Source organism: Pantherophis guttatus, chromosome 2, assembly GCF_059756535.1.
Source record: "Pantherophis guttatus breed Tessera chromosome 2, ASM5975653v1, whole genome shotgun sequence".
Taxonomy (NCBI): Eukaryota; Metazoa; Chordata; class Lepidosauria; order Squamata; family Colubridae; genus Pantherophis; species Pantherophis guttatus.
In genome coordinates, this window is record NC_142064.1 from 265,570,651 (window position 1) to 265,642,739 (window position 72,089).

A 72,089-nucleotide genomic window follows, 5' to 3' on the forward strand; every position below is an offset into this window, starting at 1 on the left:
AAAGGAAAGGAGGTCCCGACCCCAAATATTAGTATGAATATCTGAAATATAAGGTTGCAGGGCAAAGGACTTACCAGCTGCTGTGGAGAATTGAATATCACGCACACTCTGCCAGGCTGGAGTTGAACCACCTACACCCCATAAAGAAGAAACTGACTTCTTAGGCCATTGGACAGGCCACTGTAAAGACGAAATAACAGTAACATCGGCTCCAATATCAAGCAACCCTTGAAAAGGTTGCTTATTCAAATAGAGAGTTAACAAAGGACGAAAGGAAGTAACAGACTGAAGTAAAGCCACAGAAGGAGAGGTAGAACCAAAACCAGCATCCCCACGTACCCCTGTGCCAGAACAAGGGACTTGATAGGGAAGCAAAAGTAATTGAACAACAGAGGATTGTTCACCCAAGCCTGAATAAAAAAACATTCCAGTGTAATCAGAATCAATAACACCAGGGACTACAAAGCATCCTTTTTTATGAGCTGAAGATCGAGGCAAGATAAGACCCACTAAACCAGAGGGAAGAGGGCCTTTAAATTGAGAAGGAATCAATTTAACCTCCAAAGGAAATTTAAATTCCACAGATTCCTGAGTTATTAGATCGATCCCAGCACTACCTGCTGTGGCTGGGACTGCAGAGGAAAGGCTGTGGGGAGGAGACATTACTAGGGGAAAGGCACTCTTTTGGCTCTGGGTGGGTGCCGCACCCATTGGCAAGTTTCCCGACCGAAAACGGCACTGATTAGCCCAATGAAATCCTTTTTTACAAATTGGGCATTTTTTAGAAGGGCGATTTTGAGAGGCTGCAGGAGTCGAGCGACAGTCCTTTTGAAAATGTCCAGATTTACCACATTTAAAGAAATTGCCAGCAGGACGTTGCCCTTTTTCTATAGCAGCAGCTAAAAGGTACATTTTATACGTTTGAGAGCCAATATCCTGGCAGACCTGCAGCATGTCAGCCAAAGTATAATGATTGGTAGCTTTTAAGGCAGTGGTTCTCAACCTCCCTAATGCCGCAACCCTTTAATACAGTTCCTCATGTTGTGGTGACCCCCAACCAGGGGCGGGTTCTAAATTTTTTTACTACCGGTTCTGTGGGCGTAGCTTATTTTGTGGGCGTGGCTTGGAGGTTATGTGACTGGGTGGGTGTGGCTAGCTGGTCATGTGACTGGGTGGCCATGGCTATGTGTATAGGGACTACTCAGAGGGCTAAAAAAAGTCATTTCTGACAGGTCCTCGCACTTTTGACCGGTCTTCGCACTTATGACTGGTCATCATTTATGCCCATTGTAGCATTCTTAACAACCGTGTCACTCATTTCACAACTGCTTCTCTTCACCATGGTGACAAGATAGGGCAAAAACGTAAAATGTGAGGACAGTCGTAAGTTCGAGGACTGGTCAAAAGTTCGAGGACCAGTCAAAAATAACTTTTTCAGCCCTCTGAGTAGTCCATATGCATAAAAGGATACAGCAATAGAGAGGGATGAAGGAATGGAAATTAGAGTAGGAGTGAGGGTAAGAGAGGGAGGAAGAGAGGAGGAGAAGGAGAAAGGAAGAGGAAGTAGGCAGGAGAAGAAGGGGGGAAGAGAAAGTAAAAAGGAAAGAAAAGAGAGAGGTGGTAGGTTTGAGGAGAAAGATTGCTTTACAATAAAAAAGATGAAAGGGAAGAAAGCCAACCCCAAACAAATATAAAGATATTAAGATAAAGAATGAATTGTTAAACTTTAAAGAATAAAAGAGAACAAATATGAATAAATAGCAATAATTAGAAACACACATACAAACATACAATGTATTTTCTTTGAACAGAGTATTTGGCCGGTTCACAAATTTAAACAGTGTTTAGTCATTTCAATTAAATTTACAATTTCTATATTTCCTTTTTGCCATATTTATTCCTCATCTATTTTTTTAAAAAACCAATATTACCCTTCATCCTCATCTCTAATCTTAATCAAATTCAATTTTACCCTTCTATTCTATATTATACCCCTTCCCATTGTCATCTATTTTTATATCCATCCTCACATTGGTTAATTATGTAATATTACAGTTGTTTAATACAAATTCAACATTTTAATATAAATCAATTAGTTATATAACTATCTTTTTTGTATATTAATCAATATGAACATGAATATTCCAATTATTTCCATGCAATCCAATTTCTTACAAATCAATTAATTATATTTACCAATAATAATAAACCAAACAATTTCTCCCATCCATTCCTCCAAACCACAACTTAACCATTTTTGCTTTCAACACAATATACAATTAATAGTATCTCAATTATTACAATTCCCTAGTTAAATAGAGCTTTTTTTCCTTTTGTGTTTTAAAATCTTGAACTCTCCTCTTTTGCCATTTGCCATAAATTTCCCATTGTTCGCACCTACCTTTTTTGATGAGGAAAAAGAAATCTGCCTTTCCAACGTTGCAAGCAAACAGCAAAGCAAACAACCTGCTTTACTTTCAGTTTCGTTTTCAGCTTGAATTGCACAAGGAGAAAAAAAAATCTGCTCCAGCAGCACTCTTTGCAGCTAGCAAAAGACCCCTGTGCAAAACAGCTGAGAGCAAATCAGCTGAGAGTCGGGAGGCCGATCTAAACAACTTGTGGTAATTAACCTAGACTGAAGCTGAAAGGGGCTGTTTTTTCTATTTTTGCAGGCACCGGTCTACTCATTTGTTTTCTTTTAACACTGATCAGCTGTAGGGCAGCCCTTTGAAGCCCCGCGGCAAAAGTTTAAACAGTTTTTTTTCCCTCTAGCCATCAGCTGGGACTCAGGAGGCAGCAATAGATTGTGAGTGGGCGGGGTAAGCGAATGGCGACCGGGCCGGGAACCAGTTCGATTGCATGGCCAGCCAAACTTACTACCGGTTCTCCAAACTATTAAATTTTTTTACTACAGGTTCTTGCGAACCAGTGCGAACCGGGAGCAACCCACCACTGATTGATACTTTTGTGGTTCCCCCCTTGGTAGGGAAATGTGAGGAAAAAAGATGTTTCATTTCTAAAACAGCATTGCATAAGACTCATGAATAGATTTTGAGAGGGGGGGAAGGAAAGTGTCAGCATTTCTGTAAACATTGGGACAATGTAATGCAACGCGCTCTTCCCAACACATGGAAGACAGGTTACAATGTTTTTTAGTAGGTCACATTGCATCTGATCCCTGTTGAATTCATACTGGCGGGCTTCTCATGAGGATTCCAGTTTAGGAAAACACAGGACAAGCGTTTTCTCGGGATGAGAGAGCAGCAAACAAAAAGCTACAATCTCTTTTATTAGTTACCCAAATACAGCGTCATCAGAAGGCGTTATTATGGCCTCACATCTCATATTACATACGAGAGATAGGAAAACAATGGAAAAGATAAAAAGCAAAACCTAACTCTGGCTGCTTGGTACCAGATACTACCAGGCGAGAGGCCCATCTCTGTTATCTGATTCTCAGGAATGTGTTTACAAAGAGATAAGAGATGTGTCTGCTTTGTTTCTCAAGAATGTTTATACAAGGAGATATCTTTACTTTTGCAGGCACATCCTATGTTATAAACAAAGAGAGAATGAATAGGGCCCTTCAGAGAGTATCCATATGAACCCGCTTTTCATAGTTTGATTATTTCGATGCTAAGCTCCATACAAGTGTCCAACCAGTTAAACTGGTCTATACATGTACTATGGCCACTGCATTCCCACAATCCCTTTGAAGGATACTCGGTGACCAGGAGCAGATCAGGACTGGCATGTGGAGAAACCAAGATGTAACTCAATGGTCTGTCTGGATAATCACTGGGGACTTTCCATGACTGAGAATAGGATACGATAGGATAGGATTGAATGGAAATGAATTCTTTATTGGCCAAGTATGATTGGACACAAGGAATTTGTCTTTGGTGCATATGCTCTCAGTGTACATAAAAAGACAAAATACATTTGTCAAGAATCATAAGGTACAACACTTAATGATAGTCATAGGGTACAAATAAGTAATCAAATCATAGTAGGAAACAATATAAATGATAAGGATACAAGCAACAAAGTAACAGTCATACAGTCATAAGTGGGAGGAGATGGTAATAGGAAAAATGGGAAGATTAATAGTAATAGTAATTTAGAGTTAGTAAATAGCTTGACAGTGTTGAGGGAATTATTTGTTTAGCAGAGTGATGGCATTCAGTAAAAAACTGTTCTTGTGTCTAGTTGTTCTGGTGTGCAGTGCTCTATAGCCTCATTTTGAGGGTAGGAGTTGAAACAGTTTAGGGGTCTGTAAATATTTTCACAGCCCTCTTTTTGACTCATGCAGTATGCAGGTCCTTAATGGAAGGCAGGTTGGTAGTAATTCTTTTTTCTGCAGTTCTAATTATCCTCTGAAGTCTGTGTCTGTCTTGTTGGGTTGCAGAACCAAACCAGACAGTTATAGAGGTGCAGATGACAGACTCAATAATTCCTTTTTAGAACTGTATCAGCAGTTCCTTGGGCTGTTTGAGCTTCCTGAGTTGGCGCAGAAAGAACATTCTTTGTTGTGCTTTTTTGATGATGTTTTTGATGTTAGGTCTTTTTAGGTCTTGAGATATGATAGAACCTAGAAATTTGAAGGTCTCTACTGTTGATACTGTGTTGTCTAGTACTGTGAGAGGTGGAAGTATGGGAGGATTTCTCCTAAAGTCTACCACCATTTCTACGGTTTTGAGTGTGTTCAGTTCCAGGTTGTTCCGGTCACACCATGAGGCTAGTGGTTCAACCTCCCGTCTTTATGCAGATTCATCATTGTCTCGAATGAGACGAATCAGTGTTGTATTATCTGCAAACTTCAGTAGTTTAACAGATGGATCATTTGATATTCAGTCATTGGTATATAGAGAGAAGAGAAATGGAGAGATCACAAATCCTTGGGGGGGGAGGGCTGTGCTAGTTGTACAAGTATCTGATGTGATTCTGCTTAGGTTCACCTGCTGCTTCCTGTCTGTTAGGAAGCTTATGATCCATTTACAAGGGTGTTCAGGTACCGCTAGCTGCAGTGGTGGGATTCTGCCGGTTCTAGGCGGTTCGGCCGAACCGTTTGTTAAATTGCTTGCTCGCCCCGCCCCTTGCCCTGTCCCTCTGCACCACTATTTATTGCCAATAAATAGTGGTGGGGCGAGCGAGCCAGCAATTTAACAAACGGTTTGGTGTTTTTTTGTAATTTATTGGCCTCGCAGCACACCGAACCGTTTTTTAAATTGCTGGCTCGCCCGCCCCTCACCTCGCCCCATGTGCTGTGTTGAAAGCTTGCCTTAGTGACACACCGAGTTCGGGAGAAACGTCAGTTCAAACTTGGCACATTTTTCCGAACCATTAGTGACTTTTGGCTGGCCATGCCTGCAAACCGGTTCCCGCTCACCCACCCCGCCCGCCTGATGCTCGCCCGCCCCGCCCAGCCCCTACTTGCAGAATCTAGCCCCATACTTCTGCTCACCGCTGCTGGCAAAGGTAAGGCCGAAGGGCACGGGTGGCCGGGGAAGGAAGAGCTGGTGGAGGGGTCATACCAGCAGCAGGTAGTGGACCGATGCACGCAGGGAGGGAGGGGAGCGCGTGGGAGATCGTGGCACCGGAGCTCTTCCCGTGCGTTTCCCCCAGCCGGCCCGGCCTGCGAGGGAAGCACGCAGGAGATCCTAGCTGCAGTTTACTCGCGAGCAACATTGACTGGGAGAGACAGGGAGAAAGGCCATTGGTGCTCAGGAGTAAACTGCAGATTAGAGGCAGCCAGCAGCTCGCAGGCAGAGAAAGAAACCGCTTTGGCTCTGGTGCCAAAAAAAATTGGTGGGGAGAAAAAGAGGGAGGGTAGGAACAAGGGAAGGGCATTTTTTTCATTGTTTTAACTCCGTAGCAACATCCTTCCCAGCTACTGCTTTCTCTGCTCAGCAGCAGAGCTTTCTTTTTCTTTTTTTTTAAGGTTAGTCCCCTTCTGCCCGGGAGAGAGAAGAGCGGGGGCAGGGAGAGAAAAAGAAGGCAGGGTGGGATGGTGGGGGGGCGGGAGCGGGGGTCTTCTTAATCCCGGCTGGATGCTGCTTCCTTGGGTCCCCTCAATTTTCCAGTCCCAGAAAGTGGCTGAAAAATGCCTCCTGTTTCCATTTTCTGTCCTTGCCTCCTTCCTGTTTTATTTGGTTTTCCCTCCCACCCTGAAAGGAGTTTCAAGCAAAAGAAAGGGGGGGGGAGTCTTAATGTCTGGTTAAAATGGGTAGTACTTCCATTTAAAGAAGAAAAGCATAGCTCAGATTATTGCTATGATTTTTTGCTCCTATATTCTGTTGTTTAGGTATAAATTTTGTTAATGTAGAAATTTTACTTACAGCCTATTAAACAACGGAGCTAGCTGTCTGCCTGCAATCATGTGTATCTATTAGGAGTAATTCCCACTGAGAGAGAGTAGCCTTACTGCCAAGTAAACATGCATAGGCTTTACATTGAGAGATAGGGTATCTATTAGTATGAGGTGTATCAGAGAGAGAAATGAGAACTTCTGTAATAACAGATACTTTATGCCAAGACCAGGAGTGTGTGTGTGTGAGTGAGTGAGAGAGAGAGAGAGAGAGAGAGACAGAAAGAGACAGACAGACAGAAAGAAAGAGGGAAGGAGAGAGAGATAGAAGAGAAAGAAAGAGGAAGGAAGGAAGGGAGAGAGAGAGAAAAAAACTGTGCTATTATTTTTAATTGTTCCATTATTTATCATGTATTAATATTTTACACTGTCCCTACACCTAGAATGATTTTACTGCCTTTCTTTTGCCCAGGGCAACCACATATTTTTCAGGAATTTACATGCATTCAATGACTATAGTCCAGAGCATAAATATGTGCGTGTTTATTTGTACATCATGTTTTGTATACATACAGAGAAAGAAGCACTCTTATGATCTTTGCCTTTTAGGCTTGCTGTCAAACATCAGCCATAATACTAATGACTGTTTTGAACAATATGCAGGTTGTATTACACAAATGGCTATTTTATATGTGAAATTATGACTGAAATATTTCTGCACCTCTATTGGTTCACACTGTCAGGAAGTTTCTTTACACTAATTATACAACAAACAAGGAATGCTTATTTTCTGAAATCATGTACATTCCAGTTTTTCCCCCTTCTGGGCTCAATGTGGGTTTAAAATGAGCACAGGACCAAAACCAAGTAAACATATATAGTAACAGTATTAACAATCATTAGGTGGAGTAGCCATTTTAGATTATTTATGTTGGGTATTAGGGAAGTACCCAACAGGCTACATGGACAATGCACAGCTGACTCTGTAGCTTTAAAATCAGTCTCCTGAATTTAAAATGTTATATAGGCATTAGTCTAAAGAAAAATTCCACTATCAGTCCAGTGTGATATTGCAATCTCACATGTATCAGTTCTACAACAACATTAATTAATTAATTAATTAATTAAATTAAGAATGCTACAATGGGCATAAATGATGACAGGTCAAAAGTACGAGGACCTGTCAGAAATCACTTTTTTCAGCCCTCTGGGTAGTCCCTATGTGCATATGGACTACTCAGAGGGCTTAAAAAGTGATTTTTGACCAGTCCTCGCACTTTTCACCAGTCCTTGCATTTATGATTGTCCTCACGTTGTACATTTTGCGCCTATCTTTTCACTGTGGTGAAGAGAAGTAGTTGTGAAATGAGTGACACAGTTGTTAAGAATGCTGCAATGGGCAGAAATGTGAGGATGGTCAAAAGTGTGAGGACCAGTCAAAAGTGTGAGGACCAGTCAGAAATGACTTTTTTCAGCCCTCTGAGTAGTCCCTATGCACATAGCTACATCCACCCAGTCACATGATCAGCTAGCCACGCCCATCCAGTCACACAAACAGCTAGCCACGCCCACCCAGTCACATAACCAGCTAGCCACGCCTACCCAGTCACATAACCAGCTAGCCAGGCCCCCAACTACGCAACGCCCACAGAACCGGTTGTTAAAAAAATTGAATCCCACCACTGGTTAGCTGGTTTAGTTTAGTTAGAAGTATATCCGGAATGATGGTATTGAATGCTGAACTAAAGTCTATAAAGGGGACCCTTGCGTAGGTCTTTGGAGATTTAAGATGTTGTAGGATGTAGTGCAGAGCCCTATTAACAGCATCATCTGTCAATCTATATGAGTGGAGAACACAAACTATCTCCTTGCTCCTAGCCCAGCACTGTCACCCACCCTATCAAATTTAAATGTGCAAAATTTCTAAAATTTAAAATAGTAAAATGCTCAATATGCTTAATATTGACTGATTGTTTTCCTTTTTCTCTTCCCTTAGTGTCATATTTTAGTGCACATCTTTATCATGTCTCATTTTATTATGGTTAGACATTGGAAACCCTTCCAATGATCCCAAAGCCTCTGAATCTCTTTCAGGGCTATATAAAAATGTCAAGCAAAATTAAGTAAAGCCAACCTAAGAATCGGAGGGGATGGTCTACATGTCAGGGTTTCAGGTAACAGACCCAACGAAATCAAAACGCTGAGGCCTGAACTCTCCTCAAAGTAATTGTTTATTAGGAATGTCATATTGGCACAGCTGGTGAAAACCAGATTCTGAAGGACACGAGGTTTTCCCCACCCAAATCAAAACCCAAAGTTCTTGCTCTCAGGTCACACATCAAATCATATGGTCCAATCAGGTCACAGTCCTCCTTTGGCTGTCTTTGGTCCACGCCTTCACAACACCTGGTGTGGACGTCCTTGGTTCCCATGGGAAAAAATGTTGTTATGGCTACAATTTCCCCCAGTTATCTCTACCTCCCCCTCACATTCCCACAGCAGCAACCAGCCTTGCTGTGGCGGTCCTGAAGATTTCCAAAATGGTTTCAGGGCTGACAGGCTGCCCCCACTCAGCTGAGAAGGAACTCTTGAAAGAGAGAAATCAGAGGTTTACCAGTCTCACCTTCAACACCCCCCCCCCAGGTGGCCCCTTGGGCTTAACTAGGATATTTGTCATGAAACTGTTTAATCAACCTGTCTGCTTTTACATCCCAGGTCTTAACCCAGGTAGCTTCAGATAAGGGGTATCCCTTCCAGTGGACTAGGTATTGCAAGTGACCCTGCTGCAAATGAGTCTAAGATCTTTTTTACCTCATATAATGGGTTTCCCCTTGTACTAAAATAGGCTTTGGGGCGGCCCAGTGTACTGGCCTTAGCTGAGAGCTTACTGCGGTTTTTAGCAAGCTGCTATGGAACACCGGGTGCACTTTCCCTAATAAGTGTTTTGAGTCTAAGCTGAACAATAACAGGATTTATCACTCTCGGGAAAGGCCCTCTGAACTTAGGACCTAATTTTCTGTTGGGCAGTTTGAGTTTTAGATACTTTGTTGGCAAGTACACTTTGGCTCTGATCTGCAGCTCCTCAGTGAACTGTTTCTTCAGCATTTCGAATGCTGGGCCACAAGTTGGGCCACCCACTTGGCCGCTTTGCCCTCCATGTTGTCAGCAATGGCTGAGATCATTTTCTCAGCCCTGGAGCCCATCTTTTTCTTTGGATCTTCAGGGCAGCCACATTTAGTGCTGTGGGAAAACAGGAGGGGGGGGTTGCATGGAGTTGGTGGAGATATATAGTCATAACAATATTCTTTGCTCTGGGAGTCAAGGACGTTCAGCCTGCACTTGAAGAGGTGTACCTGGGGAACATCAGGATGGTGGATTGATTGGGCCATGTGACTGACATGTGGGTGCAGGGGAAGGGATTTTGACTTTTCCTTGGGTGGGGAAAATGTGGGGGCTTTCAGATTTGGGTTTTCCCAGATGTGCTAATATGACATCTCTAATAAAATGAAATTTTGAGGAACTGCTGGCCTCGGAGTCTTACTTGGGTGTGGGATATAGTTCTAAGTTGTCTAAGCCCAAAATTTCCAGCCTGATAGCATAAGATATTCTGTTGTGAGCAGAGGAGTGGAGGACTCTTTTCGTGAAATATCTTGGGACTCATTCAATTGTATTAATGTCTGATATGCAGTGCGGATTCCAGACAGATGAGCTGTATTCAAGAATTGGTCTAGCAAAGGTTTTGTGTGCCCTAGTTTGCAGTACAATATTACTGGAGAAGAAGCTTCGTAAGATTAGGTTAACAACTCTTAATGCCTTTTTGGCAATCCTGTTGCAGTGACTCTTAATTACCTCTTAATTAATTAATTAATTAATTAATTAAACATAATTTGTCCTAATTAATTAATTATTAAGAGTTACTTAACTAATAATTTATTAACTTTAAATGCCTTTTTGGCAATGCTGTTACACTGAGCTCTGGCACTTAGATCATTAGAGATAAATACTCCAAGGTCCTTTTTTTTTTTTTTTTTTAAATTTGATTTATATGCCGCCCTTCTCCGAAGACTCAGGGCGGCTTACAATGTGCTCAGCAATAGCCTTCATCCTTTTGTATATTTATACAAAGTCAGCTTATTGCCCCCACAGCTGGGTCCTCAATTTACCTACCTTAGAAAGGATGGAAGGCTGAGTCAACCTTGAGCCTTGGCGAGATTCGAACCCTGCAGTAATTGCAGGCAGCTGGTCTTAATAACCAGCTTAATAACAGGGTGCCTTAAACCCCTGTACTACCAAGATCCTTGACAGAGTGAGGGTCGTATACAAGGTCATATCCGCCCAGCTTTAATTTTGTGTTCTGATTTGTTCTGCCAATGTGTAAGACCAAGCATTTGTTGCTGTGGCTAGCACCTGTGGCTAGAAAGCGGACAGTACAACAGGCGGCGCCTGTGGTTGTGTTTAAGGAGTTAAAATCATCAAGTACTGCATTGCTAGAAAGGCTGGGAGGAGAGGAACTTCCTCTTCCGGATGGCTGATGGGAGGAAGTTGGTGTGCAGAGCGGCTTTTGTGCTGTTTCCATGGTGGAAGCAGCAGCTGGCAGGTGAGTGGAGGGCAGCAGGTGGGAGGAGAGTCCGGGAGCAACTTGGGCTGGAAGCGGAGAAGCAACTGGGCTGAAGCCTCTCAGCTGCGGCTGCTGCAGGTTCCTTCCCTCCCCAAATGGAAGCCCACTGGTGCTGCAGGCTGGGAAACTGGGGGCTGCAATTTCTGCTGGTGGGAAGCTTGAAAAAGCCTCCTTCCAATGCAGGTTGAGCCTTTGGGGCTGGTTTCCCTCCAGAGGGAGCTCCGTCACTGGAGGTTTGGAAGAGAGCTGGAAGAAACCTTGGAGGTCTTAATGACGTCTCAGACAAATGGCTGTCCCGTCGGTTTAAAAGCCACCAGCAATGGAGCCCCCACAACCTCTGGAGGGAAGCCATTCCCGAAGAATCAACCTTCACTCAAAAGGGACTTTTTCAGTCTTCCAGGCAGCAGAAAATTGCAGCCATTCCGTTCCACTGGCTAATTGTTCTCACTGATGGGATTTTTCCTTAATTCCAGGTTTTTCTCTCTCCTTGATTAGTTTCCATGCATTGCTTCTTGTCTTGTCCTTCTGGTGCTTTGGAAAAGAAGTTGACCCTTCAAGTATTGGAACACAGCTATCATGTCACCCCTAGTCCTTCCTGTCACTAGACGATTCATTCCCAATTACTGCAACCCACTAATTATCCCTACTGCTCTTCTCTGCGCTCTTTTTTTTTATTATTGAAAAGTTTTACAAAAAAAAAAAGATTTTTCCCCCAATATTCCCCCCACCCTTTTTCCCACCCCCCCACCCCTTCCCCACATCCCACCCTCCCCCCCAGACTTCCCAGAGCAAAATACAGGGTATTTCAGTTAACAATCATAAGCTAAATTAACCTATCTATCCTTAGACTACACAGTCCCCCCCTGAAACCTTAACTCCACTATAAATAACGTACTTCTAAAACTTAACATTCATTCCTAAGCTATTTGATATTTTCTTGTCTGATACTTATTTTGAATATAATCAATCCATCTTCTCCATTCTGATACGTATCTTTCTTGTGTATAGTCCTTCAAATACGCTGAAATGTTTGCCATTTCTGCTAAGTTCGTTACTTTCAGTGTCCACTCTTCAATAGTAGGCAAAGAGTCCTTCCAATATTGCGCTACCAACAGCCTAGCTGCTGATATTAAGTTCAAAATCAGTTTAGTCTCTAATGCTGTACAATCCATCGTTATGCCCAATAAAAACAATTGAGTAAATTTCAACCTTTTTTTCAAAATGTTCTGCATCACCCACCAAATTTTTATCCAAAATGCCTTAATTTTCTTACAAGTCCACCATATATGATAATAAGTTGCATCATCACATTCACATCTCCAACATTTAGCTTGCAAGTTTGGATACATACATGATAATTTTTTAGGATCTAAATGCCATCTATAAAACATTTTATAAAAATTTTCTCTTACGTTTTGTGCTTGCGTAAATTTAACATTTCTAACCCAAATCTTTTCCCATGTTTCTATCATCACTGGTTCCTGAAAGTTTTGTGCCCATTTTATCATACAGTCCTTAACCAATTCCGTTTCTGAATCTATTTCCAATAATGCATTATACAACCTTTTAATATGCATTTGACTTTGATCTCTAATCTGTTTTACCAAGTTTTCCTCATTTTGCATAACACCAATTTTTTGGTCTTCCCTCCATCTAGCTTGAAGCTGACCATACTGAAACCAAGTGTAAATTATCCCTTCTTCTTTTAATACATTTAAGGGTTTCAATTGCAGTTTACCCCTTTCCATAAAAAGAAGCTCTTTATAAGTAATCACCTGTTTTTGTTCTATACTTATGTTTTCTATTGCATGTCTAGGATTTGCCCATATAGGTATCTTGTAGTTTAACTTATATTGATACTTTTTCCAAACCCTCAGCAAGGCATTTCTAAGTATGTGACCCTTAAACACCTTATCCACTTTTTTTTCATATAACAAGTAAGCATGCCATCCATATAACAGATCATAACCTTCTATATTCAACATTCTCTCTTCAGTTAAATTAAACCAGTCACAAATTTGTGATAAAACAGCTGCTTCATAGTACAATCTTAAGTTAGGCATTTTAAGACCTCCTCTCTCATGTACATCCTGTATAATTTTCAGTTTCACTCTTGGTTTCTTCCCACCCCAAATAAAAGTATTAATCCCTTTCTGCCACTCCATCAAGTTTCCATCTTTCTTAAGCACTGATATCATTTGAAACAAAAATAGGAACCTAGGTAATACATTCATTTTTATTACTGCTATCCTTCCCAGTAGAGATAGTTGTAACTTTTTCCAATTTTCCATTTCTTTCCGCACTTTTTGCCAGAGAACTTCATAATTGTTTTTAAATAATTTCGTATTTGAGGCTGCAATATACACTCCTAGATATTTAACCTTTTTAACTATTTCAAACCCCGTTATCCTCCCTAAATCTTCTCTTTGAGATATGGACATATTTTTAGTTATCATCTTTGTCTTATGTTGATTTATTTTAAATCCAGATACCTTGCCATATTTTATTTATTATTCAAATTTCTATACCGCCCTTCTCCTTTCGGACTCAGGGCGGTGAACAGCCAAAATAAAACATTTATACATAAAGTACAATTAAAAATAAATTTAAAATAATTAAATTTGGCCCATAGTTTAAAATTTGTCAATTTAAAATCCATATCAAAATTTAAAATCAACCATAAAATCATAAAATCAAGAGAGACCGGCTAACTGAAAGAGATGAGTTTTTAGGGCCCGACGAAAAGTCCGGAGGTCGGAGATCACTCGTATCTCTGGGGGTAGACCTATTGACCTATTATGTCCAACATATGTAGTGCCGATTCTATAGGTTGAGATAAAGTAACAACCAGGTCATCTGCAAACGCTCTTAATCTATAATCTTGCTGTCTAATTACAATTCCTTTTATTTTATCAGAGTCATGTATCTTCTTCAGCAAAACTTCTGAAGTTAAAATAAACAGCAATGGAGACAATGAACAACCCTGCCTTGTACCTTTCTCAATTTTAAAAGAATCTGTTAAACCTCCATTAACTATTATTTATGCTGTTTATTCCTGATATATTGCTCTAATTGATTGTATAAAATACTCTCCCAAATGCATTTTTTCTATTATCTTAAACAAAAATTGCCAATTCAATCGATCAAATGCTTTCTCTGCATCCAAAAATATGAGCGCTGCAGGGACCTGGTTATTTTTTTCCAAATATTCCATTAAATTTACAATTTGTCTAACATTATATTTCATTGCCTCCCTTTTATAAACCCTGATTGGTCATTATGAATTGTCTGTTGCATAACTGGCATTAATCTATTCGCTAATATCTTGGCAAAAACTTTGTAATCAGTGTTCAAAAGTGATATTGGCCTAAAATTTTCGGGTTTGATACAATTTTGATCTTCCTTCAGGATCAGTGAAACAAAAGCCGTTCTCCAGGAGGGTGGAACTCCTCTCCCTAATTGAATTTTACAAAATAAAACTCTAAGCAGTTCTACCATTTCCAACTGTAAATTCTTGTAATAAACAGCTGTTAATCCATCTGTTCCCAGAGCCTTACCTGTCTTTAACTGCTTAATTGCTGCAATAATCTCCTCAGAAGTTATTGGCTTTTTCAGTCCTTCCCTCTGTTCTAACGTTAATTCAGGAATATTCTCTTCCTTTAGGTATCTATCTATATCTATGCCTCGTATTGAATCACTAGCATATAACTTAGTATAAAATTCTAAAAAAGCCATTTTGATCATATTCTGTTGATGAACTTCCTTAACTCTAAATTCTATCTTACCAATAACCCGTGATTTCTGTTTTTTCCTCAACACATAAGCCAACCACCTACCTGGTTTATTAGCATTACAAAATGTATTGTGTTTAGCATATTGTAAACTTGTTGCCACTTGATCAGCCATCAACATATTAAATTGATGACTAATTAAATTAAGAACCTTGATAGTACAGTGGTCTACGCACCCTGTTATTAACACAGCTGCCTGCAATTTACTGTTGGTTCGAATCTCTCCAAGGCTCAAGGTTGACTCAGCCTTCCATCCTTTCTAAGGTAGGCGAAATGAGGACCCAGTTTGTGGGGGCAATAAACTGACTTTGTATAGATATACAAAAGTATGAAGGCTATTGCTTAATGCATTGTAAGCCGCCCTGAGTCTCCGGAGAAGGGCGGCATATAAATCAAATTAAAAAAAAAAATTGCTCTCGTAGTATATTTATTGTTTCTTTTACTCTCTTATCTCCTGGATTAATTATGAGTAACTGTTCTTTCTTTTTTATTTCCTCCTCTATCTCTTTCCGCTTCTTTTGTTGTTTTAATCTATATTTATTATTCATATGTATTAAAGTTCCCCTCATATAAGCCTTACTTGCATCCCAAACCATTTCCATAGAAGTACCCTTATGCATATTAATAGCAAAAAATTCTTTCATTTGTTTTTTAAGCTCATTAACATTTTCTTCATATCTAAATAAATTTTCATTTAACCTCCGAGACCTCCTTTCTCCCCTCTCCTGTTCCATTTCCATCCAAACCGGACTATGATCAGTTAGAGTTCTTGGACATATCTTTGTCTTCTTCACCCTAGAAATAAAATCATTTGTGATTAGTATGAAATCAATCCTGGAAAAGGATTGATGTCTATCAGAAAAAAATGTAAAGTCTCTCTCCTCAACATTACGTTCTCTCCAAATATCTCTCAATTCCATATCTTCCATCATATCAAAAAAGGATTTAGGTAATTTCGCACGTGTTGAGATCTTTGATAAACTTATTTTATCCGTCTGTATATCTATTACTCCATTCCAATCACCCATTAGTATAAAAGATTTATATTCCCATTGTATTATTTTAGTGTGTAAAAATTTATAAAACTTATCTTGTTGTTGATTAGGGGCGTATATTCCAATTAAAAGCATTTTTCCAGTCTGAGTTAATAATTCAATTGCAATATATCTTCCTTGAATATCTGCCTCAATTAAATTAGCTACTAATCCTTTCTTTACATATATAACTAGCCCATTTTTCTTCTCTGGCGCTGATGCCACAAAGTGTGTACCTAATCTTGAATTTATCAAATATTTTTGGTCTGATAGTCTAATGTGTGTTTCTTGCAAACAAATAACATCGTTCTTAAATTGTTTCAAATAATGAAATACTTTCTTTCTTTTTTGTGGTGAATTTAAACCATTAACATTCCAAGATAGGAATTTAGTTGCCATCTTTGGCCTTTCGAAGCTTCAAGAGCATCAGCTGAATATCCTACTCCATTTTACTCTTCAGCCTAGCCCCCCCCCCCCGCTTCTGTTTTTTGAACTTCTTGAGGTAAATCTTGAAGTTGTTGCACTTTTAATTGTTGTTCTTGACGTTTATAGGTTGCTCGGGTCAGTCGTTGTTCTCTTGGCTCTTCCTTCTTAAATGGTTCCAGAGTTGGGGGTGGGCCCCCAAGATCCAGATCTTCTTCCATGATGATTCCTCCAGCTGCTACTTCAGCATAAGTTTGTATCTGCTTTCCATCTTTCTCTTGTTGTAACATCTCCATTTTCTTTCTGCCCCCACTGGTGAGGGTGGATGTCCAGCCTTTAGAACATTAACATAGAAATCTTTTGCCTTCCAAACTGTGTTTAACCGGTATCTTTCTCAACTATAATTCACTATTAGACCAGTTGGAACATCCCATCTGTACTGCACTTGTTGGTTTCTCAGTTCATTTACCAAAAAGCCAAAGTCCTTTCTGCTTCTTAACATTTTTGGAGGAATCTCTTTCAGAACCACCACTTCTTGTCCAGCCACTTGAACCTTATTCTTATAGGAAGCTTGTAAGATGTCATTTCTAATCCTCCTGGTTATGAAATAAATCACCACATCTCTTGGCAACTGCCTTTGTCTTGCCACCCAGGAGTTAACCCCCTAGATTTTATCAATTCGGCTTGCCACATCATCTGGACTTTCTTTGATTAGCCCTGCAATTGCTTCTGCACAAATATCCTTTAAATTTTCCCGGCTATTTTCTTTTAGCCCTCTCAGTCTCAGGGCAAATTCCATAGATCTGTATTGTAACATTACCAATTCATCATCCACCTTCTCTGTTTTAGTCATAATGTCTCCTACTTTGTTTTCCAAGTTCAGATTGGCTTCATTGATTTCTTCCACTCTCTCATCCACCTGAATAATAAGTTTTGCCAATCCTGAAACTGCTAAAACAATATCAACTCTTATTTCATCATGCTTTTCTTCAACAACTTCTTTAATTGACTTTATATCCTCCTCAATTTTTTTTAATTTCCCTTCCACAATTACTGTTAGGTTATTCATAGATTCTGTCCCTTTGTTTAGGCAGCCAGAGTTTCTCAGGCTTCTTGAGTTGTTTTCCCATTGATTGATTGATTGATTGATTGGTTCGATTCATATGCCGCCCTTCTCCAGAGACTCAGGGCAGTTTACAATGCGTTAAGCAATAGCCTTCATACTTTTGTATATATAGGGCTTTCGGGGGCCCCCCAAGCGGTGTTCTTTTTTATACAAAGTCAGCTTATTGCCCCCACAATCCAGGTCCTCATTTTACTTACCTCGAAAGGATGGAAGGCTGAGTCAACCTTGAGCCTGGTGAGATTCGAATTTTCAGTAATTGCAGGCAGCTGGTGCCACTTAACAGCACTTTAGTCTGCTGCGCCACCAAGGCTCTTGTATAAGATTTTCATCCATGGAATCCTTCCCAAGCTGTCTCTTGGTTTGTTAAAATCAGCTGCTTTAAAGTCTAAGACATTAGTTTGATTTTGCTCTATTGCTTGTGTCTGCATTATATTGAATTCCAGCATGACATGGTCACTCTTCCCCCAATTTACCTGCAACTTCAACCCCCCCCCTTATAATTTCCTCTCTGCTAGTAAAAATTTAGATCACTATAGGAGATCCTTAGTTCCCTTTTCTATCTTTTGGATGACAAGTTGTCATCTAGATTCATGAGGAACCTTTTAAGACAGGGGTGTCAAACCTGTGGCCCATGGGCTGGATGCGTGACATGCAGGCCACACCCACCCCAGCTCCACAAATGGGTAGAATGTCACGTGACGGCAACATGACATGGCAAATTTGACACCTGTGCTTTAAGACAAGATTGGGCAGCAAGGTGGATAAAAATCAATGATTTTTTTTAAAAAATCAAAACAATCAGATTTTTTTGATTTAAATTGGATTTTTTTTTATTTAAATCGGATTTTTTTGATTTTTATCAAATTTATTTTAATAAAAAACTTTTGGGGTAAAAATCTATCGTAAGATAGTTTTCTATTTAAAATACATAAATAGTTTATTCAGCATGAAATGGAGCTTAGTTATGTAGCATGAGGCTGTATATTCTGCAACACTGGGACTATCGGTGGGTCAACAGTGGGACAAAGGAGTAGCAGAGATGACAGTTGCTCTTTAAAAATTATGATTTAAATCGAGTTGATTTAAATCAAGCCTTTTTACTAGTGATTTAAATCATGATTTAAATTGTGATTTAAATCAACTCGATTTAAATCAAATCCACCCTGTTGGCCAGCCATTTGTCTGGAATGTTATAGGGTATCCTGCCTGAGAAGGAGATTGAACTAGAAGACCTCCAAGGTCCCTTCCAACTCATAACCTATTCTCTCTTTTTTTGTAAATATTTTTTATTTATTTTTTCCAAATTTAAACATAAAACATAACTTTCAACAGCAAAAATCTCGATCCGGTCATAGATGGTTACTACACTTACATTCCTTTCACAAGCTCAATTCACAATTTCCATTACAAAAAACAAAACAAAAAACAAAAAAGAGAAGAACAGAAGATAAAAAAGAAATTCAAAACTTAAAAAAAATCAATTTTAACTCAAATTTCACATTTTCATCTATATAAATCCATTATATCTATCCAAAATTAATTTCAAATTCACTTTCACTCATTTTTACATCTGCATAACAATTCTAAACATATCTTTATTCTTCTTTACTTTATATCTTATACAAGTCATATCAAAATAATTTTTACAATATTCTAACCACTTGTTAAGTGTTTACCTTACAATTTTATCACCATTTATTCTTAATTTCATTTCAATACCACTCCATTTTTATTATATTTTATAAAACAACATTTTGTCTAATTTTAATCCTTTGACCCTTATCCTCAAATTAGTTTACCTTAGTTTTTTTTTGTACCAGTTTACATATTACACAGATTTCTCACAAAGACATATTTTATTTACTCCAATTTCTAATATATTTTCCACTATATCTCCCTCTAATATTTAACTATCTGCCAGCTTATTCTATTTGATTAATTCTCAACTTGATCCCCTCCAAAACGCCAACTATTTAGTTAATTTCAGAATAGTTCCTCAATCTCCTCCAACTCTCCTCCTATTTGTTTGGCTGTTTCCAGCATTTTATGGGCTGATTTCCAGCATAATCTCCTCCTTAACTCCCTCCATTGTTTGGCTGGTATCCAGCATAATTCCCTCCAGCACTCCTCCTATTTGTTTAGCTGATTTCCAGCACTTCTAATTAATTTCCAACATATTTCCACCGAGTCTCAAACTCTTATCTAGTTGGTATCCATCCCACACATTTTAACTGTAATATAATTATCTGTTTTATATCATTTTTCCATCCTACTCTTTCAATTTAAATCTCAGTATATTTCATAATAGTCATCATTTCCAACATGTATTACCTTAATTCAAGACTAATCACTAGCATCTGTGTATCTTGTATTTTATTCAATCAATCCTTATTCATCAGTTTAACATTTGTTTGCAAATTAAAATTAAAACATATTACATCAAACAGTACATTTTCTTAAAATTTTCCTGCCTCAAAATATATTCTTCTTTATTATTTTTATCCCCTTGATATCATCCACTATTTTAATAGCCACCTCTTATTTTCTATTTTTATTATTTCACAACTCTTCCTGTTTTTATCCAAAAATCATATATACCTAGGCTTTTAAACTTCATCATATATACATAGGCTTTTAAACTTTACATTTCAGTTAGTCACATTTAAATTTATCCACTTTAATTCTTCCTTTTCTTCCTTTTCCTCTCTGTCCAAAGGGCTCTATTTCAAGGTTCATCAGTTCAAAGTAAAGAAGTTCTGTATGTCCCTTTAAAACTTTTAAAATGTCTGTTCCAAGCGTAGTGCATCAGCTTCATGTCTTTGTTAACTACACCACACCTAGCTTTTGTTTACAGTTTTGTCAGTCACCATTGTTAAAATCCAAAATGTTCTTTCTTTCTTCTTTCTTCTTTCTTAAGATCATCTGGGACAGAGTAGGAATCTCCAAAATCCTTATATCCAATATTAATTTCAAGTAATCCAAGGTAAAAAGCCAATTAACATGTTTCTTTTCCACCCAGAAAGGGAAATCTCTTCAATCCACTTCCCTGCTTAGTCACTGCAGACTCCATGGCTATTTTGTAGCCATCCATCTGTCTATCTTCATTAGCTTCATTTTCTTTTAGAGGCATTAATTCTCAGGAATATCCATTTCTCCTATCCACTCCAGTTAAAGGCACAGTCAAATTTCAGAAATTTATTAATGCCAAATCATCCAATTTAAGTTTACTGCAACAAAATTCAATTTGGGTCTTTTACCCATTTTTTTTTCTTATCAATCTTTAAGCCCCGCAGTCCAGCAGCTGCTTTTAAATTTGGGGTCTTATTTTCCAATAATTCCAGATAGGTACGTTATATTGCCTGGGTTGGTGTCACTCACCCGGCTTCTTGATCTTTGCTCTTTCTTCATCTTCTTCCTCCAGCACAATCCTTGTTCCCGGTTGACGCGGTTTCAGGGCAGCCTCCATGGCTGCCGTTCCGCTGCCGCCGACATGAAGGAGAAGCCTCCAGCCCCAAGGAACCTGCCCGTTCCTCTCGGCCGCCCAAGGCATTCCTTCTTGTCCCCCTGCCCCTACAAGACAGGAGAGGTCCGCAGACCTATCGGCGCCAGCTTACCAGAGGGGATTTGGCAGGGCTCAGCGGAGCTCGCTATTTCCCCGTCTGTTTCCCCGCGGCGCCAACTGGAAGTCCGCCAACTCATAACCTATTCTCTTACAGGCTTGCTATTCTCTTGGCAACCAAATTGCATGGATTCTGCCACTAATCTTTTTCTAGGGTTTATATTTTTTAACTTCCAGGTCTTGCCAAAAGCATGTTATTTCCTATTGGTGCCGCATCCGGGTATTAACGAGGTTCAACTCTACTGACCGTATTTTTCAGACTATAAGACTCACCTGACTATAAGGCACATCTAAATTTAGAAGAGGAAAACAACAAAAAAAAGATTTTGGCCGACCTTTTTTGGGGCCTTTTCCAGTCTTTTTTCGGCCTGTTTCTGGGGCTATTTTCGGCCCATTTTTGGGTGCTTTTTTCAGCTCGTCTTTGAGGCTTTTTTCGACTTGTTTCTGGGGCTTTTTTCCTCATTTTTGAGGCTCCCCCCCTCCCCTGTTTTTCAGGCTTTTAGGGGGCTGTTTTTGAGGCTTTTTGGCCCATTTTTGAGGTTTTTGGGGGGCATTGTTGAGGCTATTTTTGGCCTGCTTCTGGGGGGCTGTTTTGAGGCTTTATTGGTCAATTTTTGAGGCTTTTAGGGGCCATTTTTGAGGCTTTTGTGTCCCGATTTTGAGGCTTTTTTTTTTGGTCTGTTTTTCCGAAAAAACGTTCCAGTGGTTATGAAGGTGCAGGAAAAGGAGAGAAACCAACTTGGGTTCTGCCAACCGTTGCACATTTATTATGGCTGCAGCATCCCAAACTCAGGATCCCCGTTTGTGACCTTCTCAGCTAGATTCTGAAGCAAAATTAGTAGGGATGCCAGCAGGAAACTGCAAGTCGCAGTTTGTGGAACAGATGCAAGTTGGCACTGTCATGTGACATCATGCTTCCTGACCGGCTGCTTAGTGACACAGAAGCCAGTCCCAACTGCACTCAGTAAGTCAGGATTGCTTGAATTGGGATGTCACCAGAAGGGGTTGTAGACAGCATTTTCTTCTCTTATTTGCAGCTGAGGACTTTCATGAGCAAAACTGGTGCTTCAAATCTTGCAGAGGCTTTTGGCATCATTTCCTCAGTTCAAGCCCCACATCTCTAAATTTAGCTCAGAAGGTTTGAGATTAACTATTTTGGGACATTTTGTCAGGCTGAAAACTCATGGAGCTTCCACATATATTCATTTGTAGGTGTTTGTACCTGTATTTTTTCTAAATGCATATATCTGCAATTATATTAATTAATGAGCCTTGGTGACACAGCAGACTAAAGCACTATTAAGTAACACCAGCTGCCTGCAATTACTGCAAGTTCAAATCTCACCAGGCTCAAGGTTGACTCAGCCTTCCATCCTTTCGAGGTAGGTAAAATGAGGATCCAGATTGTGGGGGCAATAAGATGACTTTGTATAAAAAAGAACACCGCTTAGGGGAGCCAGAAAGCACTACTGAGCAGGTATATACAAAAGTATGAAGTCTATTACTTAACGCATTGTAAGCCACCCTGAGTCTCCGGAGAAGGGCGGCATATAAATCGAACCAATAAATAAAGTACATCCAGATATATTTGAGGATAACCCTTTCCAGTACCAAGAATTTATGATTGACCCAAGTCAAAAACATAATTTCATGGTTGAATAGATATCTTGGTACTCTTCCATGTGTCAAATGAATTATAATTAATGTAAGAGATTATTCTAGCATTGTGGCATGTTTGCTTTTTCGTTGTAATGTATACTTTTTTTCACATCTTCTGCAACCATTTTATGCAAAATTAAAGTTATACTTTTCTTTCAAATTTATAGACAAAGAGGATGGCAATAAGAGCATTCTGGACACCTGAGAATAACAAGCAACGTTGGAAAGGAAATAAAATTGAGCCAGAAATCAAAATATATTCCAGTTCCTTCAGAAAACCACACAATTCTCCTTCTCCAGCAGCTAATAGACAAAAGAGAGAAAATTAACATGAGATTTTGAGCTGGAAAAAGTAGAGGATACGAAACTCAAGGATACATTGCATGAAAGATCAAGGAAGAATATTTTTCATTCAGAAAAAGATGGAAATATCTGGAAGTTAGGGGGAAGGAAAAGGTCTTATTGGGCAGGGCACATAGGACAGACAATGATACAGGCCTTGCTCTGGGAAGAAGCAAACGGCTTTAATCAAAACACTACTAAACAATAGATCACACATATTTTTGACCTCAAGAATATCAGTTGTGGAAAAGCTCCATAGATCTGCCTATTGTAGAAAAAGCACAGATTCCAAATCATAGCTGATTAAACAAGAAGATCCCAACTGCAGAAAAGCCATACAAATTATCTGAATATGCCAAAAAGTTTGGTCAGCTTCCTTGTGGTTCATGGAACGACTCACACAGGAGAGAAGCCATACGAGTGCTCCCAATGTGAATACTTTAGTGAGCAAGGCAACATGGTGATACATCACAGGACACCCATCACATAAGAATGTCCAAATTCTGTGAAAGTTTCATTGGAAATTACCACCTCATGAAAGAACAAAGGACTCACACAGGAGAGAAACCCTTTCAATGTCCTGATTGTGGGAAAGGGTTCAGTAACAATTCCAATCTGGTGGCACACCAGAAAACTCACACAGGAGAGAAAACATTTGAATGTCCTGATTGTAGGAAAAGTTTCAGTCAGAATTCCCACTTGGTGACACACCAGAGGACTCATACTGGAGAGAAACCCTTTGAATGTCCTGATTGTGGGAAACGTTTCAGTCAGAATTCCAATCTGGTGGCACACCAGAAGACTCACACAGGAGAGAAACCATTTGATTGTCCTGATTGTGGGAAAAGTTTCAGTCACAATTCCAACCTGGTGACACACCAGAGGACTCACACAGGAGAGAAACCATTTGAATGTCCTGATTGTGGGAAAAGTTTCAGTCACAATTCCAGCCTGGTGGTACACCAAAGGACTCACACAGGAGAGAAACCATTTGAATGTCCTGATTGTGGTAAAAGTTTCAGTCACAATTCCAGCCTGGTGAAACACCAGAAGACTCACACAGGAGAGAAACCATTTGAATGTCCTGATTGTGGGAAAAGTTTCAGTCACAATTCCAGCCTGGTAAGACACCAGAGGACGCACACAGGAGAGAAACCATTTGAATGTCCAGATTGTGGGAAAAGTTTCAGTCACAATTCCAGCCTGGTGAAACACCAGAGGATTCACACAGGAGAAAAACCATTTGAATGTCCTGATTGTGGGAAAAGGTTCAGTGACAATTCCAATCTGGTGATACACCAAAGGACTCACACAGGAGAGAAACCATTTGAATGTCCTGATTGTGGGAAAAGGTTCAGTAACAATTCCACCCTGCTGAAACACCAGAAGACTCACACAGGAGAGAATCTATTTGAATGTCCTGATTGTGGGAAAAGTTTCAGTTACAATTCCAGCTTGCTGGCACACCAGAGGACTCACACAGGAGAGAAACTCTTTCAATGTCCAGATTGTGTGAAAAGTTTCAGTCAGAATTCCAGCCTGGTAAAACACCAGAGGACTCACACAGGAGAGAAACCGTTTGAATGTCCTGATTGTGAGAAAAGTTTCAATCAAAATTCTGACTTGGTGATACATCAGAGGACTCACACAGGAGAGAAACCGTTTGAATGTCCTGATTGTGGGAAAAGTTTCAGTTACAATTCCAGCCTGGTGATACACCAGAGGACTCACACAGGAGAGAAACCATTTGAATGTCTTGATTGTGGGAAAAGGTTCCGTAACAATTCCAATCTGGTGGCACACCAGAAAACTCACACAGGAGAAAAACCATTTGAATGTCCTGATTGTGGGAAAAGGTTCAGTCACAATTCCAATCTGGTGAAACACCAAAGGACTCACACAGGAGAGAAACCATTTGAATGTCCTGATTGTGGGAAAAGGTTCAGTCACAATTCCAGCCTGGTGACACACCAGAGGACTCACACAGGAGAGAAACCATTTGATTGTCCTGATTGCGGGAAAAGGTTCCGTAACAATTCCAATCTGGTGGCACACCAGAAAACTCACACAGGAGAAAAACCATTTGAATGTCCTGATTGTGGGAAAAGGTTCAGTGACATTTCCAATCTGGTGATACACCAAAGGACTCACACAGGAGAGAAACCATTTGAATGTCCTGATTGTGGGAAAAGGTTCAGTAACAATTCCACCCTGGTGAAACACCAGAAGACTCACACAGGAGAGAATCCATTTGAATGTCCTGATTGTGGGAAAAGTTTCAGTTACAATTCCAGCTTGCTGGCACACCAGAAAACTCACACAGGAGAGAAACTCTTTCCATGTCCAGATTGTGTGAAAAGTTTCAGTCAAACTTCCCACTTGGTGACACACCAGAGGACTCATACAGGAGAGAAACCATTTGAATGTCCTGATTGTGGGAAAAGTTTCAGTCAGAATTCCAGCCTGGTGATACACCAGAGGACTCACACAGGAGAGAAACCATTCGAATGTCTTGATTGTGGGAAAAGGTTCAGTAACAATTCCAATCTGGTGGCACACCAGAAAACTCACACAGGAGAGAAACCATTTGAATGTCCTGATTGTGGGAAAAGTTTCCTTTGGAATTCTGTGCTGGTGAGACACCAGAGGATTCACACAGGAGAGAAACCATACGAATGTCCAGATTGTGGGAAAGATTTCAGTACTAAGACTAGCCTTTTAAATCATGTGCTTATACACACGGGAGAAACCATTTAAGTGCCCAAAGAGTGGACGGTGCTTCAGGAAACATTCCACCCTTATTGCACACAAGAAAATGCACATGGATTTTCCAAAGTGATGAGTAATGACCTAAAGCAGTGGTTCCCAAAGTGGGCGGTACCAAAGTGGGGGGCGGTGGGATGACTTAGGGGGCAGTAAGAGGCAAGAGGGGCGGCAGGGGGGTGCTAGAGACAAAAGGGAGCAGCAGGGGGGCGCTAAGTGGCAAGGAGGGTGGCGGAGTGTGGCCCCCACCCTTTGGCCTGTGCCTTGCAGCAGTTACCTCCTTGCAAGCAAACAGCAAGAAAAAACAGCTCCTTTCAGCTTCAGCATAGGCTAATTAGCACAAGTTGATTAGATTGGCCTCCCGACTCTCTCAGCTGTTTTGCGCAGGGCTCTGCTGCTTGCTTCAAAGAGTGTCGGAGCAGATTTGTTTTCCCCTTGTGCTAATCAAGCTATGCTGAAAACGAAACTGAAAGTAAAGCAGGCTGTTTGCTGCAAGAAAAATGAGGCAGAGGCAGAGGGAGATTTCTTTTTCTTCCTTTTCCTCACTAAAAAAGGTAGGTGCAAACAGTGGGAAATTTAGGGCAAAAGAGGAGAGTTCAAGATTTTAAAACACAAAAGAAGAAAAAGAAAAAGGCAAAAATAAAAATGGGAAGGGAGAAAAAGAAAAAGAAATGAAAGAGAAAGATGTTATACATATTTAGAATTGAAATATGAATAGTAGTAAGAAATAAATGGGAAATCATGATTGTAAAAATGAAATGAATAATAATTGGAATATTTGTCTTTTTATTTTTAAAATCTAGACAATGATAAGATTTTCTTTTTTTCTTTTTTAGAAACATCTCCCTTAGTGTCTCATATTCATCCTCCCAATTATCCATATTTTCCATGTTAAAAGGCTAGGATTTTTAAGCTTATTCTTTTCATTTACATATGTGGGGGGGGGATGCTTTTCAAGGAGCCACAAGGGGGGCTGAGAGCAGAGTCATTCTGACAGTGTCTTTTAAAATTGCTTGGAAGACCCATTTTTTCCCTAACAATAATGGTTTGTATACTTTGGAATAAAACATATACCTGGAAAAAGTACTTGGAAAACTTGGACAGAAGGAAAAGAAAGGCAGGACTGGACTCATTATCAGTAGCTAGTAGTTCATTGTTATCAGTGACTCCCACTGATTCTAAACTCATTTTAAGACTGGGATTGCAGACTACTGAAATTTAAGTATTCAACATTGGTCTCAGAAATCTTTGATTTGAACAATGGCAAGAAAAATCGTAAAATTGGGCAAAATTTTACTCCGGAAAAGGGTGGCATATAAATTGAACCAATAAATAAATAAATAAATAAAACTCACTTAACCATAATTTCTAGATATTTTAAGTGTAGAGAATTCAAATGTTGAGAACGACCCATTATTTCATCTCCTTTTGCACACTAGGTACCAGTATTTGATTTCTTTTCCTTTTATTCAAATAACAACAGAAAACCCAATACAGTTCAGTATGAATTGGCTTTCTAGTCCTTCCTTGATGCACTTTTTCACATTGGTTATCTAGTTTAAATGCCAAAGGAAAATCAATGATATATTTTTCACACCTTTGGAGGATCACACTTTCAATTGTTCACACTGCTCAAGCAAAACTAACAGGTGTGAATTAAGCTTTAGCTAAAAAATGGAGCTTTAATTCCAGAAGTCCATTCTTTAAACTTGGACTTCTGGAATTCAAAGGCTCTGGATTAAATGGTACTCCAGACAAAAGATGGAGAAGAGTATCTTGCTTTTAGACATGATAATAGCTGTCAAGAAAGGTGAGTTATGAGCTATTTTTACATCATCAGAAATTTAATTACCTGTTAAAAATGCAAAGAGAAGGAGTACAAGGAGCAAATAAAAGACCTTCATGTTGGGGTTGGTTCTGGACCAAATCTTACTTGTGGGACAGAAACCAGCTCTCAGACCTCCTTGTGACTTCTTGAAAAGCATCCCCCCACACACACGCTCCACCGCCTGAGGAGGCGGGGGGGGCCTGCAGGTTGATCCCAAGGGGGTCTGGGAATGGGTGTGAATTCATCCCACAGCCCTCTCCATCCCCTCCTCTGTGGAATTGCTTTCTCCCACTCGCTGGTGGTCAGCAAATTCAAAAGGAACCCCCAGCTGAGAATCACTGCTCTAGATTGGTTGATTGAGGGGATTTCTCTAGCGTTAACTAATAGTGTTAGTTATCTTTGTTTCAGGGATAAATTTGTATTGGAGCAGACTGCAGACCTCCCAAAGGCTCTGCGCACCCTGTTTTTGCAAAAAACGGGCCGGTTTTTCACAAAAACGGGACATGCGGGGCAAGGCTTCAGGAGGCCAAAAATGGCTGCATTCCATGTATTTTACTGTTACTGTCTTCCTTAGTGGGTCATGCAAACCGCTATTCCAAACAATGCTATTTATAGGGGGTGGGGGTGGGGGCAGTGGTGGGCAGTAAAACTGGCAGGAGGCCCCACCCACCGACCCCGACATCACCAAAACGCTTCTGTGCATGTGCAGAAGAGTGCGTACATGCGTGAGCGAAGTGAGCGTTCGAGGCCCCACTGCAAACCAGTAGTAAAGATAAGTAGAACCCACCCCTGGGTGGGGGGCACTGAGGGTGAGTTTGTAGTACCAAGGGGGCGGTGGACTGAAAAAGTTTGGGAACCTCTGACCTAAAGTGATGAGTGTAAAGGCTTGAATTTTAAGTCCAGCTGAGAAATTAACTCTTCAATTTGACCAGAAAGAATTTGCTTGATTGTTTTTCTCATCAAGTATGTCATAGTCTTAGATGGGAAGGAGGAAAGAAAAAATCGGAACATGTTAGTTCGATAATGGCTGTCTGGCTGGCCATCAGCAGCAGAAGTTGCTGGGTATTTATTTCTGCAGAAATTGTGCAATTCTGCAAAAATCATTTTAGGAGTGTTCTCTGCATTTTTATCATAATCAATGAGAGAAATGCCACATGCAGAGTACCAGCCTTTCTCTCCCTGGGTATCCTCGAGATTTTCCACCCCAGAATTTCCCAGGCAGCATCTCTTCGGGATAAGAGAGCTCAGGCTGTAGTTAGAGGTTGTGGGTCCTCATGGAAGCAGAAAACAAGAGGAAAGAGAAATAGTTTATCTTTTCCTAACAATTCATTGCACCAAGCATGTCTCCTCAGGTGGTGAATGAGGCACGCAAGTGGAAGAAACCATATGAATAGCAAATATATTGGAGGAGTTTGGGGCAGTGAGAAAAGCAGTGTAAAATTTCAGATGCAAAGGCTACTCTGCCTTGCATGTGACCTTCATGGAGAAGAGCTGTAGGAATATTGAGTTGAGAAAAGGGATCTCCTTCGCTTGGAGGTTCCTCCTTGTTAGTCTTTGATGGCTGGGAGGTGTGAGCAGAACCAAGGGATTGATACTTTGGTGGTTCCCCCCTTGGTAGGGAAATGTGAGGAAAAAAATTGTACAGTAGATGTTTCATTTCTAAAACAGCATTGCATAAGACTCCTGAATAGATTTTGAGGGGGGAAAAGGAAAGTGTTAGCATTTCTGTAAACATTGGGACAATGTAATGCAACGCTCTCTTCCCAACACCTGGGAGATCTTTCCTGTTCTTTCACTTCTCTCCCAGGACTCCTTAATTTGTTTCAAAAATTCCTTCAATTAAAGAGGAACATTATTTGTAGCAGTGAAAGTGGTATTTTAGCTATGCAGATGGATTATCCTGATTTTGCTGGGATTGGAAGACACCAAAGAATTCCAAGATCATTCATTTCACCCACAAGATTCAAAAAGACAGGTTACAATGCTTTTTAGTAGGTCACATTGCATCTGATCCCTTTGAAGGATACTCGGTGACCAGGAGCAGATCAGGACTGGCATGTGGAGAAACCAAGATGTAACTCAATGGTCTGTCTGGATAATCACTGGGGATTTTCCATGACTGAGAATAGAGTAAATCACTATAAAATGCTCCATAGATGGTACCTAGCGCCAGCTAGATTAGCGAAAATATTCCCTAGCGCTTCAGCAACTTGCTGGAAATGTGGAAAGGAGGTCGGCACCTTCTATCATATGTGGTGGTCCTGCCCAGAGACAAAAAGGTTTTGGTCTAGAATTCGAAATTGGTTACGAGAAATAGTCGAAGAAGAATTAGACTTATCCCCTGAATTTTTTCTATTGGGAATGATGAGTCCAGAGATGGACTCACCAAAGATAAAATCCATCTCGTAATTCATATTACAACAGCGGCCAGATTAGTTTTCGCGAAGTATTGGAAAGATAAAGTAATCCCTCCAGAGGAAATACTAATAAACAAAATCTTAGAATGTGCAGAAATGTCAAAATTAACGAGCGATCTTAATGATGTGAACTCAAAATATTATGTAGTATGGGAAAGGTGGTACAAAGGGTTGAATAATAGGATAAGATCTTGATGTCAGGATATGCTTATCTTTAGTAATTGAAGTTTTGAATTTACCTGATATATATTTAGCAAATATGTATATACACGACACCTCGGACGTTAATGGAGATTTGATGTTTTTTTTATAATTTTAAAACTAATAAAATATATATATTTTAAAAAAAGGATAGGATTGAATGGAAATGAATTCTTTATTGGCCAAGTGTGATTGGACACAAGGAATTTGTCTTTGGTGCATATGCTCTTACTGTACATAAAAAGACAAGATACATTTGTCAAGAATCATAAGGTACAACACTTAATGATAGTCATAGGGTACAAATAAGTAATCAAATCATAGTAGGAAACAATATAAATCGTAAGGATACAAGCAACAAAGTAACGGTCATACAGTCATAAATGGGAGGAGATGGGTGATAGGAACAATGGGAAGATTAATAGTAATAGTAATTCAGACTTAGTAAATAGTTTGACAGTGTTGAGGGAATTATTTGTTTAGCAGAGTGATGGCATTCAGTAAAAAACTTGTGTCTAGTTCTTATGGTGTGCAGTGCGCTATAGTGTCATTTTAAGGGTAGGAGTTGAAACAGTTTAGAGGTCTGTAAATATTTTCACAGCCCTCTTTTTGATTCATGCAGTATACAGGTTCTCAATGGAAGGCAGGTTGGTAGTAATTGTTTTTTCTGCAGTTCTAATTATCCTCTGAAGTCTGTGTCTGTCTTGTTGGGTTGCAGAACCAAACCAGACAGTTATAGAGGTGCAGATGACACACTCAATAATTCCTTTTTAGAACTGTATCAGCAGTTCCTTGGGCTGTTGGAGCTTCCTGAGTTGGCGCAGAAAGAACATTCTTTGTTGTGCTTTTTTGATGATAGGTGTCCATTTTAGGTCTTGAGATATGATAGAACCTAGAAATTTGAAGGTCTCTACAGTTGATACTGTGTTGTCTAGTATTGTGAGGGGTGGAAGTATGGGAGGATTTCTCCTAAAGTCTACCACCATTTCTACGGTTTTAAGTGTGTTCAGATCCAGGTTGTTCCAGACACACCACGAGGCTAGTTGTTCAACCTCCCATCTTTATGCAGATTCATCATTGTCTTGAATGAGACCAATCTCTGTTATATCATCTGCAAACTTCAGTAGTTTAGGAGATGGATCGTTTGAGATGCAGTCATTGGTATATAGAGAGAAGAGAAATGGGGAGAGCACAAATCCTTGGGGGGGGCCCTGTGCTAATTGTATAGGTATCTGATGTGATTCTGCTTAGCTTCACCCTGCTTCCTGTCTGTTAGGAAGCTTATGATCCACTTACAAGGGTGTTCAGGTACCGCTAGCTGGTTTAGTTTAGTTAGAAGTATGTCCGGAATGATGGTATTGAATGCTAAACTAAAGCCTATAAAGGGGACCCTTGCGTAGGTCTTTGGAGATTTAAGACATTGTAGGATGTAGTGCAGAGCCATATTAACAGCATCATCTGTCAGTCTATATGAGTAGAGAACACAAACTATCTCCCTGCTCCTAGCCCAGCACTGTCACCCACCCTATCAAATTCAAATAGGTGCCAAATTTCTAAACTTTAAAATAGTAAAATGCTCAATATACTTAATATTATCTGATTGTTTTCCTTTTTCTCTTTCCTTGGTGTCGTATTTTAGTGCACATCTTTATCATGTCTCGTTTTATTATGGTTAGACATTGGAAACCCTTCCAATGATCCCAAAGCCTCTGAATGTCTCTCAGGGCTATATAAAAATATGTGCCTTCTGCTAAATGCTTTATTATGTCCTAAAGCTGTGATGGCGAATCTATGGCACGCGTGCCAAAGGTGGCAAACAGAGCCATAACTGTGGGCAAGCAAGAGTTGCCCTAGCTCAGCGCCAATTGATTTTCAGTCCTTCTGGGCCCACTGGAAGTCGGGAAATGGGCCATTTCCAGCCTCAAGAGAGCCTCCGGAGGGATGGGGAAAGCCACTTTCGCCCTGTCCAGGGTTCAAGAAAGCCTCTGAAGCCTGGGGAGGGAGAAAAACAGGCCTCCTGGACCCACCAGTAACCTTTTTGCTGTCACATGCCAAAAGTGGGGGGGGAGCGCAGGGGGATTGTGCGTGCATGCGCGGGGCTCGGGACATTGAATTATGGGTGTGGGCACATGTGAACGCGACCCCCCTGCCCTCCCCCCACTTTTGGCACGCAACAGTAAAAAGGTTAGCCATCACTGCCCTAAATGGTCTTAATCCTATCATCCTGAAGGTGAAGGTATTTTGTTTTAGCAATAGCAATAGTAGTTAGACTTATATACCGCTTCACAGTGCTTTAACAGCCCTCTCTAAGCGGTTTTACAGAGCCAGCATATTGTCCCTAACAATCTGGCTCATTTTACCCACCTCGGAAGGATGAGTCTGGTGAGATTCGATCTGCCAAATTGCAGGCAGCTGGCAGTCAGCAGAAGAAGCCCGCAGTACTGTACTCTAACCACTGCGCCACCACTGCTCTTATAAATAGCCTGGCCCAATCTTTCTTAATGGGCACAAAATGCCTGCTGGGGACTATTAAGAAAGACTGAATCTGTCTTCCTACCTCTAAAAAAACACATGTTTCTCCATTTCTCATTTAGGGAAATATAATATTCTGCCTTTTTAATATTTCCCAAAATATTTCATTCTTCTGGGGAGTGGTGCTGACTTTCTACAAATCATAAAAAGCTCTTTACATTTCCAACATTCATTTGAGGTGCCTTTATACATTCTGGACAATTTGTCCAGGGATAGATACACACAGTACATCATCTTATAAAACTTTTCTTTTATAGTTTAATGTGAATTTTAGATCTTTCAGCCACATATTCTCCCATTGTTCAAGCATGATTTACATGCAAAGTTCTTTGCCCACTGAATCATAAAATGCTGTACATAGTCATCCTCCATGTTCCACTACAGTTTATAAACCTTAAAAATAGCACTCCCTTGGAGTATCTTGACTTGATGGGGCTGGCAGGTCGCAAAATCTTGGGAGACACAGAAAATCAGTTTTAAACTTTTGGGATGTAGAGAGGCATTGATCTCTTATCGAGAGTCACCCCCTAAGATAGCAAATTCTGCCAAAAAAAGAAAAAGATTCTGTCAATGACTACTTCAGCTTCAACCACAATACCTGAGCAAATAAGAGATACAAACTCAAGGTAAACGGCTCCAAATTCAATTGCAGAAAATACGACTTCAGCAACAGAGTGGTCAATGCCTGGAATGCACTACCTGACTCTGTGGTTTCTTCCCCAAACCCCCAAAACTTTAACCTTAGACTGTCTACCGTTGACCTCACCCCATTCCTAAGAGGTCTGTAAGGCATAAGCGCACCATCGTTCCTGTCCTCATGTCCCTTTTTACTCTTATTCTTTTCATGTATTCCAAATATGTTTATGCTTTTATAGGTTTTCTTATATATGCTTGACAAATAAAAAAATAAAATGTCATGAACTTTCAGGGCTCATAACTAATCTTCGTAAGCTTAGTGGTATCACATTTCACTCTTTTGTTTGGGTCAGTTGCCAGAAATCAAAAATGACGGTAGCATTTAATCAGTGAAAACCTCTTGCAACCGCCTTAGATAAGAGGGGGGACAAGCGTGTTTTTCTGCCTGTCTGGAGATGGCGCTCAAACAGGCAACACCGGTGGCTAGAAAGCGGACGATACAGCAGGCGGCGTCTGTGGTTGTGTTTAAGGAATTAAAATCATCAAGTACTGCATTGCTAGAAAGGCTGGGAGGAGAGGAGACCCGCAGAGGAACTTCCTCTTCCGGATGGCTGATGGGAGGAAGTTGGTGTGCAGAGCGGCTTTTGTGCTGTTTCCATGGTGGGAGCAGCAGCTGCCAGGTGAGTGGAGGGCAGCAGGTGGGAGGAGAGTCCGGGAGCAACTTGGGCTGGAAGCGGAGAAGCAACTGGGCTGAAGCCTCTCAGCTGCGGCTGCTGCAGGTTCCTTCCCTCCCCAAATGGAAGCCCACTGGTGCTGCAGGCTGGGAAACTGGGGGCTGCAATTTCTGCTGGTGGGGAGCTTGAAAAAGCCTCCTTCCAATGCAGGTTGAGCCTTTGGGGCTGGTTTCCCTCCAGAGGGAGCTCCGTCACTGGAGGTTTGGAAGAGAGCTGGAAGAAACCTTGGAGGTCTTAATGACGTCTCAGACAAATGGCTGTCCCGTCGGTTTAAAAGCCACCAGCAATGGAGCCCCCACAACCTCTGGAGGGAAGCCATTCCCGAAGAATCAACCTTCACTCAAAAGGGACTTTTTCAATCTTCCAGGCAGCAGAAAATTGCAGCCATTCCCTTCCACTGGCTAATTGTTCTCACTGATGGGATTTTTCCTTAATTCCAGGTTTTTCTCTCTCCTTGATTAGTTTCCATGCATTTCTTCTTGTCTTGTCCTTCTGGTGCTTTGGAAAAGAAGTTGACCCTTCAAGTATTGGAACACTGCTATCATGTCACCCCTAGTCCTTCCTTTCACTAGACGATTCATTCCCAATTACTGCAACCCACTAATTATCCCTTCTGCTCTTCTCTGCGCTCTTTATAGAGTCTGGACGCCTTTTTTATATTGTGGTGATGAAAACTGGTTGCAGTAATCCAAGCGTTAAACAGACTAAAGCACTATTAAGTAACACCAGCTGCCTGCAATTACTGCAAGTTCAAATCTCACCAGGCTCAAGGTTGACTCAGCTTTCCATCCTTTCGAGGTAGGTAAAATGAGGACCTGGATTTTGGGGGCAATAAGTTGACTTTGTATAAAAAAGAACACAGTGGGGGTGAAAGCCCTACTAAGCAGGTATATACAAAAGTATGAAGGCTATTGCTTAACGCATTGTAAGCCACCCTGAGTCTCTGGAGAAGGGCGGCATATAAATTGAACCAATAAATAAATAAATACATATATAATCTATCCTTAGTACATCCAGATATATTTGAGGATAACCCTTTGCAGTGCCAAGAATTTATCATTGACCCAAGTCAAAAACATAATTTTATGGTTGAATAGATATCTTGGTACTCTTCCATGTGTCAAATGAATCATAATTAATGTAAGAGATTATTGTAGCATTGTGGCATGTTTGCTTTTTCGTTGTAATGCATACTTTTTTCACATCTTCTGCAACCATTTTATACAGAATTAAATTTACACTTTTCTTTGAAATTTATAGACAAAGAGGATGGCAATAAGAGCACTCTGCACAATTGAGAATAACAAGCAACATTGAAAAGAAAAGAAAATTGAGCCAGAAATCAAAATATATTCCATCTCCTTCAAAAAACCACACAATTCTCCTTCTCCAGCAGCTAATAGACAAAAGAGAGAAAATTAACATGAGATTTTGAGCTGGAAAAAGTAGAGGATACGAAACTCAAGGATACATTGCATGTAAAATCAAGGAAGATTATTTTTCACTCAGAAAAAGATGGAAATATCTGGAAGTTAGGGGGAAGGAAAAGGTCTTATTGGGCAGGACACATAGGACAGACAATGATACAGGCCTTGCTCTGGGAAGAAGTAGACACCAATCAAAACACCACTAAACAATAGATTTTGATTTAGTGGTAATCAAAACAGCACTAAACAATAGATGACACATATTTTTGACCTCAAGAATATCAGTTGTGGAAAAGCTCCATAGATCTACCTATTGTAGAAAAAGCACAGATTGCAAATCATAGCTGATTTAACAAGAAGATCCCAACTGCAGAAAAGCCATACAAATTATCTGAATATGCCAAAAAGTTTGGTCAGAACAGCTTCCTTGTGGTTCATGAAACGACCCACACAGGAGAGAAGCCATATGAGTGCTCCCGATGTGAACACTTTAGTGAGCATGGCAACATGGTAATACATCACAGGACACCCATCACATAAGAGTGTCCAAATTGTGTGAAAGTTTCATTGGAAATTACCATCTCATGAGACAACAAAGGACTCACACAGGAGAGAAACCCTTTCAATGTCCTGATTGTGGGAAAAGGTTCAGTCAGAATTGCAGCCTGGTGACGCACCAGAGGACTCACACAGGAGAGAAACCATTTGAATGTCCTGATTGTGGGAAAAGTTTCAGTCAGAAGTCCAGCCTAGTGACACACCAGTCGACTCACACAGGAGAGAAACCATTTGAATGTCCTAATTGTGGTAAAAGTTTCAGTCAGAATTCTAATCTGTTGGCACACCAGAAAACTCACACAGGAGAGAAACCATTTGAATGTCCTGATTGTGGGAAAAGCTTCCTTTGGAATTCTGAGCTGGTGAGACACCAGAAGACTCACACAGGAGAGAAACCATTTGAATGTCCAGATTGTGGGAAAAGTTTCAATCGCAATTCCAGCCTGGCGATACACCAGAGGACTCACACAGGAGAGAAACCATTTGAATGTCCTCATTGTGGGAAAAGTTTCTTTAACAATTCCAGCCTGGTGATACACCAAAGGACTCACACAGGAGAGAAACCATTTGAATGTCCTGATTGTGGGAAAAGTTTCAGTCAGAATTCCCACCTGGTGACACACCAGAGGACTCACACAGGAGAGAAACCATTTGAATGTTCTGATTGTGGGAAAAGTTTCAGTCAGAATTTCAACCTGGTGAAACACCAGAAGACTCACACAGGAGAGAAACCATTTGAATGTCCTGATTGTGGGAAAAGTTTCAGTCAGAATTCCCACCTGGTGACTCACCAGAAGACTCACATAGGAGAGAAGCCATTTGAATGTTCTGATTGTGGGAAATGTTTCAATCAGAATTCCAACCTGGTGAAACACCAGAAGACTCACACAGGAGAGAAACCATTTGAATGTCCTGATTGTGGGAAAAGGTTCAGTAACAATTCCAACCTGCTGGCACACCAGAGGACTCACACAGGAAAGAAACCCTTTCAGTGTCCTGATTGTGGGAAAAGTTTCAGTCGGAATTCTACGCTGGTGAGACACGAGAGGACTCATACAGGAGAGAAACCATTTGAATGTTCAGATTGTGGGAAAAGGTTCAGTTACAATTGCAATCTGGTGGCACACCAGAAGACTCACACAGGAGAGAAACCGTTTGAATGTCCTGTTTGTGGGAAAAGTTTCAGTCAGAATTCCCACCTGGTGAGACACCAGAGGACTCACACAGGAGAGAAACCATTTGAATGTTCTGATTGTGGCAAAAGTTTCAGTCACAATTCCGGCCTGGTGACACATCAGAGGACTCACACAGGAGAGAAACCATTTGAATGTCCTGATTGTGGGAAACGTTTCAATCAGAATTCCAACCTGGTGAAACACCAGAAGACTCACACAGGAGAGAAACCATTTGAATGTCCTGACTGTGGGAAAAGGTTCAGTAACAATTCCAATCTGGTGGCACACCAGGAGACTCACACAGGAGAGAAACCATTTGAATGTCCTGATTGTGGGAAAAGTTTTAGTCACAATTCCAGCCTGGTGAAACACCAGAAGACTCACACAGGAAAGAAACTATTTGAATGTCCTGATTGTGGGAAAAGCTTCAGTCACAATTCCAGCCTGGTGACACACCAGAGAACTCACACAGGAGAGAAACCATTTGAATGTCCTGATTGTGGGAAATGTTTCAGTCAGAATTCCCACCTGGTGATACACCAGAGGACTCACACTGGAGAGAAACCATATGAGTGCCCAGACTGTGGGAAAGATTTCAGTACTAAGACTAGCCTTTTAAATCACGTGCTTATACACACGGGAGAAACCATTTAAGTGCCCCAAGAGTGGACGGTGCGTAAAGAAACATTCCATCCTTATTGCACACAAGAAAATGCACATGGATTTTCCAAAGTGATGAGTGATGACCTAAAGCAGTGGTTCCCAAAGTGGGCGGTACCAACCTGGGGGGCAGTAGTATAACTTAGGGGGGGCAATAAGAGCAAGGGGGATGGCAGGGAGCGCTAGAGGGAAAATTGGGTGGCAGGAGGGCGCTAAGTGGTGAGGGTGGCGGAGGGTGGCCCCCACCCTTTGGCCTGTGCCTCGCAAGAGTTTCCTCCTTGCAAGCAAAAAGCAAGAAAAAATAGCTACTTTCAGCTTCAGCATAGGCTAATTAGCACAAATTGATTAGATTGGCCTCCCAACTCTCCCAGCTGTTTTGCACAGGGCTCTGCTGCTTGCTGCAAATTGTTGGAGCAGATTTTTTTCCCCTTGTGCTAATCAAGCTATGCTGAAAATGAAACTGAAAGTAAAGCAGGCTGTTTGCTGTTTGCTGCAAGGAAAAATTAGGCAGAGGGAGATTTCTTCTTTTTCCTCACTAAAAAAGGTAGTTGCAAAAAATGGGAAGTTTAGGGCAAAAGAGGAGAGTTCAAGATTTTAAAACACAAAAGAAAAAAAGGAGAAAGAAAAAGGCAAATATAAAAATGGGAAGGGAGAATAAGAAATGAAAGAGAAAGATGTTATACATATTTAGAATTGAAATATGAATAGTAGTAAGAAATAAATGGGAAATCATGATTGTAAAAGTGAAATGAGTAATAATTGGAATATTTGTCTTTGTATTTTTGAAATCTAGACAATGATAAGTTTTTTTTCCTTTTTTTAGAAATATGAATAAGTATAAACTCTAACAATTGAAATACCTTTAATGATATATGTTGGTGAAAGTAAAAAGGATTAAGTTGTAACTTGGATAACATTGTTCTATTTTTCATTTAACAGCATTTTCACATATAATTTTAGCTAAAAAATGGAGCTTTAATTCCAGAAGTCCATTCTTTAAAGTTGGACTTCTGGAATTAAAAGTCTCTGGATTAAATGTTACTCCAGACAAAAGATGGAGAAGAGTATCTTGCTTTTAGACATGATAATAGCTGTCTAGAAAGGTGAGTTATGAGGTATTTTTACATCATCAGACCTCAACTATGAGAGACAAAATGAGAAAACAAATCCAGACAATCACATTGTCTGATTTGGAAAGAATTTATTTGCAAATTATGGTGGAAAATAAGTATTTGGTCACCTACAAACAAGCAAGATTTCTGGCTCTCACAGACCTGTAACTTTTTGTTTAAGAGGCTCCTCTGTCCTCCACTCAATACCTGTATTAATGGCACCTGTTTGAACTTGTTATCATTATAAAAGAAACCTGTCCACAACCTCAAACAGTCACACTCCAAACTCCACTATGGTGAAGACCAAAGAGCTGTCGAAGGGCACCAGAAACAAAATTGTAGACCTGCACCAGGCTGGGAAGACTGAATCTGCAATAGGCAAGCAGCTTGGTGTGAAGAAATCAACTGTGGGAGCAATAATTAGAAAATGGAAGACATACAAGACCACTGATAATCTCCCTCGATCTGGGGCTCCACGCAAGATCTCACCCCGTGGGGTCATAATGATCACAAAAACGGTGAGCAAACATCCCAGAACTGCATGGGGAGACCTAGTGAATGAGCTGCAGAGAGCTTGGACCAACGTAACAAAGGCTACCATCAGTAACGCACTACACCGCCAGGGACTCGGATCCTGCAGTGCCAGACGTGTCGCCCTGCTTAAGACAGTACATGTCCAGGCCCATCTGAAGTTTCCTAGAGAGCATTTGGATGATCCAGAAGAGGATTGGGAGAATGTCATATGGTCAGATGAAACCAAAGTAGAACTGTTTGATAGAAACACAACTCATCGTATTTGGAGGAAAGAGAATGCTGAGTTGCATCCAAAGAACACCATACCTACTGTGAAGCATGGGGGTGGCAACATCATGCTTTGGGGCTGTTTCTCTGCAAAGGGACCAGGACGACTGATCCGTGCACAGGAAAGAATGAATGGGGCCATGTATCGTGAGATTTTGAGTGCAAACCACCTTCCATCAGCAAGGGCATTGAAGATGAAACGTGGCTGGGTCTTTCAGCATGACAATGATCCCAAACACACTGCCCGGGCAACGAAGAAGTGGCTTCGTAAGAAGCATTTCAAGGTCCTGGAGTGGCCTAGCCAGTCTCCAGATCTCAACCCCATAGAAAACCTTTGGAGGGAGTTGAAAGTCCGTGTTGCCCAGCGACAGCCCCAAAACATCACTGCTCTAGAGGAGATCTGCATGGAGGAATGGGCCAACATACCAGCAACAGTGTGTGCCAACCTTGTGAAGACTTACAGAAAACGTTTGACCTCTGTCATTGCCAACAAAGGATATATAACAAAGTATTGAGGTGAACTTTTGATATTGACCAAATACTTATTTTCCACCATAATTTGCAAATAAATTCTTTCCAAATCAGACAATGTGATTGTCTGGATTTGTTTTCTCATTTTGTCCCTCATAGTTGAGGTCTACCTATGATGTCAATTACAGGCCTCTCTCATCTTTTTAAGTGGGAGAACTTCCACAATTGGTGGCTGACTAAATACTTTTTTGCCCCACTGTATTTTACTGTTACTGTCTTCCTTAGTGGGTCGTGCAAACCGCTATTCCGAACAATGCTATTTATAGGGGGTGGGGGTGGGGGCAGTAGTGGGTTGCCCCAGTTCTATAGAACTGATAGTAAAACTGGCAGGAGGCCCCGCCCACCGACCCCGACATCACCAAAACGCTTCTGTGCATGTGCAGAAGAGTGTGTGCATGTGTGAGCGAAGTGAGTGTTCACGGCCCCACTGCAAACGGGTAGTAAAGGTAAGTAGAACCCACCCCTGGGTGGGGGCCACTGAGGATGAGTTTGTAGTACCAAGGGGGCGGTGGACTGAAAAAGTTTGGGAACCTCTGACCTAAAGTGATGAGTGTAAAGGCTTGAATTTTAAGTCCAGCTGAGAATTTGAATCTTCAATTTGACCAGAAAGAATTTGCTTGATTGTTTTTGTCATCAAATATGTCATAGTCTTAGATGGGAAGGAGGAAAGAAAAAATCGGAACATGTTAGTTCGATAATGGCTGTCTGGCTGGCCATCAGCAGCAGAAGTTGCTGGGTATTTATTTCTGCAGAAATTGTGCAATTCTGCAAAAATCATTTTAGGAGTGTTCTCTGCATTTTTATCATAATCAATGATAGAAATGCCACATGCATTGTACCAGCCTTTCTCTCCCTGGGTATCCTCGAGATTTTCCACCCCAGAATTTCCCAGGCAGCATCTCTTCGGGATAAGAGCGCTCAGGCTGTAGTTAGAGGTTGTGAGTCCTCATGGAAGCAGAAAACAAGAGGAAAGAGAAATAGTTTATCTTTTCCTAACAATTCAATGCACCAAGCATGTCTCCTCAGGTGGTGAATGAGGCACGCAAGTGGAAGAAACCAGATGAATAACAAATATATTGGGGGAGTTTGGGGCAGTGACAAAAGCAGTGTAAAATTTCAGATGCAAAGGCTACTCTGCCTTGCATGTGACCTTCATGGAGAAGAGCTGTAGGAATATTGAGTTGAGGAAAGGGATTGTGTTTTTGACTACAGGATCTCCAGGTTCATTCGTAACTCCTGTTGTGATTTCCTTCGCTTGGAGGTTCCTCCTTGTTAGTCTTTGATGGCTGGGAGGTGTGAGCAGAACCAAGGGATTGATACCTTTGTGTTTCCCCCCTTGGTAGGGAAACGTGAGGAAAAAACATGTACACTAGATGTTTCATTTCTAAAACAGCATTGCATAAGACTCATGAATAGATTTTGAGGGGGGGGAAGGAAAGTGTCAGCATTTCTGTAAACATTGGGACAATATAATGCAAAGCTCTCTTCCCAACACCTGGGAGATCTTTCCTGTTCTTTCACTTCTCTCCCAGGACTCCTTAATTTCTTTCAAAAATTCTTTCAATTAAAGGGGAACATTATTTGTAGCATTATTTTTAGAACTGTATCAGCAGTTCCTTGGGCTGTTTGAGCTTCCTGGGTTGGCACAGAAAGAACATTCTTTGTTGTGCTTTTTTGATGATAGGTGTCCATTTTAGGTCTTGAGATATGATAGAACCTAGAAATTTGAAGGTCTCTACTGTTGATACTGTGTTGTCTAGTATTGTGAGGGGTGGAAGTATGGTAGGGTTTCTCCTAAAGTCTACCACCATTTCTACTGTTTTGAGTGTGTTCAGTTCCAGGTTGTTCCAGTCACACCACGAGGCTAGTTGTTCAACCTCCCGTCTTTATGCAGATTCATCATTGTCTCGAATGAGACCAATCTCTGTTGTATCATCTGCAAACTTCAGTAGTTTAAGAGATGGATCATTTGAGATGCAGTCATTGGTATATAGAGAGAAGAGAAATGGGGAGAGCACAAATCCTTGGGGGGGCCCTGTGCTAATTGTACAGGTATCTGATGTGATTCTGCTTAGCTTCACCTGCTGCTTCCTGTCTGTTAGGAAGCTTATGATCCACTTACAAGGGTGTTCAGGTACCGCTAGCTGGTTTAGTTTAGTTAGAAGTATGTCTGGAATGATGGTATTGAATGCTGAACTAAAGCTTATAAAGGGGACTCTTGCATAGGCCTTTGGAGATTTAAGATGTTGTAGGATGTAGTGCAGAGCCATATTAACAGCATCATCTGTCAATGTATATGAGTAGAGTACACAAACTATCTCCCTGTTCCTAGCCCAGCACTGTCACTCACCCTATCAAATTCAAATAGGTGCCAAATTTCTAAAATTTAAAATAGTAAAATGCTCAATATACTTAATATTAACTGATTGTTTTCCTTTTTCCCTGGTGTCACATGTTGGTGCACATCTTTATCATGTCTCGTTTTATTATGGTTAGACATTGGAAACCCTTCCAATGATCCCAAAGCCTCTGAATCTCTCTCAGGGCTATATAAAAATATGTGTCTTCTGCTAAATGCTTTATTATGTCCTAAAGCCGTGATGGTGAACCTATGGCACGCGTGCCACAGGTGCTGTCAGGTTTTGATGTCATCTCAAATAAATTGCACTCCCAAACAATTAATCTTTGCTGAAGTATTCCATTTATTGAGTACGACAGATCTGGCCCCGACTTAGTCGGAGCCGATACTAACCTTCTGACCCCCAAACTCTTCCCTTTTCGTTCCCCAATTCTCATCTTCTCATTGGCCATCTTCCAAGTCAGTCTCCTCAGCTTCTGACTTCATCCCATAGGAATGTTCCCCCCACCATCCCATCTCCTAGGGGATATTATCTACAAAAAAATAAGTAGGTGAAAAGTCAAGTCTCGTCTTTATATGGCAGCATCAGAATGCTGACAGGTGGCACATGGAGCCATATCTGTGGGCACGCAAGAATTGCCCTAGCTCAGCGCCAACTGATTTTCAGTCCTTCTGGGCCCACTGGAAGTCAGGAAATGGGCCTCTGAAGCCTGGGGAGGGAGAAAAACAGGCCTCATGGACCCACCGGTAACCTTTTTGCGTCACATGCCATAAGCGGGGGGGAGAGCGCAGGGGGATTGTGCGCGCATGCACGGGGCCCGGGGGGACATTGAATTATGGGTGTGGGTGCACGTGAACGCGACCTCCCTGCGCTCCCCCCCACTTTTGGCACGCAACGGTAAAAAGGTTAGCCATCACTGTCCTAAATGGTCTTAATCCCATCATCCTGGAGCTGAAGGTCTTTTGTTTTAGCAATAGCAGTAGTACTTAGACTTATATACCACTTCACCGTGCTTTAATAGCCCTCTCTAAGCGGTTTTACAGAGCCAGCATATTGTCCTCAACAATCTGGCTCATTTTACCCACCTCGGAAGGATGAGTCTGGTGAGATTCGATCTGCCAAATTGCAGGCAGCTGGCAGTCAGCAGAAGAAGCCTGCAGTACTGCACTCTAACCACTGCGCCACCACTGCTTTTATAGATAGGCTGGCCCAATCTTTCTTAATGGGCACAAAATGCCTGCTGGGGACTATTAAGAAAGACTGAGTCTGCCTTCCTACCTCTAAAAAAACACGTTTCTCCATTTCTCATTTAGGGAAATATAATATTCTGCCTTTTTAATATTTCCCAAAATATTTCATTCTTCTGGGGAGTGGTGCTGACTTTCTACAAATCATAAAAAGCTCTTTACATTTCCAACATTCATTTGAGGTGCCTTTATACATTCTGGACAATTTGTCCAGGGATAGATACACACATTACATCATCTTATCAAACTTTTCTTTTATAGTTTAATGTGAATTTTAGATCTTTCAGCCACATATTCTCCCATTGTTCAAGCATGATTTACATGCAAAGTTCTTTGCCCACTGAATCATAAAATGCTGTACTTAGTCATCCTCCATGTTCCACTACAGTTTATAAACCTTAAAAATAGCACTCCCTTGGAGTATCTTGACTTGATGGGCCTGGCAGGTCCTAAAATCTTGGGAGCCACAGAAAATCAGTTTTAAACTTTTGGGATGTAGAGAGGCGTTGATCTCTATCGAGAGTCACCCCCTAAGATAGCAAATTCTGTCCAAAAAAAGAAAAAGATTCTGTCAATGACTACTTCAGCTTCAACCACAATACCTGAGCAAATAAGAGATACAAACTCAAGGTAAACTGCTCCAAATTCAATTGCCGAAAATATGACTTCAGCAACAGAGTGGTCAATGCCTGGAATGCACTACCTGACTCTGTGGTTTCTTCCCCAAACCCCCAAAACTTTAACCTTAGACTGTCTACTGTTGACCTCACCCCATTCCTAAGAGGTCTGTAAGGCATAAGCGCACCATCGTTCCTGTCCTCATGTCCCTTTTTACTCTTATTCTTTTCATGTATTCCAAATATGTTTATGCTTTTATAGGTTTTCTTATATATGCTTGACAAATAAAAAAATAAAATGTCATGAACTTTCAGGGCTCATAACTAATCTTCGTAAGCTTAGTGGTATCACATTTCACTCTTTTGTTTGGGTCAGTTGCCAGAAGTCAAAAATGACGGTAGCATTTAATCAGTGAAAACCTCTTGCAACCGCCTTAGATAAGAGAGGGGACAAGCGTGTTTTTCTGCCTGTCTGGAGATGGCGCTCAAACAGGCAACACCGGTGGCTAGAAAGCGGACGATACAGCAGGCGGCGTCTGTGGTTGTGTTTAAGGAATTAAAATCATCAAGTACTGCATTGCTAGAAAGGCTGGGAGGAGAGGAGACCCGCAGAGGAACTTCCTCTTCCGGATGGCTGATGGGAGGAAGTTGGTGTGCAGAGCGGCTTTTGTGCTGTTTCCATGGTGGGAGCAGCAGCTGGCAGGTGAGTGGAGGGCAGCAGGTGGGAGGAGAGTCCGGGAGCAACTTGGGCTGGAAGCGGAGAAGCAACTGGGCTGAAGCCTCTCAGCTGCGGCTGCTGCAGGTTCCTTCCCTCCCCAAATGGAAGCCCACTGGTGCTGCAGGCTGGGAAACTGGGGGCTGCAATTTCTGCTGGTGGGAAGCTTGAAAAAGCCTCCTTCCAATGCAGGTTGAGCCTTTGGGGCTGGTTTCCCTCCAGAGGGAGCTCCGTCACTGGAGGTTTGGAAGAGAGCTGGAAGAAACCTTGGAGGTCTTAATGACGTCTCAGACAAATGGCTGTCCCGTCGGTTTAAAAGCCACCAGCAATGGAGCCCCCACAACCTCTGGAGGGAAGCCATTCCCGAAGAATCAACCTTCACTCAAAAGGGACTTTTTCAGTCTTCCAGGCAGCAGAAAATTGCAGCCATTCCCTTCCACTGGCTAATTGTTCTCACTGATGGGATTTTTCCTTAATTCCAGGTTTTTTCCTCTCCTTGATTAGTTTCCATGCATTGCTTCTTGTCTTGTCCTTCTGGTGCTTTGGAAAAGAAGTTGACCCTCCAAGTATTGGAACACTGCTATCATGTCACCCCTAGTCCTTCCTTTCACTAGACGATTCATTCCCAATTACTGCAACCCACTAATTATCCCTTCTGCTCTTCTCTGCGCTCTTTACAGAGTCTCCACGCCTGTTTTATATTGTGGTGATGAAAAGTGGTTGAAGTAATCCAAGCGTGATCTTAATTTAAAGCATTATAAATTGGTACTAATACTTCATGTGATCTCAATTCTATCCCTCTGTTTAGGCAGCCAGAGTTTCTCAGGCTTTTTGAGTTGTTTTCCCTTTGATTGATTGATTGATTGATTGGTTCGATTAATATGCCGCCCTTCTCCGGAGACTCAGGGCGACTTACAATGCGTTAAGCAATAGCCTTCATGCTTTTGTATATACCTGCTTAGTAGGGCTTTCGGGGCCCCCTAAGCGGTGCTCTTTTTTATACAAAGTTAGCTTATTGCCCCCACAATCCAGGTCCTCATTTTATCTACCTTGAAAGGATGAAAGGCTGAGTCAACCTTGAGCCTGGTGAGATTTGAACTTGCAGTAATTGCAGGCAGCTGGTGCTAGTTAACAACACTTTAGTCTGCTGCGCCACCAAGGCTCTTGTATAAGATTTTCATCCATGGAATCCTTCCCAAGCTGTCTCTTGGTTTTTTGAAATCAGCTGCTTTAAAGTCTAAGTCCTTAGTTTGATTTTGCTCTAATGCTTGTGTCTGCAATATATTGAATTCCAGTATGACATGGTCACTCTTCCTCCAATTTATCTGCAAACCCCCCTATAATTTCCTCTCTGCTAGTAAAAATTTAGATCACTATAGGACCATGATGACGAACCTATGGCACGCGTGCCACAGGTGGCACGCGGAGCCATATTAGTGGGCACGCCACCTCAGCTCTGGGGCACATTCGCGCACCGGCCAGCTGATTTTCAGGCCTTCTGGGGCCACCAGAAGTAGGGAAACAGGCTGTTTCCTGCCTCTGGAGGGCCTGGGGACAGGGTGGGGAAGGCCCATTTTTCTTTCTTACCTGGCTCCAGATCCTCTCTGTGTATCTGGGAAGGGCGAAAACAGCCTTTTCCACTCCCTTGGAGGCCCTACGGAGGCTGAAAGGGCCCATTTTCCGACTCCCGGTGGGACAGGAAGTGATGTTTTTTCCTGTCCCCAGCCTCCAGAGACTCCTAGAAAGGCTCCTAGATACTCCTAGAAAGGTTCTGTGCGCGTGCGACCCACCCCCATCCTCCCCTCTCCTGGCACGCGATGGCAAAAAGGTTAGCCATCACTGCTATAGGAGATCCTTAGTTCCCTTTTCTACCTTTTGGATGACAAGTTGTCATCTAGATTCATTAGGAACCTTTTAAGACAGGGGTGTCAAACTGGAGGCCCATGGGCTGGATGCGTCACATGCAGGCCACACCCACCCATTCTATCCACAAACGGGTAGAATGTCACAAAATGTCACATGACGGCAACACGACATGGCAAGTTTGACACCCGTGCTTTAAGACAAAATTGGCCAGCCATTTTTCTGGAATGTTATAGGGTATCCTGCCTGAGAAGGAGATTGGACTAGAAGACTTCCAAGGTCCTTTCCAACTCATAACCTATTCTGTTACGGGCTTGCTATTCTCTTGGCAACCAAATTGCACTGATTCTGCCACTAGTTTTTTTCTAGGGTTTATGTTTTTTAACTTCCAGGTCTTGCCAAAAGCACGATATTTCCTATTGGTGCCGCATCCGGGTATTACATCGGATCACCCCAACGATGCCCTTGAAGTGATGTCCCGGTGCCTGGAGGCCGTACGGGTCTGGATGGGGAGGAACAGGCTCACGCTCAACCCATCCAAGACCGAGTGGCTGTGGTTTCCGATGTCCCGATATAGTCAATTGGTGCCATCACTGACTATTGGGGGCGAATCATTGGCCCCCACGGAGAGGGCTCGCAACTTGGGCGTCCTCCTGGACTCACAGCTGTCTTTAGAAGAGCATTTGACAGCCGTGACTGGGAGGATTTTTCATCAGGTTCGCCTGATTCCCAGTTGCGTACCTTTCTGGATCGGGACTACTTACGCATGGTCACTCATGCCCTCGTCACCTCCCGCCTGGACTATTGCAATGCTCTCTACATGGGGCTCCCCTTGAGGAGCACCCGGAGGCTCCAACTGGCGCAGATTGCGGCCGCGCGGGTGGTAATGGGAGCGACATGGCGCTCCCATGTAACACCTCTCCTGCGCGAGCTTTACTGGCTCCCGGTGGTCTTCCGGGTGCGCTTCAAGGTTTTGGTTACCACCTTTAAAGCGCTCCATGGCTTAGGACCTGGTTATCTACGGGACCGCCTACTACCACCAATAGCCTCCCACCGGCCAGTACGCTCTCATAGAGAGGGACTCCTCCGGGTGCCGTCAGCCAAACAGTGTCGACTGGCGGCCCCTAGGGGGAGAGCCTTCTCTGTGGGGGCACCTACCGTCTGGAATGAGCTCCCCCCGGAGATACGGAGGATCCCCGATCTGTGCACCTTCCGCCGCGCTGTGAAGACCTTTTTATTCCACCAGGCGGGCTTGGCCTAATCTTTTCCCTCTTTTTAATATGTAAATTTTAATTTGTTTTTAAATTATTGGGGTGTTTTAATCTGTCTGGGCCAAAATGATTTAATTCGATTTTATTTGGTTTTTAAATTTTTTGTATCTATGTATTTTATTGTTTGGCTGTTCACCGCCCTGAGTCCTTCGGGAGTAGGGCGGTATACAAATCAAATAAACTAAACTAAACTAAACTATTAACCAGGTTCAACTCTACTGACCGTATTTTTTGGACTACAAGACGCACCTGACTAAAAGATACAACTGAAATTAGAAGAGGAAAACAACCAAAAAAAGTTTTTGGCCTACCTTTTTTCGGGCCTTTTCCAATCTTTTTTCGGCCTGTTTCTGGGGCTATTTTCAGCTATTTTGGGTGCTTTTTTCAGCTCGTTTTTGAGGCTTTTTTTGGTCCATTTTTGAGGCTTTTGTCCCCCGTTTATGAGGCTTCTTTGGGGCTATTTTTGAGGCTTTTTGGGCCATTTTTGAGGTTTTGGGGGGCCATTGTCGAGGCTTTTTTGCCCGCTTTTGAGGCTTTTGGGGGGCTGTTTTGACGCTTTTTTGGTCAATTTTTGAGGCTTTTGTGTCCCATTTTTGAGACTTTTTTTCTGGCCCGCTTTTGAGGCTTTTTTTGGCCCGTTTTTCCGAAAAAACGTTCCTGTGGTTTTGAAGGTGCAGGAAAAGGAGAGACACCAACTTGGGTTCTGCCAACCATTGCACATTTATGATGGCTGCAGCATCCCACACTCAGGATCCCCGTTTGTGACCTTCTCAGCTAGATTCTGAAGCAAAATTAGTAGGGATGCCAGCAGGAAATTGCAAGTCGCAGTTTGTGGAACAGATGCAAGTTGGCACTGTCATGTGACATCATGCTTCCTGACCGGCTGCTTAGTGACACAGAAGCCAGTCCCAACTGCACTCAGTAAGTCAGGATTGCTTGAATTGGGATGTCACCAGAAGGGGTTGTAGACAGCATTTTCTTCTCTTATCTGCAGCTGAGGACTTTCATGAGCAAAACTGGTGCTTCAAATCTTGCAGAGGCTTTTGGCATCATTTCCTCAGTTCAAGCCCCACATCTCTAAATTTAGCTCAGAAGGTTTGAGATTAACTAATTTGGGACATTTTATCAGGCTGAAAACTCATGGAGCTTCCACATATATTCATTTGTAGGTGTTTGTATCTGTATTTCTTTCTATATGCATATATCTGCAATTATATTAATTTTTTTTTTTTGCAAAAGTTTTACAATTACATTTTCACCCCTTTCCCCCCCCCCTCAACCCACCCCAACCTTCCCAACCTCCCTAACCCTCCCTAACCCTCCCCTCCCCCCGGACTTCCACACAGTATACTCATATCAAGTTAAAAAAAAAAAAAACCTTTGTATAAAACTTATATAAAACTTGAACCCCTCCCTCCCCCTTATAATTTTCTTTTTTATCTTCATTACATTAACATATTTCTATCTTAATATATCATTTTCAAATGAAAGCTATTTGATACTTCCTAGTTTGGTATTTGTTCTGAACATAATCTATCCACTTTTTCCATTCCCATTCATAAGTCTCTTGTGAACAGTCTTTTAGATATGCTGAGATCTTCGCCATCTCTGCAAAACTGGCCATCTTCATAGTCCATTCCTCGATAGTGGGCAAAGCTTCATTTTTCAAGTATTTACCTATCAATAATCTTGCTGCTGTTATCATATACAATATCAACTTTGTTTCACCCAATGTAAAACCCTTAACTATACCCAATAAAAACAGTTGTGGAGAAAATTGAATTTTTTTCTTTAACACATTCTGCATGACCCACCAAATTTTTATCCAAAAAGCCTTAACTTTCCTACAAGTCCACCAAACATGATAATATGTAGCATCTAAACAGTCACATCTCCAACATTTTGGCTGAACATTAGGGTACATACACGACAATTTTTTTGGGTCTAAGTGGTTGTAGACAGCATTTTCTTCTCTTATTTGCAGCTGAGGACTTTCATGAGCAAAACTGGTGCTTCAAATCTTGCAGAGGCTTTTGGCATCATTTCCTCAGTTCCCCACATCTCTAAATTTAGCTCAGAAGGTTTGACATTAACTAATTTGGGACATTTTGTCAGGCTGAAAACTCATGGAGCTTCCACATATATCATTTGTAGGTGTTTGTACCTGTATTTTTTCTAAATGCATATATCTGCAATTATATTAATTAATGAGCCTTGGTGGCGCAGCAGACTAAAGCACTATTAAGTAACACCAGCTGCCTGCAATTACTGCAAGTTCAAATCTCACCAGGCTCAAGGTTGACTCAGCCTTCCATCCTTTTGAGGTAGGTAAAATGAGGACCCGGATTGTGGGGGCAATAAGCTGACTTTGTATAAAAAAGAACACCGCTTGGGGGGGCCAGAAATCCCTACTAAGCAGGTATATACAAAAGTATGAAGGCTATTGCTTAATGCATTGTAAGCTGCTCTGAGTCTCCGGAGAAGGGAGGCATATAAATCGAACCAATAAATAAATAAATACAATCTATCCTCAGTACATCCAGATATATTTGAGGATAACCCTTTGCAGTGCCAAGAATTTATGATTGACCCAAGTCAACAACATAATTTCATGGTTGAATAGATATCTTGGTACTCTTCCATGTGTCAAATGAATCATGATTAATGTAAGAGATTATTGTAGCATTGTGGAATGTTTGCTTTTTTGTTGTAATGTATACTTTTTTTCACATCTTCTGCAACCATTTTATACACAATTAAAGTTACACTTTTCTTTAAAACTTACAGACAAAGAGGATGGCAATAAGAGCACTCTGGACAACTGAGAATAACAAGCAACATTGAAAAGGAAATAAAATTGAGCCAGAAATCAAAATACATTCCATTTCCTTCAGAAAACCACACAATTCTGCTTTTCCAGCAGCTAATAGACAAAAGAGAGAAAATTAACATGAGATTTTGAGCTGGAAAAAGTAGAGGATACGAAACTCAAGGATACATTTTATGAAAAATCAAGGAAGATTATTTTTCACTCAGAAAAAGATGGAAATATTAGGAAGTTAGGGGGAAGGAAAAGGTCTTATTGGGCAGGGCACATAGGACAGACAATGATAGAGGCCTTGCTCTGGGAAGAAGCAAACAGCTTTAATCAAAGCACCACTAAGCAAGAGAGCACACATATTTTTGACCTCAAGAATATCAGTTGTGGAAAAGCTCCATAGATCTGCCTATTGTAGAAAAAGCACAGATTGCAAATCATAGCTGATTAAACAAGAAGATCCCAACTGCAGAAAAGCCATACAAATTATCTGAATATGCCAAAAAGTTTGGTCAGAACAGCTTCCTTGTGGTTCATGGAACGACTCACACAGGAGAGAAGCCATACGAGTGCTCCCGATGTGAATACTTTAGTGAGCATGGCAACATGGTAATATATCACAGGACACTCATCACATAAGAGTGTCCAAATTGTGTGAAAGTATCATTGGAAATTACCATCTCATGAGACAACAAAGGACTCACACAGGAGAGAAACCCTTTCAATGTCCTGATTGTGGGAAAAGTTTCAGTCAGAAGTCCGGCCTGGTGAGACACCAGAGGACTCACACAGGAGAGAAACCATTTGAATGTCCTGATTGTGGGAAAAGTTTCAGTCGCAATTCCAGCCTGGTGACACACCAGAGAACTCACACAGGAGAGAAACCATTTGAATGTCCAGATTGTGGGAAAAGTTTCAGTCGCAATTCCAGCCTGGTGACACACCAGAGAACTCACACAGGAGAGAAACCATTTGAATGTCCAGATTGTGGGAAAAGTTTCAGTCAGAATTCCAGCCTGGTGACACACCAGAGAACTCACACAGGAGAGAAACCATTTGAATGTCCAGATTGTGGGAAAAGATTCAGAAACAATTCCAGTCTGGTGGCACACCAGAAGACTCACACAGGAGAGAAACCATTTGAATGTCCTGATTGTGGGAAAAGTTTCAGTCAGAAGTCCGGCCTGGTGAGACACCAGAGGACTCACACAGGAGAGAAACCATTTGAATGTCCTGATTGTGAGAAAAGTTTCAATCGCAATTCTGACCTAGTGACACACCAGAGGACTCACACAGGAGAGAAACCATTTGAATGTCCTGATTGTGGGAAAAGGTTCAGTCGCAATTCCCACCTGGTGACACACCAGAAGACTCACACAGGAGAGAAGCCATTTGAATGTCCTGTTTGTGGGAAAAGGTTCAGTCGCAATTCCAACCTGGTGAGTCACCAGAAGATTCACACAGGAGAGAAACCATTTGAATGTCCAGATTGTGGGAAAAGTTTCAGTCAGAATTCCAGCCTGGTGACACACCAGAGGACTCACACAGGAGAGAAACCATTTGAATGTCCTGATTGTGGGAAAAGTTTCAGTGAGAATTCCAGCCTGGTGAGACACCAGAGGACTCACACAGGAGAGAAACCCTTTGAATGTCTTGACTGTGGAAAAGGTTTCAGTCAGAATTCCAACCTGATGAAACATCAGAGGACTCACACAGGAGAGAAACTATTTGAATGTCCTGATTGTGGGGAAAGCTTCCTTTGGAATTCTGAGCTGGTGAGACACCAGAGGACTCACCCAGGAGAGAAACCATTTGAATGTCCTGATTGTGGGAAAAGTTTCAGTCAGAATTCCAATCTGGTGATACACCAGAGGACTCACACAGGAGAGAAACTATTTGAATGTCCTGATTGTGGGAAAAGCTTCCTTTGGAATTCCGAGCTGGTGAGACACCAGAGGACTCACACAGGAGAGAAACCATTTGAATGTCCTGATTGTGGGAAAAGTTTCAATCGCAATTCCCACCTGGTGACACACCAGAGGACTCACAGAGGAGAGAAACCATTTGAATGTCCAGATTGTGGGAAAGATTTCAGTACTAAGACTAGCCTTTTAAATCATGTGCTTATACACATGGGAGAAACCATTTAAGTGCCCCAAGAGTGGACGGTACTTCAGGAAACATTCCACCCTTATTGCACAGAAGAAAATGTGCATGGATTTTCCAAAGTGATGAGTGATGGTTCCCAAAGGGGCCGTACCAAAGTGGGGGGCCGGTGGGATGACTTAGGGGGGCAGTAAGAAGCAAGGGGGCAGCAGGGGGCACTAGAGGCAAAAGGGGGCGGCAGGGCGGCGCTAAGTGGCAAGGAGGGTGGCCCCCACCCTTTGGCCTGTGCCTCACAGCAGTTACCTCCTTGCAAGCAAAAAGCAAGAAAAAACAGCTCCTTTCAGCTTCAGCACAGGCTAATTAGCACAAGTTGATTAGATTGGCCTCCTGACTCTCTCAGCTGTTTTACGCAGGTCTCTGCTGCTTGCTGCAAAGAGTGTTGGAGCAGATTTTTTCCCCTTTTGCTAATCAAGCTATGCTGAAAACGAAACTGAAAGTAAAGCAGGCTCTTTGCTGTTTGCTGCAAAAAAAATTTGGCAGATGCAAAGGGAGAATTCTTTTTCTTCTTTTTCCTCACTAAAAATGGTAGGTGCAAACAATGGGAAATTTAGGGCAGGAGAGGAGAGTTCAAAATTTTAAAACACAAAAGAAAAAAGGAAAGAAAAAGGCAAAAATAAAAATGGGAAGGGAGAAAAAGAAATGAAAGAGAAAGATTTTATACATATTTAGTATTGAAATATGAATAGTAGTAAGAAATAAATGGGAAATCATGATTGTAAAAGTGAAATGAATAATAATTGGAATATTTGTCTTTGTATTTTTGAAATCTAGACGATAAGTTTTCTTTTTTCTTTTTTTTAGAAATATAAATAAGTATAAACTGTAACAATTGAAATACCTTTAATGGTGTATGGTGGTGAAAGTTGTAGGTTGAATAACATTGTTCTATTTTTCATTAACAGCATTTTCACACATAATTTCTACAACTAGCATCCTTCTCTTTATTAACAAATTAACTTTTGGACTGACTCTTAACCATTTTCTTAGTCTCTCCACAGTTCTCTTTCTTGATGTTTTCCTCCCTTTTTTCCATTTCTTTAGCTTCTTCTTTTTCCTGTTCTTATATCTCCCCTTCAGCTTTTTTCCTTTAATTTTAACTCTATTACTTTTCATTCTCAATCTTACCCCATTTATTTCACTTCATATTTGAGATGTATTTTGGGTGTCCTCCTGGACTCACGGTTGAGTCTAGAAGATCATATAATGACCATGACCAGGGGGCCATACGCCCAGATTCGTCTGGTGCGCCAGTTGCGTCCCTATTTGGACCGAGATGCCCTACGCACAGTTACTCATGCACTAGTCACCTCACATATTGACTACTGTAACACTCTCTACATGGGGCTGCCCTTGAGGGCCACTCGGAGGCTTCAGCTGGTGCAAAATGCAGCCGGGCGGGTTGTGATGGGAGAATCCCGATACTCCCATGTTACACCCCTCCTGCGCGACTTGCATTGGTTACCGGTTGCCCTCCGGGTGAGATTCAAGGTGCTGGCGATGACCTATAAAGCCCTACATGGCTTAGGCCCAGGATATTTGGCAGACTACCTGCAGCCAGCAATGACATCTCATCGCGCGGTCCACGCCGATAGAGAGGGCCTGGTCAGGGTGCCGTTGGCTAGACAGTGTTGGCCGGCGGCCCCCCAGGGGTAGAGCCTTCTCTGTGGGTGCGCCCACCCTCTGGAATCGACTCCCCTTGGAGCTCCGGTTGGCTCCTGACCTCGCACCTTCCGCCGCGAATTAAAAACTTGGTTATTCAAGTTCCACAACCTGGACTGATGGGGTTTTAAGGGTTTTAAATTTTAGTGGGTCTAATCAGATTTTAACTTTGTATTATGGCTTTGTGAATTTTATTATTGTCAGCCGGCCTGAGTCCATTGGGAGATAGGGCGGCATATAAGCCAAATTAAATAAATAAATAAATATTTTCCCATATCCATTTTTATTCTATCACTATTGAACCCAGTGTAATCATCTTTATCTTTTTTCCCCAATTATTTCCTTTTCAATATTATCTCCTTGTTTCTCTTGCTTCTCATTCATATTTTTTTTTTTGCAAGCTAACCAATTCTCTGCTTCTTTATTTCCCTTAAATGCCTCCCTTACTTTTTGAAACATCTCCCTTAGTGTCTCATATTCATCCTCCCAATTCTCCATATTTTCAATTTTAAAAGGCTAGGATTTTTAAGCTTATTCTTTTCATTTACATATGTGGGGGGGGGGATGCTTTTCAATTTATTTATTTATTTAAAACAATACATCAAAAAAAAGAAATAGTCAAACAAATGATCGCGACAGGAACTTTACATGATATTTACACTTTCTACGGTATGTAGGCTTCAGTCAGATTTAACGTATATTAAACATAATCCTGGTTATACTTGACTTTTTGGACGTCTGTTGTTCAACCAAACGTACCATTTGTCCCAACATTGGAAATATACGGAGTCCTTTTGATCTCTCAATGCTTTAGTCAGTCTGTCGGCTTCCGCATAATCCAAGGTTTTCTCCAAAATCAAATCTTCAGCCGGCAGGTCTTTCCCCTTCCAATGTTGGGCGAAACATATTCTTGCTGACGTGGTGATAAATACACACAGACACCATATATTTGTGCCTATGTTGTCTGGCCTAATGTTCAATAGATAGTACTCTGGTTTCAGAATTAGGTTATAACCTGTGATTTCCATGATCCATGCCTGTATGATTTTCCAGAATTCAGTCGTCCTGGAACAGGTCCACCACATGTGGAAATAGGTGCCAATCTCCCCACACTTCCAACAGTTTGGTGAGAGATTTGAATACATTTTAGAAAGATGAGCAGGTGGAAGGTGCCATCTATACAACATCTTGTACACATTTTCTTTGTACGATGTTGCCCACAGGAATTTCATATGTTTAAGCCAGATTTCTTCCCATTTTGTCATATCAATTGGATAGCCAATATTTCTCCCCCAGGCAATCATAGAGTCTTTAACTATTTCATCCCCTATCCAATAGTCTATTAAAAGTTTATATAACCTTGATAACATTTTGTCCTCTTTTCCTAGAATATTGTCCAGATCACGCTGATTCAAATTAATACCATCTTGTTCCCTATCTTTTTAAAATTTCGAGCAAATTTGGGCATAAACCCACCAATCCAGTTGTCTTCCCTGCAACTCCAACTCATTTCTTGATTTCAGACTACCATGGGGGTCCAAAAGTTCCCGGTAAGAGAGGTGATTTTCCTTGTTATATAGAGGCCTATACGTTATAGCTTCGAGTGGGACCAGCCAAGAGGGGATTGAAGAGTAAAATTTACCCTTAATTTTCCTCAAGGACTCAATTAGAATATTCCTCACATAATGTCCTGCAAGGCACCTGTGCTTTGGGATTTTGTTTTGCCAAAGAAAATAATGCCAACCTTGATGTAGCCCCTCACCTTCCAAGATCAACAACCTCCTTCTTCTCAACAATATCCAATCCCTGATCCAGACTAAATTTGCGGCCTGATAGTAGTATTCCCATTTTGGAACACTAAATCCTCCTCTTTCTTTAAGCTCTTGAAGCATTTTAAGTTTGATTCTAGGTTTTTTATTTTGCCAAATGAATTTATTTATTTTTATTTATTTATTTATTAGATTTCTATACCACCCTACTCCCGAAGGACTCAGGGCGGTGCACAGCCAAACAATAAAAGCACATACAATACAAAATTTAAAAATAGAATAAAATCAAATTAAATAATTTTGGCCCCGACAAATTTAAAACCCCAAACTTTTAAAGCCAATTTAAAATTGAATATATAAAATACTAAAAGATATTTAAAATTTTTAAAATCTTTTATAAAAGAGGGGGAAAATTAGGCCAGGCCGGCCTGGTGAAATAGTAAGGTCTTTAAGGCGCGGCGGAAGGTGCGCAGATCCGGGATCCTCCGTATCTCTGGGGGAAGCTTGTTCCAGATAGTAGGTGCCCCCCACAGAGAAGGCTCTCCCCCTGGGGGCCGCCAGTCGGCATTGTTTGGCTGACGGCACCCGGAGGAGCCCCTCTCTATGGGAGCGTACCGGCCGGTGGGAGGCTATTGGTGGTAGTAGGCGGTCCCGCAAGTACCCGGGTCCTAAGCCATGGAGCGCTTTAAAGGTGTTAACCAGAACCTTGAAGCGCACCCGGAAGACCACCGGGAGCCAGTGCAGCTCGCGCAGGAGGGGTGTTACATGGGAACGCCATGTGGCTCCCATTACCACCCGCGCGGCCGCACTCTACGCCAGTTGGAGCCTCCGGGTGCTCAAGGGGAGCCCCATGTAGAGAGCATTGCAATAGTCCAGGCGGGAGGTGACAAGGGCATGAGTGACCGTGCGTAACGAGTCCCGATCCAGAAAGAGACGCAACTGGCGAATCAGGCGAACCTGATGAAAAATCCTCCCGGTCACGGCCATCAAGTGCTCTTCTAAAGACAGCCGTGAATCCAGGAGGACGCCCAAGTTGTGAACCCTCTCCGTGGGGGCCAATGATTCGCCCCCAATAGTCAGTGATGGCGTCAACTGACTATATCGGGACGTGGGAAACCACAGCCACTCAGTCTTGGATGGGTTGAGCCTGAGCCTGTTCCTCCCCATCCAGATCCGTACGGCCTCCAGGGACCGGGACATCACTTCAAGGGCATCGTTGGGGTGATCCGGGGTGGAGATGTACAGCTGGGTGTCGTCAGCGTACTGATGGTACTCCACCCCAAAACCATGGATGATCTCGCCCAGCGGCTTCACATAAATGTTGAACAGGAGGCGGGAGGACCGACCCTTGCGGCACCCCACATATGAGGGGCCTCGGGGTCGACCTCTGTCCCCCTGTCAACACAGACTGCGACCGGTCAGAGAGAAAGGAGGAGAACCACCGCAACACAGTGCCTCCCACCCCCAACTCTTCCAACCGGTGCAGCATGATACCATGGTCGATGGTATCAAAAGCCGCTGAGAGATCTAACAGGACCAGGACAGAGGAGCACCCCTTGTCCCGAGCCCTCCAGAGATCATCAACCAACGCGACCAATGCCGTTTCCGTGCTGTACCTGGGCCTGAAGCCCGACTGGAACGGATCCAGATACGTCGTTTCATTCAGGTGCTGGGGGAGCTGTTGCACGACCACACTCTCAACAACCTTCGCAACGAAGCGAAGGTTGGAGACCGGACGATAATTTACCAACATTGCCAGGTCCAGGGAAGGCTTCTTGAGGAGAGGCCTCACCACCGCCTCTTTTAAGGCGGTGGGAAAGTCGCCCTCACTCAGCGAAGCGTTTATAATCCCCTGGAGCCAGCCTCGTGTCACTTCCCGGGAAGCCAGTACTAACCAGGAAGGACACGGGTCCAATAAACAAGTGGTCGCGTTCAGTCTACCCAGAATCCTGTCCACGTCCTCAGGGGTCACAGGATCAAACTCATCCCAGATAACATTCTCAAGACCTGCCCCTGTCTCTCCCCCTGAGACTACCCAGTCGGAGTCCAAATCTTCCCGAATCTGAGTGATTTTGTCATACAGATACTGAACAAAATCCTCGGCTCTACCCTCCAAGGGGTCCTCCCGCGTTTCCTGGTGGAGCAGGGAGTGGGTCACCCTAAACAGGGCGGCTGGGCGATTATCTGATGACGCAATAAGAGCAGCAAAATAACTACATTTCGCTGCTTTTATCGCCACTAAGTAATTCCTAATGTGGGATCTTACTAGTGTCCGGTCAGATTCAGAAAGACTGGCCCTCCAACTACTCTCTAGGCGTCTTTTCCGGCGCTTCAACTCCCTCAGCTCCTCGGTAAACCAAGGAGCCAATTGAGATCGGTGCCGGATCAGAGGCCGCAAAGGCACGACCCGATCCAGAGCACCAGCAGCCGCCCTATCCCAGGCCGCCACCAGGTCTCCAGTCGAGGCGTGTGCCAGAACCTCAGGAAATGGCCCAAGCTCCGTCTGGAATCTGTCAGGTTCCATCAGGCGCCTGGGGCGGAACCATCTTACCGGCTCCGCCTCCCTGCGGCGGGGTGCAGCGGTTCGAAAGTCGAGATGAAGGAGAGAGTGATCTGACCATGACAAGGGTTCAGTAACTATATCCCCTATATCAAGATCCCTCAACCACTGTCCAGAGACAAAAACCAGATCCAGCGTGTTTCCCCCTGTGTGGGTAGGGCCATGAATTAACTGGGTCAGGTCCATAGCTGTCATGGAAGCCATGAACTCCCGAGCCATCTCCGACGTCTCACCCACGGACGGCAGGTTGAAATCCCCCATGACCATAAGCTTAGGGGTATCAACCACCACCGCGGCGATGACGTTGTGTAGCTCGGGCAGGGCTGTTGCCACGTGGCAGGGAGCCAGGTACGTGATCAGCAAACCCATCTGAACCCCATGACCCCATTTCACAAAAAGGGATTCACAGCCAGCCGTCTGAGGAACAGTGGCCTCCCTCGGTCTCAGACCTTCTTTAATGATAACCGCTACCCCCCCCGCCCCTCCCCTGTGACCTCGGCTGATGGAATGCTTGGAAACCTGGCGGGCACATTTCAACGAGGGGAACCCCCCCCCCTGGCCCAACCAGGTCTCTGTGATACCTGCCAGGTCCGCACCCCCCTCCTGAACAAGATCACAGATGAGGGGGGCTTTATTTACTACGGACCTGGCATTGCACAGCATCAGCTGAAGGCCTGGGTCCTGAGGGTCCATGCAACCTGAGGAGCGAGTAGAGCCTTGGGGGCCGGAGCACACCACCGCTCGTAGACAGTGAGTGTGCACTCCCCTAACACGATATGGCCCCCTGCTCCCGCCATATCTACCCCTCCCACCTACAGTACTGATGTTCAAAAAACTATCCGGACAAGCTCTAACCCCCCCCTCGATCCCGGGTCCCCCATCCCCCACGCCACGCTTCACTGCCAGACCCGACCCTCCCCCTTGTGGGTTATCCCCAATACCCACAGCCCGAATTCCAATCTGACCCTCCCCCTCCCTGGGACCCCTTAAAAATTTGACTAAAAATTTCATTAAAAAACTCCTCAATCCCCTCGTTTTCACATGCCACCTCTCTGGGTCCCAAAACCCTTCCTTGAGGTGGGCCCTCGATAGTGAGGAGGGCCACATCTGCGAGAAGGGGGAATCTCGCAGCGCAAGAAGATCTGCAGTCGTATACATCTCCAAAATGCAGTGATGGAGGCCCAAAGCTCAGACAGGGGACTTCACAAAAGATGTAACACAGCCAATTGTTCATCAATGTGCTGTTGGTATCTCAACTGTCCTCCCACAACAGCAGGAGGGTCCTAAATTATCTCCTCCAATGGGGGCGACCTCCGGCCCGCCCTCTCACGGCGGAACCCCACGGGGCCGTAGATTGAAAAAGTTCTCCCACAGACAAGAGTCATGATGTAATAGAGGACCCCTCAACAGTTGCATCAGTTTGGCTGACCATGGTCGGAAGAAAGATTTATCAGTCTATCAGTCAGTCTATGAGTCACGCCAGGGGCAAAGATGGAAAATCCTTGGCAAAGTCTTATACTCAAGATCATATTCGAGTAAGTCCCGATGAAAAAGGGAAAGAAGGGAAGGGGAAGAAGGAAGAGGGGAAGAAAATGGGGGGGAGAGAAAATTCCCTCAATTAGGGCGAATAATAAGCCCATTTAAGCGGACACAGTACCTGGGAGGGGGAGGAGAAAAGGGCTGGTATCTATGTGACGGAAAACTCCTCTGTCGCCCCCCAGCCCTACATTCCTCAGATAGTTCAGTTCTTCCGGGATAACAAATCCGAACCCCAGCCTCCATTGGATGTCACAGGGGGCCTCCAGGTCCTCTACAGCTGCCAAGATATCCCGGGAGGGGGTCTTTCTTCTCCGGTCCTAGGCCCGTTATGCTCCTCTCAGTTTTCACCCTCTAGCAGGAATTTAAGGACATAGTAGTTTAGTTTTTTAAAAAAATTATTATCCAATGTAGCTGGTGCTGTATAGAATAGGTATATCCATTTTGGGAGTATGTAAGTTTTTATAATTGCTATTCTACCTAGTAGGGATATCTGCATGTTCTTCCACTTCTCTAGATCCTGACCTGTTCTCTTGAGAAGGTTCAAATAGTTGTCTTCTTTGATTGTGGAGCATTTGGCTGATATAATAATACCTAGATATTTTAGTTTATTTACAATTTGGAACCCCAAATTCGCTTCTAATTCTTTCCCTTGCTTTACTGTCAGATTTTTGGCAATAATTTTAGTTTTTTCCCTATTGACTTTTAATCCCGCCACCTTACCATATTTTTCTATTTCCTGGGTCAGACACGGTCCCGATATCAATGGATCTTCTAATATATGCTTCTTTATTTCCCTTAAATGCCTCCCTTACTTTTTATTTTTATTTATTTTATTTTATATTGGATTTCTATACCGCCCTTCTCCCTGAGGACTCAGGGCGGTGTACAGCCAGATTAAAAAAACATGCAGAACAAATATTAAAAACAATTAAAAGATATATAAATTTGGCCCAATTAAAACTCATTTACCAATTAAAAAGGTTTAAAACATTTAAAAACAGTTAAAAATTTCATCTTAAGCCAGCCCGGCTTGTTTAAATAAATGGGTTTTAAGGGCACGACGGAAGGCACTGAGGTCTTGGATTCTCCTTATCTCTGGGGGGAGCTGATTCCAGAGGGCAGGTGCCCCCACAGAGAAGGCTCTCCCCCTGGGGGTCACCAGCCTACATTGTCTGGCTGATGGCACCCCGAGGAGGCCCTCTCTGTGGGAGCGCACGGGTCGATGGGAGGTCGTTGGTAGCAGCAGGCGGTCTCGAAGATAGCTAGGCCCTATGCCATGGAGCGCTTTAAAGGTGATAACCAACACCTTGAAGCGCACCCGGAAGACAACTGGGAGCCAGTGCAGCTCGCACAGGAGCGGTGTTACATGGGAGCGCCATGCTGCTCCCGTCACTACCCGCGCTGCTGCGTTCTGGACCAGCTGGAGCCTCCGGGTGCTCCTCAAGGGGAGCCCCATGTAGAGAGCGTTGCAATAGTCAAGGCGAGAGGTGACGAGGGCGTGAGTGACTGTGCACAGGGAATCCCGATCAAGAAAGGGCCGCAACTGGCGAATCAGGCGAACCTGACAAAAGGTCCCCCTGGTTACAGCCGTCAGATGTTCCTCCAAGGACAGCTGCATATCCAGGAGGACTCCCAGATTGCGAGCCCTCTCTGTGGGGGCCAATGACTCGCCCCCAATAGTCAGTGATGGAGTCAACTGACTATATCGGGATGCCGGGAGCCACAGCCACTCAGTCTTGGAAGGGTTGAGCTTGAGCCTGTTCCTCCCCAACCAGACCCGTACAGCCTCCAGGCACTGGGACATCACTTCAAGGGCATCGTTGGGGTGGCCTGGGGTGGAGATGTACAGCTGGGTGTCATCAGCGTACTGGTGGTATCTCACCCCAAAGCCACGGATCATCTCACCCAGCGGCTTCACATAAATGTTGAACAGAAGGGGCGAGAGGACCGATCCCTGCGGCACTCCACAAATGAGAGGCCTCGAGGTCGACCTCTGCCCCCCTGCCAACACAAACTGCGACCGGTCGGAGAGAAAGGAGGAGAACCACCGCAACACGGTGCCTCCCACCCCCAACTCTTCCAGCCGGTGCAGCATGATACCATGGTCGATGGTATCAAAAGCCGCTGAGAGGTCTAACAGGACCAGAACAGAGGAACAACCCCTGTCCCGAGCCCTCCAGAGATCATCAACCAACGCGACCAATGCCGTTTCTGTGCAGTGCCCAGACCTGAAACCTGACTGGAACGGATCTAGATAAGATGTTTCCTCCAGGAATTGCGGAAACTGTCGTGCGACCACACACTCAACAACCTTCGCCATAAAGCGAAGGTTGGAGACAGGACGATAGTTGGCCAATATTGCCGGATCCAGGGACGGCTTCTTGAGGAGAGGCCTCACCACCGCCTCTTTCAAGGCGGTGGGGAAGTAACCCTCACTCAACGAAGCGTTGATAACACCCTGGAGCCAGCCTCGTGTAACCTCCCGGGAAGCCAGTACCAACCAGGAGGGACACGGGTCCAGTAAACATGTGGCCGCACTAAGTCTCCCCAAAATCCTGTCCACATCATCAGGAGTCACAGCATCAAACTCCTCCCAGATAACATTCTCAAGACTATTCCTCGTCACCCTGCCCTGATCTACCCAGTCAGAGTCCAAATCCCCCCGGATCTGGGCGATTTTGTCATCCTTTTGAAACATCTCCCTTAGTCTCTCATATTCATCCTCCCAATTCTCCATATTTTCAATTTTAAAAGGCTAGGATTTTTAAGCTTATTCTTTTCATTTCCATATGTGGGGGTGAGATGCTTTTCAAGGAGCCACAAGGGGGGCTGAGAGCAGAGTCATTCTGACAGTCTTTTAAAATTGCTTGGAAGACCCATTTTTTCCTAACAATAATGTATACTTTGTATACTTTGTAATAAAAGTATACTTTTGTATACTTTGGAATAAAACGTATACCTGGAAAAAGTACTTGCAAAACTTGGACAGAAGGAAAAGGAAGGCAGGACTGGACTCATAATCAGTAGCTAGTAGTTCATTGTTATCAGTGACTCCCACTGATTCTAAACTCATTTTAAGACTGGGATTGGTGACTACTGAAATATTCAACATTGGTCTCAGAAATCTTTGATTTGAACTATCAAATCATTGATTTGAACTTTGATTTGAACTATGGCAAGAAAAATCGTGAAATGGGGCAAAACTCACTTAACCATAATAATTTCTAGATATTTTAAGTGTAGAGAATTCAAGTGTTGAGAATGACCCATTATTTCATCTCTTTTTGCACACTAGGTACCACTATTTGATTTCCTTTCCTTTTATTCAAATAACAACAGAAAACCCAATACAGTTCAGTATGAATTGGCTTTCCGGTCCTTCCCTGATGCACTTTTTCACATTGGTTATCTAGTTTAAATGTCAAAGGAAAATCAATGATATATTTTTCAGACCTTTGGAGGATCACACTGTCAATTGTTCACACTGCTCAAGCAAAACTAACAGGTGTGAATTAAGTTTTAGCTAAAAAATGGAGCTTTAATTCCAGAAGTCCATTCTTTAAACTTGGACTTCTGGAATTAAAAGGCTCTGGATTAAATGGTACTCCAGACAAAAGATGGAGAAAAGTATCTTGCTTTTAGACATGATAATAGCTGTCTAGAAAGGTGAGTTATGAGCTATTTTGTCAACATCAGAAATTTAATTTATAACCTGTTAAAAATGCAAAGAGGAGTTCAAGGAGCAAATAAAAGACCTTCATGTTGGGGTTGGTTCTGGACCAAATCTTACTTGTGGGACAGAAACCAGCTCTCAGGCCTCCTTGTGACTTCTTGAAAAGCATCCCCCCCCACACGCTCCACCGCCTGAGGAGGCAGGGGAGGGCTGCAGGTTGATCCCAAGGGGGTCTGGGAATGGGTGTGAATTCATCCCACAGCCCTCTCCATCCCCTCCTCTGTGAAATTGCTTTCTCCCACTCGCTGGTGGTCAGCAAATTCAAAAGGAACCGCCAGCTGAGAATCACTGCTCTAGATTGGTTGATTCAGGGGATTTCTCTAGCATTAACTAATAGTGTTAGTTATCTTTGTTTCAGGGATAAATTTGTATTGGAGCAGCCTGCAGACCTCCCAAAGGCTCTGCGTACCCTGTTTTTGCAAAAAATGGGCCGGTTTTTCACAAAAACGGGACATGCAGGGCAAGGCTTCAGGAGGCCAAAAATGTCTGTATTCCGTGTATTTTACTGTTACTATCTTCCTTAGTGGGTCATGCAAACCGCTATTCCGAACAATGCTATTTATAGGGGGTGGGGGGGGGCAGTAGTGGGTTGCCCCAGTTCTATAGAACCGGTAGTAAAGCTGGCAGGAGGCCCCACCCACCGACCCCGACATCACCAAAACGCTTCTGTGCATGTGCAGAAGAGCGCGTGCATGCGTGAGCGAAGTGAGCGTTCGCGGCTCCACTGCAAACCGGTAGTAAAGGTAAGTAGAACCCACTCCTGGGTGGGGGGCACTGAGGGTGAGTTTGTAGTACCAAGGGGGCAGTGGACTGAAAAAGTTTGGGAACCTCTGACCTAAAGTGATGAGTGTAAAGGCTTGAATTTTAAGTCCAGCTGAGAAATTGACTCTTCAATTTGACCAGAAAGAATTTGCTTGATTGTTTTTCTCATCAAGTATGTCATAGTCTTAGATGGGAAGGAGGAAAGAAAAAATTGGAACATGTTAGTTTGATAATGGCTGTCTGGCTGGCCATCAGCAGCAGAAGTTGCTGGGTATTTATTTCTGCAGAAATTGTGCAATTCTGCAAAAATCATTTTAGGAGTGTTCTCTGCATTTTTATCATAATCAATGCTAGAAATGCCACATGCAGAGTACCAGCCTTTCTCTCCCTGGGTATCCTCGAGATTTTCCACCCCAGAATTTCCCAGGCAGCATCTCTTCGGGATAAGAGAGCTCAGGCTGTAGTTAGAGGTTGTGGGTCCTCATGGAAGGAGAAAACAAGAGGAAAGAGAAATAGTTTATCTTTGCCTAACAATTCATTGCACCAAGCATGTCTGCTCAGGTGGTGAATGAGGCACGCAAGTGGAAGAAACCAGATGAATAACAAATGTATTGGGGGAGTTTGCGGCAGTGACAAAAGCAGTGTAAAATTTCAGATGCAAAGGCTACTCTGCCTTGCATGTGACCTTCATGGAGAAGAGCTGTAGGAATATTGAGTTGAGAAAAGGGGTTGTGTTTTTGAGTACAGGATATCCAGGTTCATTCGCAACTCCTGTTGTGATCTCCTTCGCTTGGAGGTTCCTCCTTTGCTAGTCTTTGATGGCTGGGAGGTGTGAGCAGAACCAAGGGATTGATACTTTTGTGGTTCCCACCTTGGTAGGGAAATGTGAGGAAAAAAATTGTACAGTAGATGTTTCATTTCTAAAACAGCATTGCATAAGACTCATGAATAGATTTTGAGGGGGGGAAAGGAAAGTGTCAGCATTTCTGTAAACATTGGGACAATGTAATGCAACGCTCTCTTCCCAACACATGGAAGATCTTTCCTGTTTTTTCACTTCTCTCCCAGGACTCCTTAATTTGTTTCAAAAATTCCTTCAATTAAAGGGGAACATTATTTCTATCAGTGAAAGTGATATTTTAGCTATGCAGATGGATTATCCTGATTTTGCTGGGATTGGAAGACACCAAAGCATTCCAAGATCTTTCATTTCACCAACAAGATTCAAAAAGACAGGTTACAATGTTTTTTAGTAGATCACATTGCATCTGATCCCTTTGAAGGATACTCGGTGACCAGGAGCAGATCAGGACTGGCATGTGGAGAAACCAAGATGTAACTCAATGGTCGGTCTGGATAATCCCTGGAGACTTTCCATGACTGAGAATAGGATACGATAGGATAGGATTGAATGGAAATGAATTATTTATTGGCCAAGTGTGATTGGACACAAGGAATTTGTCTTTGGTGCATATGCTCTCAGTGTACATAAAAAGATAAGATCCATTTGTCAAGAATCATAAGGTACAACACTTCATTAACAGTCATACAGTCATAAGTGGGAGGAGATGGGTGATCGGAACAGTGGGAAGATTAATAGTAATAGTAATTCAGACTTAGTAAATAGTTTGACAGTGTTGAGGGAATTATTTGTTTAGCAGAGTGATGGCATTCAGTAAAAAACTTCTTGTGTCTAGTTCTGGTGTGCAGTGCTCGATAGCCTCATTTTGAGGGTAGGAGTTGAAACAGTTTAGGGGTCTGTAAATATTTTCACAGCCCTCTTTTTGACTCATGCAGTATGCAGGTCCTCAATGGAAGGCAGGTTGGTAGTAATTGTTTTTTCTGCAGTTCTAATTATCCTCCGAAGTCTGTGTCTGTCTTGTTGGGTTGCAGAACCAAACCAGACAGTTATAGAGGTGCAGATGACACACTCAATAATTCCTTTTTAGAACTGTATCAGCAGTTCCTTGGGCTGTTTGAGCTTCCTGGGTTGGCGCAGAAAGAACATTCTTTGTTGTGCTTTTTTGATGATAGGTGTCCATTTTAGGTCTTGAGATATGATAGAACCTAGAAATTTGAAGGTCTCTACAGTTGATACTGTGTTGTCTAGTATTGTGAGGGGTGGAAGTATGGAAGGGTTTCTCCTAAAGTCTACCACCATTTCTACGGTTTTGAGTGTGTTCAGTTCCAGGTGGTTCCAGTCACACCACGAGGCTAGTTGTTCAACCTCCCATCTTTATGCAGATTCATCATTGTCTCGAATGAGACCAATCATTGTTGTATCATCTGCAAACTTCAGTAGTTTAACAGATGGATCATTTGAGATGCAGTCATTGGTATATAGAGAGAAGAGAAATGGGGAGAGCACAAATCCTTGGGGGGGCCCTGTGCTAATTCTACAGGTATCTGATGTGATTCTGCTTAGCTTCACCTGCTGCTTCCTGTCTGTTAGGAAGCTTTTGATCCACTTACAAGGGTGTTCAGGTAGCGCTAGCTGGTTTAGTTTAGTTAGAAGTATGTCCGGAATGATGGTATTGAATGCTGAACTAAAGTCTATAAAGGGGACCCTTGCATAGGCCTTTGGAGATTTAAGACGTTGTAGGATGTAGTGCAGAGCCATATTAACAGCATCATCTGTCAGTCTATATGAGTAGAGAACACAAACTATCTCCCTGCTCCTAGCCCAGCACTGTCACTCACCCTATCAAATTCAAATAGGTGCCAAATTTCTAAAATTTAAAATAGTAAAATGCTCAATATACTTAATATTATCTGATTGTTTTCCTTTTTCTCTTTCCTTAGTGTCATATTTTAGTGGACATCTTTATCATGTCTCGTTTTATTATGGTTAGACATTGGAAACCCTTCCAATGATCCCAAAGCCTCTGAATCTCTCTCAGGGCTATATAAAAATATGTGTCTTCTGCTAAATGCTTTATTATGTCCTAAAGCCGTGATGGTGAACCTATGGCACGCGTGCCACAGGTGACACACGGGGCAATATCTGTGGACAGGCGAGAGTTGCCCTAGCACAGCACCAACTGATTTTCAGTCCTTCTGTGCCCACTGGAAGTCAGGAAATGGGCCATTTCCAGCCTCCAGAGAGCCTCCAGAGGGATGGGGAAAGCCATTTTCGCCCTGCCCAGGGTCCAAGAAAGCCTCTGAAGCCTGGGGAGGGAGAAAAACAGGCCTCCTGGACCCACCAGTAACCTTTTTGTGTCACATGCCATAAGTGAGGGCGGGAGCACAGGGGGATTGTGCGCGCATGCACGGGGCCTGGGGGCACATTGAATTATCGGTGTGGGCGCATGTGAACGCGACCTCCCTGCGCTCCCCCCACTTTTGGCATGCAATGGTAAAAAGGTTAGCCATCACTGTCCTAAAGGGTCTTAATCCCATCATCCTGGAGCTGAAGGTCTTTTGTTTTAGCAATAGCAATAGTAGTTAGACTTATATACCGCTTCACAGTGCTTTAACAGCCCTCTCTAAGTGGTTTTACAGAGTCAGCATATTGTCCCCAACAATCTGGCTCATTTTACCCACCTCAGAAGGATGAGTCTGGTGAGATTCGATCTGCCAAATTGCAGGCAGCTGGCAGTCAGCAGAAGAAGCCCGCAGTACTGCACTCTAACCACTGCGCCACCACTGCTCTTATAGATAGGCTGGCTCCATCTTTCTTAATGGGCACAAAATGCCTGCTGGGGGCTATTAAGAAAGACTGAGTCTGCCTTCCTACCTCTAAAAAAACACGTTTCTCCATTTCTCATTTAGGGAAATATAATATTCTGCTTTTTTAATATTTCCCAAAATATTTCATTCTTCTGGGGAGTGGTGCTGACTTTCTACAAATCATAAAAAGCTCTTTACATTTCCAATATTCAAGGTCCCTTTAAACATTCTGAACAATTTGTCCAGGGATAGATACACACAGTACATCATCTTATAAAACTTTTCTTTTATAGTTTAATTTGAATTTTAGATCTTTCATCCACATATTCTCCCATTGTTCAAGCATGATTTACATGCAAAGTTCTGTGCCCACTGAATCATAAAATGCTGTACATAGTCATCCTCCATGTTCCACTATAGTTTATAAAGCTTAAAAATAGCAATCCCTTGGAGTATCTTCACTTGATGGGCCTGGCAGGTCCTAAAATCTTGGGAGCCACAGAAAATCAGTTTTAAACTTTTGGGATGTAGAGAGGCATTGATTTCTATCGAGAGTCAGCCCCTAAAATAGCAAATTCTGCCAAAAAAAAGAAAAAGATTCTGTCAATGACTACTTCAGCTTCAACCACAACAATACCTGAGCAAATAAGAGATACAAACTCAAGGTAAACCGCTCCAAATTCAATTGCAGAAAATACGACTTCAGCAACAGAGTGGTCAATGCCTGGAGTGCACTAGCAGACTCTCTGGTTTCTTCCCCAAACCCCCAAAACTTTAACCTTAGACTGTCTACTGTTGACCTCACCCCATTCCTAAGAGGTCTGTAAGGCATAAGCGCACCATCGCGCCTCCCGTCCCTGGCCTAATGTCCCTTTTTACTCTTATTCTTTTCATGTATTCCAATTATGTTTATGCTTTTATATGTTTTCTTATATATGCTTTTTTTTTATTGAAAAAGTTTTACAATTACATTTTCTCCCCATTTTCCCCCAACCCTCTCTAACCCTCCCTAACCCCCCCTAACCCACCCCTCCCCCCCAGACTTCCACAAAATATAATCCAAATCAAAATCCCCTTTTTATAAAACTTGAACCCCTCCACCCCCTATATATTTTTCACATCTTCACAAAATTCAATTATTCTATCTCTATATAATACTTTCAGTTAAAAGCTATCTGATATTTCCTAGTTTGATATTTATTCTGCACATAGTCTATCCACTTTTTCCACTCCCATACATAAGTCTCTTGTGAGCAATCTTTTAAGTATGCTGAAATCTTCACCATCTCTGCAAAGCTGGCCATCTTCAAAGTCCATTCATCAATAGTAGGCATAGCTTCATTTTTCCAATATTGACCTATCAGTAATCTCGCTGCTGTTATCATATACAATATCAACTTTGTTTCACCCAATGTAAAACCCTTAACTATACCCAATAAAAACAATTGTGGAGAAAACTGAATTTTTTTCTTCAAAACATTCTGCATAACCCACCAAATTTTTATCCAAAAAGCCTTCACTTTCTTACAAGTCCACCACACATGATAATATGTGGCGTCTAGGCAATCACATCTCCAGCATTTTGGTTGAACATTAGAGTACATGCACGACAATTTCTTAGGATCTAAATGCCATCTATAAAACATTTTATAAAAATTTTCCCTCAAATTCTGTGACTGTGTAAATTTAACATTCTGAACCCATATTTTTTCCCATGTTTCCAACATCACTGGTTCTGCAAAATTTTGTGCCCACTTTATCATGCAATCTTTAACCAATTCAGTTTCTGAATCCCTTTCTAACAAAACATTATAAACCCTTTTAATATGCATTGGACGTTTCTCTTTTATAGAGAAAAATATTTCTTATATATGCTTGACAAATAAAATAAAATAAAATAAAAAAAATAAAATGTCATAAACTTTCAGGGCTCAGTACGTAGCTAATTTTGTAAGCTTAGTGGTATCACATTTCACTCTTTTGTTTGGGTCAGTTGCCAGAAGTCAAAAATGACGGTAGCATTTAATCAGTGAAAACCTCTTGCAACCGCCTTAAATAAGAGAGGGGACAAGCGTGTTTTTCTGCCTGTCTGGAGATGGCGCTCAAACAGGCAACACCAGTGGTAGAAAGCGGACGGTACAGCAGGCAGCGTCTGTGGTTGTGTTTAAGGAGTTAAAATCATCAAGTACTGCTGTCAGATTTTTTACAGGTGGACCCTTTTGTTTTCTAAGGAGGGTAGCATGTCAGATCCCTAAAAGTGATACTGCCATTCAAGTGGAGGAAGGGGGGACTTGGATTCGATTTACTAGCATGGCCTGTGTCATCAGATATTTTACAACCTATATCCTGGCGCCAAGAAAGCCTGAGATTCCCTTTACCTGCAGGAATTTTTATGGTAGCCATGTGGGTTGCCTCACTTTAAAGGGTAGTGGTGGGAATGCATGTTTGTTCGGGTTCTCAAAGAAAATAGTAAAGAAAACATCTTCACATTTGTGTATTGGCTGAAATCTGCATTCTGACTTAAAGGGAGGGGTCTCTACCATTTTAATCCTACTGCTTTGCCTAAAGGCATTCAGATTGTGCTTTAGCTGGATGGTTTTCACTTCTGCTTAATAAAAGAATCCTTTTGAACCACTACCTTTCAAGAGTTCGTACTTTCTTAGGTTGGAAGGAGAGGTGATCCTTACAACTGCATTGCTAGAAAGGCTGGGAGGAGAGGAGACGCGCAAAGAAACTTCCTCTTCCGGATGGCTGATGGGAGGAAGTTGGTGTGCAGAGCGTCTTTTGTGCTGTTTCCATGGCGGAAGCAGCAGCTGCCAGGTGAGTGGAGGGCAGCAGGTGGGAGGAGAGTCCGGGAGCAACTTGGGCTGGAAGCGGAGAAGCAACTGGGCTGAAGCCTCTCAGCTGCGGCTGCTGCAGGTTCCTTCCCTCCCCAAATGGAAGTCCACTGGTGCTGCAGGCTGGGAAACTGGGGGCTGCAATTTCTGCTGGTGGGAAGCTTGAAAAAGTCTCCTTCCAATGAAGGTTGAGCCTTTGGGGCTGGTTTC

General features: G+C 42.4%; 2 protein-coding genes and 2 long non-coding RNA genes across 5 annotated transcripts in view; 3 read left to right on the forward strand and 1 right to left on the reverse strand.

Moving 5' to 3' along the window:
• Nucleotides 1-8,522: 8,522 nt before the first annotated feature.
• LOC132710069 (uncharacterized) lies at nt 8,523-10,810 on the reverse strand. The gene is made up of 2 exons (XR_015731779.1): nt 10,475-10,810; nt 8,523-9,547 (listed from the first exon to the last, which is right to left on the reverse strand). It is a non-coding gene; the product is annotated as an uncharacterized LOC132710069 (long non-coding RNA).
• Nucleotides 10,805-26,436, forward strand: LOC132710059 (uncharacterized). 2 transcript variants are annotated; one of them, XM_087884230.1, is made up of 2 exons: nt 10,805-10,904; nt 22,745-26,436. In XM_087884230.1, the coding sequence occupies exon 2, from the start codon at nt 23,412-23,414 to the stop codon at nt 25,674-25,676; it is 2,265 nt and encodes a 754-aa protein (XP_087740356.1). In that variant the 5' UTR covers nt 10,805-10,904; nt 22,745-23,411; the 3' UTR covers nt 25,677-26,436. The 2 variants fall into 2 exon arrangements, with proteins under 2 accessions (XP_087740356.1, XP_060541450.2); XM_060685467.2 differs by lacking the exon at nt 10,805-10,904 and adding an exon at nt 20,077-21,882.
• A 7,450-nt stretch (nt 26,437-33,886) lies between these two features.
• LOC132710061 (uncharacterized) lies at nt 33,887-55,731 on the forward strand. The gene is made up of 4 exons (XM_087885243.1): nt 33,887-33,976; nt 34,669-34,828; nt 35,291-37,842; nt 51,783-55,731. Exons 3-4 carry the CDS (start codon nt 36,042-36,044, stop codon nt 53,333-53,335), a joined length of 3,354 nt encoding a protein of 1,117 aa, XP_087741369.1. The 5' UTR covers nt 33,887-33,976; nt 34,669-34,828; nt 35,291-36,041; the 3' UTR covers nt 53,336-55,731.
• Nucleotides 55,732-70,086: 14,355 nt separating this feature from the next.
• The window catches only part of LOC148115771 (uncharacterized), a 3,888-nt gene continuing 1,885 nt past the window's right edge, over nt 70,087-72,089 (forward strand). The window contains exon 1 of the long non-coding RNA XR_015731783.1: nt 70,087-71,862. This is a non-coding gene — a long non-coding RNA (uncharacterized LOC148115771). The remainder of the gene's footprint in view (nt 71,863-72,089) is intronic.

Coding starts and splice junctions, on each gene's coding strand:
- LOC132710061 (XM_087885243.1), top strand. CDS start 36,042: ATGAGACAACAAAGGACTCACACAGGAGAGAAACCCTTTCAATGTCCT. Junction 37,843..51,782: donor ACACACGGGAGAAACCATTT/AAGTGCCCCAAG, acceptor TACTTTAGTGAG/CATGGCAACATGGTAATATA.
- LOC132710059 (XM_087884230.1), top strand. CDS start 23,412: ATGTCCAAATTCTGTGAAAGTTTCATTGGAAATTACCACCTCATGAAA.